General features: G+C 49.0%; 1 protein-coding gene across 4 annotated transcripts; it reads right to left on the minus strand.

The window, feature by feature from the left end:
- Positions 1 to 24,053: 24,053 nt before the first annotated feature.
- Positions 24,054 to 52,652, minus strand: LOC144166717 (uncharacterized). 4 transcript variants are annotated; one of them, XM_077696236.1, is made up of 7 exons: positions 52,563 to 52,652; positions 47,727 to 47,777; positions 46,682 to 46,809; positions 40,661 to 40,700; positions 40,417 to 40,535; positions 31,616 to 31,921; positions 24,054 to 24,294 (listed from the first exon to the last, which is right to left on the minus strand). In XM_077696236.1, exons 2-7 carry the CDS (start codon positions 47,734 to 47,736, stop codon positions 24,109 to 24,111), a joined length of 789 nt encoding a protein of 262 aa, XP_077552362.1. In that variant the 5' UTR covers positions 47,737 to 47,777; positions 52,563 to 52,652; the 3' UTR covers positions 24,054 to 24,108. The 4 variants fall into 4 exon arrangements, with proteins under 4 accessions (XP_077552362.1, XP_077552354.1, XP_077552357.1 ...); XM_077696228.1 differs by having other exon boundaries at positions 52,416 to 52,649; XM_077696231.1 differs by lacking the exon at positions 52,563 to 52,652 and adding an exon at positions 52,160 to 52,338.
- Positions 52,653 to 72,089: the final 19,437 nt, after the last annotated feature.

The following is a 72,089-nucleotide window of genomic DNA, read 5'->3' on the forward strand; positions in this document are numbered from 1 at the left end:
GGTATACAATGCAGGCGTAGTCTATTCTTGACATAACAACACTATTAAGAAGTGCTAGCAGACATTTTGTATCCGTACCCCAGGACTTATGAGATAGTACCTTTAAAATGTTCATTGTTTTCAGGCATTTTACTTTTAGTAATTTAATGTGTGGTATGAATGCGAGCTTGTGGTCGAGCAAAATACCTAGAAACCTGTGTTCCTTTTTCACTGGTATGGGCTGACCTCGTAACGTGATGCAAGGAAGAGGTTGTACACCGAGTATCCTAGAAAAGACAACAACAGCACTTTTATCAGCGTTAAACTTAAAACAATTTCTTTCAGCCCATGTAACCAACCTGTTGACAGTTAATTGGATTTGGCGTTCACATATCGACAGATTACAGGATTTAAAGCTAACTTGGATATCGTCAACGTAGGCACAGTATGAAACAGTCCGAGGCAGCACAGTTTTAAGAGAACTCATTTTAACAATGAACAGTGCACAGCTCAGCACTCCTCCCTGGGGTACGCCATTTTCTTGAACAAATGTTCTAGACAGGGCAGTCCCCACACGGACACGAAATGTGCGATCAGTCAAATAGTCTTGAATAACATTGAGTACATTGCCACTAAGGCCAAACGACTGCAAGTCCAATAGAATGCCATATCGCCACGTTCTATCGTAGGCTTTCTCCATATCAAAGAATACAGAGAAGCAGTGCTGTTTATGGACAAAAGCGTCTTTAACATACGATTCAAAGGCAACCAAATTATCTGTAGTTGATCTCCCAGACCTAAACCCTGCCTGATTTTAGTCTAGAACACCATGAAACTCCAGAAAGTAAAAAAGTCGCCGGTTTATCATTTTTTCCAGGAGCTTACACAAACAGCTGGTCAGGGCAATAGGCCTGTAACTAGCGGCAAAGGATGGTTCTTTCCCCTCTTTTAGAAGACGTACAATGATTGCCTCTTTCCATGCTTTTGGTAAGCGGCCTTTCTGCCATATTTTGTTAAAGAGAGAGAGTATTGTGTAAAGTGTGTCGATGTGTAACTGCCTGATCATCTCATAGCTGATTCTGTCAGCTCCAGGGGCTGACTTACCACATGTGGACAATGCAGTAATTAGTTCGGGCATCGTAAATGGTGCATTGTAACATTCATTTGAGCGTTGGTCCACATGAAGGGGCTGGCGCTCAGCTGCTTTCTTGTGCTGTAAAAATGTTTGTGTGTAATGAGAGGAACTGAATACGTGTTCAAAATGTTTGCCGAGAGCATCTGCTTGGTCTTTTATTGTGTTACCCACACTATTTACAAGGGGAGTAGGGTTGGTCTTGTAGCCTTTTAGTTTCTTTATCCTAGTCCATACTTTGCGAGAGTCTGTGTAAGAGTTTATAGACGATATAAACCTTGTCCAACTTTCGTTTTTTGCTAAGCGCCGTGTCCGCTTTCCTTTGGCTTTTGCCCGTTTAAACTTAAGCAGGTTGTCTGCCGTAGGATAGCGGCGTAAGAGTGCCCATGATTTATTCTGTTCGGAACGTGCACGCTTGCACTCCTCATTCCACCATGGTCTAGGTCTGGGGAGGGTTTTAGGAGTGGTCTCTGGAATGCTCTTTTGAGCACAGTCAAGAATATGGGCCGTAATAAGTGAGCTTGCTGCTTCAACATCTAAATGACTTATTAGCGAAGGGGTTAGTCTAGAAAGTTCTTTGAATGTTTTCCAGTCAGCTGCATGTTGTTTAAAAGTTAGAGGCGAATCGGTGTCTTGGGAGTTATTGCTTATAGCTAGTAGTTTCACGGGGAAATGGTCGCTGCCATAGGGGTTGTTAATTACTTTCCACTCACAGGTGGGCAGTAAAATTGCGGAGCCAATTGCTAGGTCTATTGCAGAATATGTGTTGTGGGCCGTGTTGTAGTATGTTGGATGTTTCTTATTAAAGATGCAACTGCCGGATGATGTGATAAACTTTTCAATTAGCCGCCCTCGCGCATCAGCTCGCGCAGATCCCCAGAGAGGGCTGTGGGCATTAAAATCCCCAATAATTAAGTAGGGTTCAGGTAGCTCATTGGTGAGGTTTTCGAATTCGACGCTGGATAGACGATATTCCGGTGGAATGTAAAGAGAACACACTGTAATTAGTCTATCAAAAATTATGGCTCTAACGGCAACTGCTTCAAGTGAAGTTTGTAGCTGCAGGTGTTGACAAGCAACAGATTTTTGTACTATTATTGCCACACCACCAGACGGATGGTGGTAGTTCAGTCTGTCTTTACGAAATATAGTGTATTGTGTTAAAACGTTTGTCTGAGATGGCCGTAGGTGTGTTTCTTGGAGACAGTATGTTTGGTTTGTGATTTGAGAGTATATCATATATATCGTCAAGCTTGTTCAACAGCCCCCTACAATTCCACTGGATAACACTTTCAGGAGCCATAAATACCAAGAGAAGAGAGATACAGATCATGAGATGTTCTTTTTCCATTAAAAGGGTCATTAGTGAGGGAGTTTTGTTTTTGGGGCCCTTTGAGTAGTTTACCGAGGTCGCCGAGTGAGTTCCCGGTGTAGTGACCTTGGACGACTTCGGTTTGTTTGATTTACCCCTACCAGCGGAACTGCGGCGCTCCTGTTGTGTTTCAGAAGCAGGTGTGCTTGGAGAGACATCCATGGCCTCATCCAAGGTTTCTGAAGGAGAAGTGTCAGTGGAGACACTGTTTGTGCTAGAGGCCGCAGCCATAGCACTGGACATTGCTGCAACAGCAGTGACCGCAGGAGCAGCCTTCTGCTGTTTTGCAGATGCCCGGGACGGAGCCAGATCATCACTCATCTGGACTGAGCTCGTGCTTGAGGCCTTAGGCACAGCACCAGAGCTCGTGCTGGAGGCCTTAGGCGCAGCACAGGTGGTCGCGCTGGAAGCCTTAGGCAAAGCACTAGATGAGGGTGTAGCAGCAGAAGCCACGGGAGCAACTATCTGCTGCTGAGCGGGGGGCTGTGGCGGGACCAGGTTGCACTGGGTGCCCGCATCCACCAGACGACGCTCCACCCCCCGGCGAGCAGCGTCTGCGTAACTTCTGCCTGAAAGCAGAGCATGCTTCAGGCGTGCTTGCGCAAAGGTTAGGTTTTCAGCGACTTTGAGTGGAATTATTTCTTTTTCCTTTTTGAATGCGGGACATGCACGTGAATACGCAGCGTGTGGTTCCCCACAGTTTGGACATTTCACTTGTTCTTTTTTGCAGTCATCACTGGTGTGGTCAGCACGTGCACAGTGAGCACAGGTGGGTCGGCCACGACAAGACTGAGTTCCGTGGCCATACTTCTGGCACTTGAAACACCTTCGAGGACTAAGTATGTAGGGGCGTACTGGACAGGATATGAAGGCAGCATGGACGGATTCAGGAACCGTTGGACGGTTGAAGAAGGTCAGAACAACATGCTTAGTTCGAATTTCCTCACCTGCGCGACGCATGGTGATCCGCCGCACAGCCGTGACGCCCTGGTCCCTCAGTCCTTCAAGCAAATCCTCATCTGTCTCGTGAAGCAGTTCCCTTTCAGAGATCACGCCTTGCGTTGTATTCAGGCTACGATGTGGTGTGACCGTTACTTTGAGTTCAGCCAGGGTGTTCTGTTTTAGTAGGTTCTGACTTTGGTTTTTTTCGTTGCACCTCTACCAGCAGATCACCAGAAGCTAGTTTCTTAGCTTGGTAATCCCGGCCGACAACGCTTTCAAGGAACTTTGCAATGAGGACGACAGATGTTTTAGCAAGTGGTGCATTTTCAGCTTCAGAGTGGATAACCAGGTATTTTGTGAAAGTTTCACCTTGGGAGACTGGTTTCAGTTGTGTTACCTCGGTGCGGCCCCTTTTAGAAGGTCGATCAGTTTTTTTGGGGGATAGAAAAAGCCATATGAGCATGGAATCCATTCGGCGGCAGAGCCGGTCGCCCACCACCGAGCCCAACAAGGGAACGTGACGTTAGAGTACACGCTAACCGTTACCCTGCCGCTATAACCCTATACTTGGTACCAAGGTTGATATCCTTGCACAGGGTTAACCCTTGCCGCCAGGAAAAATGTAGAAATCAGGAAGGAAGGAGATGACAGGACAGGGGTAGGAGAGGAGATAGTAAAGTGAAAGAGTGGAGAGAAAGAGAGGGAAAGGCGACTGGCTGATTCCCCCCGGGCGGGTCAGACCGGGGGTACCGTCTGCGAGAAGCGGGGGCCAAAGTGGAGTGTTGCCGCTGCTGGGGGGCCGTAAAGGTCCAAAACAACCCCAACTTTGGCTCAGCCACCAGGTTCCCCTTTTCCCCGGACACGGCAAAGCCACGCACAGCCGGGACGTGGGTGGGTCCAACCCACATGTGCTCGGGTCCGTGGTGTTGCAAAACACCAAGTGCCTACGGCAGTAGGCACCCCTGCGGAGCTCGGGACCATGGTGGCGCTACTCACCAAAACACCCTGAGTACACAAGGTGCCCCCTGCGGGGGTTAGATATGTCTACGTCGCAGTTGTCATGGACTCGTTTCGATCGTGGCTCGTCGGGGGTGCCAGGGGTCAAGTTGCTTCGAAAGCCAGAAGGGAGGTCTCTTTGTGCCAGTGGAAGGGAGGCGCCAGAAAGAAGGTCGGTTTGCGCCAGTGGAAGGGGCGCGCTAGCGGTCAGAGCCGCATTACACGCACTGTTCAGCATGGGGCACGTGCCTTCGAGCATGGGGCCACCTCAGCGCGCTGCTCACGTGCTGCAAGCAGCCGGCGAAGCTCCTAGGCCTAACCCACCGAGTGGGCTAGAACTTGCCCGGTAAAGCGCCTACTCACGTGAAACGTCTGGGATTCGGTGTCGAGGTGTGCACTAGACAACCGCGCACTCAGAAATCACACGTACACGAGCCTGAGATGAAAATAGACCATTGAAAAAAAAATTACTCCCACCTCCCCTCGCGGGAACCCCTGTGTAGATGCGACGCATAGGGGTTCCGTTTTCCGTTGTTGTTTCCGTGAGGTTGATTCTCCCATCGCGTGAAACGTGCCCTGAACCCCCTGCCGCGCCTATGACGCAACGTGGCGCGGCTATGACGCAACACAATCCAACACAATCCACTTTAATCCAATCCAATCCAAATCCAAATCCAATTCAATTCAAGCCAAGCCAAGCCAATCCAATCGAATCCAATGCCCCTCGCGAGAGAGTGTTCGCTATCGGAGAGGAGAGGGGGTGAGCGGCGGAGAGCGCAGCTCGCGCGGCGAGGATAATGGGGGAGGGGTGTGGACGGACAACGACAACGCCGTATGGAGGGACAAGGCGAGTGAATGAGATGCCGTCGCATCTAAAAGTCAAATTCACCGGAGGCCGATGTGAGCGCATCTTCACTTTCCTCGCCCCCTGGCGGGAATGAAAAATAAAGAGAAACGTTTTACCACATCGGTAACAGGGCAACGTCATTTGCCATCTTGATGGTTTTGTGAATAACTGTTGTTTGACTGTCCTCGTAAGCGACATTACGCAAGATTGCAAACACATCTGGCTGTCCTAGGCACCAGTTAGATTGTAAAAGAACGGAAATGGTCAACACCGCAGCCGTAACATAAAATTTGTGCGGACTGTAAGGTCCAAGAAGTTTAGTTTACACACTGCAACCCTGCTAGTCACTTTGCAAAAATGTAGCTAAACATGATATGGTGATTGCACCGCTATTCACCAAACTTGCCTTAGAAGTCGGTATAATTTCAGTTAACTAAAGCTCCGCCTAAAAAACCGCTTCGAACGTTTGCACTTATATATCTGCGCTTTTAAAAATTAATTAATTCTATGATGCCTTTCCAACACACAAACGAATATGGCAAGCTACGACAAATGTTAGGGCAGTGAAGTGCTGTTACCACTTCAGGGCATCCCACAAATGGAATAATGGGTCATGCTAAGCGATTGAAACTGCTGCCGTAAACTGAATTCCAGAGATCGAGGCTTCCTAATTTTTCCTTATTTCTGTTTGTATTGAATGTTCAAAGTTATACTCGGGAAAGATCGAGCTTGCTACGAGCCATGGCGTGCAGGTTAATTATCATTATTTCGGCCGTTCTGAGATTGCCGACGGGTCGCTGCTTTTGCGGCGTAGTAATGAAAGCTTATTGCCGCTTGCATGCAATACGTTGAACGTTGAATACTGAGACTTTTTGCCTTTCAAACGATGACAGTTGGCGCAACGCAGCTTCTATGGCAACACATTCACTTCGTGGAGATGAAACTAAATGCGTCACCCTGGCAGCCCACGAAATATTCAAACTGGGTATGAAAAAAGCCGCTGCGCGCCCCCCACTTTTTGTGTCAACCAATCGATCAGTATATATGTGCACAGAGCCTCCGTATTCGCGTTCAAAATGTTCCAGCACCAGTGATCGTGCTTCAGCAATAGGTGTACAACGCTTCGAGCGCGTATGAGGGATGGTCAATGCACAATCCATACTCTCGTGGGACGAAGGCGGGCCCAAACTAACCCTTTTCCCAGGCCATTTGGGACATAGCACTCCAAGAGTATTTATACGCCTCGAGATTCGCGATCGCTGCGCCGCCTGCCGCCGCTTCTCCGCGGCGTTTGCGGGATTAGCGCTGCGTGGCTGATAGGTGGTCATGCAGTGTTTTGGTTCTCTTTCGCTTCTCTTTGCCTTTCCGCGCACTAAACTACTTGTTATGGTGACGTCTGTAAGTTAAGTGCACGTTTAGGGCACTTAAAAGAAACAGCCGCGTCTTGGTAGAGCACTCGAACGCCAACAAGAGCTACCCGGGGAGGCGGTTCTGCGCGCTTCTTGGCCGCTCTTGCGGGCGTCGGCGACGGCAGCAGCATATCACCGCTGTCACCTTCGAACACGTCAGCACAAGTGAATTCTATTTATTGTCGCCTCGCTTAGACCTGATATTGGCACTGTAAGTGGTTGGTTCGTTTTGCAGCGAAGACAACAAATGCGGCTTTGCTTCGAGTACGTACGTCGTAGAAAAATATGTTTCGGGGACGTGATAACCCAATAGCTGACAAAAACTTGTGCCTTTCATGGGAATATAAGCCACTCGAAAATGTTAAGTACACTCAAAGGCTGTGCATTGTCAGATATGTGTTCACTCATGCCTTATAGTAAGAACCAAGGTATATGTTAATGAAACCACGGGAAAATGAATGGTCTGCAAGTCAGGAATAAATAGAATAGTCGTACGGGAATGAAAAAAAAAAAACCGAGTGCAGCTTCTGAAATGCTAAAGAGGTTTGTTTGAGCAAGTATAGTAATCACCAGACCAACTAGATCCGAAATGCGCTGATATTTCGCTAGGCATGGGGAAGGGGGGGTGAGGAGGAGGACGCTCAACTATCGTTATTTACAAATGCGGAGCGAAATCAACGAATGAACGTTTTAGTTATCACACACACAAGCTGCGTGTTCATTTTTCGTTTGTTTTTCGCCTTCAACGAACGGCTGATCACTCGGCGGACGCATTTTTTTTTAAGAATACAAGGTAGGCAGTTCACAAGAAATACGAGGTGTCGTTGAAAGAGTTGATTGATTGATTGCAGGGTTTAACGCGCCGACGCAACGGAGACGATGAGGAACGCCGTAGTGGATGGCTCCGGATTAATTTTGACCACCTGGAGATCCTTAACGTGCGCCGAAATCTCGTACACACGGACTCGTTGGAAGAGTGTCGTATCTGATAAGGGTCTCTGATTTCGGTTTATGCTAGATTCTGCAGTCTCCCAGTGTCATACGACGATGTTTCGAAGAAGAGTTTGGTCGCGGACGCGGATTACTCTATAAGCCCATCTTCGCGCTTCTCGTGGAGGATAAATGTAACAGATGAATTTCTTGCGAGCGCTCACCTCGGGACAAGACGACCCAGCATTAAATTTGTCGTCGTGTGCTGACTCCGGAGTGTAATTTTGCATTATCCATCGTACTTCTTTGGTACAATGTTTGCGAAATTTATGCCGCATTGGCTTGTTCAGGGTACTGATCAATATCTGATATGATATTGGCAGGCGTAACTTTCGTGCTGTCAGGTATGAGTGCTCCGCTGGATTTTGTAGTGCACAAAGTCGATTTACATCATAGTGTATGGCCGCAACATGACCATCGGAGGAAACACTGCTTACGGAGACACTGCCACTAAATTTCAGGGCAGTGGAATTGCAATCAGCTGCATGCAAATACTGGCTTCGGGACGCCGGCCTATGACACACGCCCGGCGCTCATAGATCTTTCTAAGATCGCGTCATAAACGTTTATACTCTCGTGAACACACCAGGCTTGCAAACAGAGTGCCTGCTCCACGTTATTCGGTATTTCGAACGCGGACAAGCGGTAAATTGCTGTCTTGAACGAGCCCCAAAAGCAACGGCGACAGGGGGAGCGGGCCGGGGACTCCCGCGCCTGCTTTCGAAACGGGCCGCTAGGGGGATTTCAGTGGCGCCCCTACTAGAGTTCCTGTATATAGCTCCCGCAGGGAGCTAAGAGTTGCGCGACCCTTTTCCACGCGCCGCCGTGATTGCGACACTCCGGTTATCCATGCCGCGCAGAGAAGCCCCCACTACGGCTGCGCCGCAGCCACCGACGCGGGCGGCACCGCGCCCCGCCCAGGAATCCAACGTAGCCGCCGTAAGGCGCCGCCGACCGAAGCGCCCCCACCGCGCGTCGGCCGCCGTCGGAAGCGCGGCGGCGAGGCTCCTTCACTCGCGACGGGCGGCTTTCCCGCAGCAATCCGGATAACAAAGATGGCGGTCGGTCGCGCAACTCTTAGCTCCCTGCGGGAGCTATATACAGGAACTCTAGCCCCTACAGGCCGCGCTCGAGGCGTATAGGGCTGCATTCAAAGTCAGCCCTTCACCTGTTGCAGCGGGGTATACCTGTTTAAAAGACCTGTCTGCGATCCCTAGTTCTACTAAAGTGGCTGAAGCATGAAGGCTTCACCGTGCAATTCCAGTGGATCCCGTCGCACGTCACTGTAGCGGGAAACGAACATGCTGACAGCTTAGCCAAAGACGCCTTATCATCTACAAGGACGGTGAAAACGCGGTGCGATTTCGAACGCATACAGACACAGACCATTCGCGAGCACTTTAGGCAGCTTTGGCGACCAGAACATCAACCAGTCATGACGAAAGGCCTGAAGAGAGCTGAAGCCTGCCTGTCTGCTCCACCGAGTAAGAACAGACTCAGCCCGTACACCAACTTGGCTACATAAAATCAACATTGTTTCATCCCCTTTGTGCCCCTAGTGCACTGTGACTGGTGACATTGATCACTTCATTATAAACTGCTCCAAAACCAACCCTGAGCGGGCGAAATTTTTTCGTGATCTCCAGAAGTTAGGAGTGGCCCATGCTACGTCGGAGGGCATTATTTTTCTTAGGGACCACTGGATTGCACGAAGAGAGGTGTCTCATCTCCTACTCGGATTCTTGCAGTCCACAGGGCTAAGTGAGGTGTGGTGACATTGTGTGTCTGTTATTTTAGGACTAAGTGAGGTGTGATGACTTTGAGAGTCTCTGATATTGTATTGGGGACAATTAGGCGGAGCAATCGCCGGCAGCTATGCAAGGCTAAGTCCGCCTCATTGAGCAATACTTACTACTAGTACTACTATATACGTTGAAAGTTGCGGAACAGAACTACAGAATACCATTATTGCCGGCGCCTTTCACGCACCCATACGGCGCGAAAAAAGCATGACGCGCGCCCACAGTATGCATTCTCCCGCATCCGATCAGCGGAACATCCACACTAGCGGCGCGACGCTGTCGTCACCTATAGGTCGATCTCGCGGCGAATAGGGTGCTCTTCCCGACCACCGGGCCGTAGAATGCTTAGTTCGGTATCTTTTGGCCTTCGAAGAGCATGATGACGGTCGCCGACCTGTCGATTCGCTGCGCTCCTCTCGTAAGCGGATTTCTTGGATTTTTGATGTTCCGGTCAATTTCCGCTGGGGGTTTGCCCGACGGGTATGCCTCTGATCACTCCCTTGACCGTGCCGTCCAGCATGGTCTGGTACGGTCCCACCTCGTGCGACTTGCCTCCGATGTGGATGGTCTGGATCTTGGCGTAGGACAGGGCTCGCCCCTCGTCGGGGTGCTCACCACCATGATGTTCTGTTGCGCCTTGGGGCAGAAGGCGTCCGCCGCCCAGAAGCTCTCTAAATTCTCGCCCCCGTCGTGATTGCCAAGGCGACGATCGACGATTGCGTTGTCGCGATGTTTAAGCCTCCTATCGGCCTCATGATCACCTTGATTTCCTCCTTGCGAAGTATCTCGGGCATCCTCGCTGCGCTGACCTTGCCTTTCCGGCCGCGTGTTCCCTCGTTTTAGGTTTCGACTGGCGCGCCTCGACTGAGGCGCCGTCTCTGTTAGTCGGTTCTTTTATGCGTCGGCCCACGTGTGTCCTACCGTGGCTCTCGTTGAATTCTTCCGAGGAAACCTTCTCTCCTTGTACCTCGATACACATCCGGCCACTGCTATTGTTCCTGGGGCCCGGGGTCGGTAGCATTGCCGGTGGTGACGTAGTCATCTCCATTACGGTAGCCGCGTTGTCTTGCTCCATCACCATGCCAGCGTTAGGCCTAGCCGGCCTAGGCCTAGCGGCCGTACTCCTCGGCCGCCTGGTTAGATCTCGTGGACAGGCTCGACCGGATGGAGAAGAGGCTCGACCACTTGGAAGAATACGTTCGAACGACGTTCACCAAGTCGATAGACGATCGGTTCACCGCACGCGAAGAATACGTCTGGACGACATTCAACGAGTCAATAGACGACCGGTTTGCCGCGCTCGAGATAACGTGCCAGCAGCTGGCTACGGCAGTACAGGATCTAGTGAGTCAGATGGCCAACCTCCAGTAAACATGGACGGGATACCCACAGTTGTAACGACGAGGGGCCTCCTTGTCTGGCACTGGAACTGCAACGGTTTCAACGCGAAGAAGGCGGTACTACAGCAGCACCTACAACAAGTACTGAGAAAGCCAGGGGGAATCATGCTGCAAGAGACCCGCTCCCAAGAGGCCCCACTTCCAGAATACCGGACCCACGCCAGCCCAACCAGCTCGCAAAAGGCGGCTGTGGTTTACTTCTACCCCTGACTGAATCGCTGATTTGACGCACACTACTGCGTTTGAAAAAGTGAGTGCCGGTACCATTACACCCTTCCAGGTTCTTCTCACTACATAATATTTGTTATATCCCCATAGTGCTCTGTACGTGCCTAATGATAGAGGCGTTTATTTTTCATTTCATTCTTAAATACTCCGCTCGCGTTTTTAGATAGGCCTGGCCTTCATTTATCCATATATTTGTATTTCATTACCCTCGTATTGTTGCTTGTTGAACGAATACGATTCATTGTGAGCGTCGTCATTAAACACTAGAGCTCCCGACTGTGCTGTAATAAACTCTAACCCCAGTTCAGTGGCTTCTTCCCGGCATATATCTGTGAGCTGTAGCATACATGTTTCGCTATCTGCTAGTAGTACTATGTCATCTGCATATATCAGTACCGGGATATGTTGTTCCACTTCCTGTCCATCGCGACTATGGGCCTCGTACACTGCAGTTTCAAGAAAACATGTGGCGCCACCTGGTAGTGGCGGCGGGAGTTTTTCCAAAGAACCAAATAAACATATAAGAATAACTCTGCAGAACACAGAGAATAACTGTGAATAACTCTGTTATTCAGAGAATAACTCTGTTCGTTTTATACTATCTAATTGTAACCGAGGGACCATGCGGCGCAACAAGAAGTCGCCGCTATAGCCCGGGCAGCCAGCCAGGACCAGGGCATCCCTGACTAAGGATGCCCCCCACAGGGCTGGTGCCCTGCATGCCATCTAGCACCAAATTTGCTAATTTTCATTAAATATTTATTTCTCTCTCTCTCTCATTATAACCGAGGTGAAAGTATAACTGCCATGAAATCAAACATTGGACTTCCATCCTTATCATCCCGCCGAAAGATTTATCGCTTAACTTTGTTTCATAAACTTTATCACCACATTGCCTTTCGCGATGGAGTGATCCCCCGGCCTCTGTACCTTTCTTTTCGCATCGATCGTCACAAAGTGGGTTTTCAGCCAAGCCACACGAAGGCGTTTTATCGGTATTTTTTGCCGCTAATATCTAGAGAATGAAACCACCTTCCCGAAGAAGTTGTTACGATTTCTGATAACAATTTATTTAGCTCATGCGTAGCAAACATTGTATAATTAGGAGCAACGTTATGTATCTCTCTTATTAACAAATACACTGTATTTGTATTTTGTATTTTTGACTTGTAACTACGCCCCTCTGTAATGCCTCTGGCACTCAGGGTAAAATGAGTAAATAAATAGATAAATAAATAAATAAATAAATAAATAAATAAATAAATAAATAAATATACAGCAGTTCGCTACGGGGCGCAATTTAAACAACAACCGGAAAATTAGTATACAACAATTACCGCATTTTATTACGTTCACAGTTGTTATATTCACAGAAATATTCCGCTGACGAGTTCTGCGGGAATATAAGCTGAAATATTTTAGAAACCGCCCCTTCTCCAATAACATCAGACGACAGTACACGGATCAGCTGCCTGCGACGCCGACGTGCACAGAGCACATAGCACCTGAGAAGAAATAAAAAAAAAAAGATCCATACGTGCATTTGCGTGTCTGCACGCTGCTTGGCGTAAGACCGCTGCGAAAAAATGCCGTGCATCCAATCAGACGGAACGAGTGCTTATTTTTGAGGCTCCTCAAATAGCCTCTGGTGTCAGTGTGGCTGTGCACGCATCAGAAACCACATTAAGCATGCCACAGATATCCATTCTTCCCTTGTACGTCGTCATACCAGCAAAATATAAAGAAGCACTCTTAAAAAAGGTCGGGCATTCACTAATGAAATACTAACAAGTTACTTGTCCCAGTATACACAAGGTACTCAGTAACTGGAGGTAGTAAATTTAGCACTAGTCAGGGTTACTAACTGAAGGAGGCAGTAAGCACCACTAACTCCACTAGTAAAGTCCCAGCGATAGCACTCTTCTGAGCTACACGCGTTTACTAACTGGTCATGCACAACCTAGTCATAAGCACGACCTTAATCTAGTGCGTACCACTTCCTACACTCAGTTAATTTACTAACCATGCAGTTGTTAGTGGCAGAGCCTACGTACAAAACCGCGGGGTAGTACGGTTTGTAAGGAGTTAGTAAATACGGCCGTTACTACCTTTTTACGACCTTTTTTATTTAGAGTGAAGCTTTAAAATGAAAACATTAGGAACGTAAATGTTTAAGCTACACAGCGACAGAACAATAAACAGATGTGCACACGCCAGCCACAATTCGGAGGCTGGCACCCAGTTTTATTGAAATGACTCGCAGTTTGCGTTTTTTCAGTTTGCGTTTGTGTCACTGTAGGTGAAAGGAAACGAGTTCAAGCGGAGCTTGTTGCGCAATATATTTTTTAGATGCCACGCATCTCATTCACCCGCCTTGTCTATGCATCCGGCGTAGGCGTCGTTGTTTTCGGCGTCCACCCCTCCCCCATTCTCCTCGCCGCGCCAGCTTCGCTCTCCGCCGCTCACCCCCTCCTCTCCGATAGCGAACACTCTCTTGCGAGGGGCATTGCATTGGATTCGATTGGATTGGCTTGAATTGGCTTGGCTTGGAATGGATTTGGATTGGATTAAAGTGGATTGTGTTGGATTGTGTTGCGTCATAGCCGCGGCAGACGCACTGGCGCCGGCGCGTCCCCTCACCGTTATGCGCGCTATAAAACGTGGTGCCTGCGCCGCTCCGCTCCATCGTTCCAGCGCCGTTCCTCCGCTGTCCAACGCTGCAACGCGAACCCCCTATGCGTCGCATCTACACAGGGGTTCCCGCGAGAGGAGGTGGGAGATTTTTTTTAGATGCAGAGCATCTGATTCAATCGCCTTGTCCATCCGGCGTCGTCGTCGTCGGCGTTGTCCGCCCCTCCCCCATTCTCCTCGCCGCGCCAGATGCGCTCTCCGCCGCTCACCCCCTCTCCTCTCCGATAGCGAACACTCTCTCGCGAGGGGCATTGGATTGGATTCGATTGGATTGGCTTGGATTGGATTAAAGTGGATTGTGTTGGATAGTGTTGCGTCATAGCCGCGGCAGACGCGCTGGGGCCTGCGCATGTGCAGTACTCTCTCTTCCGCGGTTTCCTCTCCTTCGGGCGCGCTGCGCATATAACCGGTGTGCAGAGAGAGAGAGAGAGAGGTATAAAGAGGGCTGTCAGTTCTAGGACTGACAGCCCTCTTTATACCCCTCTCTCTCTCTCTCTCTCTCTCTCTCTCTCTCTCTCTCTCTCTTTCTACTTTATCCTATCACTCCCCCTCTACTTCCCTTCCCCTGCACTGGGTTGTATGCAGGTGAGCTCCCTGCCGAGCTCAAAATATCCCCAGTGAATTTTCTTTCATTTTCCCGTCGCGAACCACAACCCCCCCCCCCCCCCCCCCCCGTCCTCCGGCGAAGCAACATCCACGCTTGGCTCAAACACCTAAAGTCCACGCCGCTTTACAAGTACGCCAACGGTCGTCATCGACTGGGACCGGCTTACACAGTCCCCTCAACGTTATGCGCGCTATAAAAAGCGGTCCCTTCGCCTCTCCGCCTATGCGTCGCGTCTACACAGGGGTTCCCGCGAGGGGAGGTGGGAGTTTTTGTGACAAAGATAACATGCACGCGCACAACTATTCACGCTGGTATGGCTGGAACAAATATTCACACGAACATCACGTACAACACTATCAGCTTTGAAACAATCTCCATTATTCCAAATGGTCTTTTTTTTGTCATCGGCACTCCGAATGCGAGAGGAACCATTTGTGCACAATTATAGCTCCTGTTGTCCGCTGTACCATATTTGTGGCCGTGTCTATGTCGAGCGATAAACAACAAGGTAAATAAACGTTTAGAGGCTTTCATGAAAGCTTTCTCACGCGCATCTACGTCCAAAAAAGTAATCCCATATTAAGTACCTGTTTATAAACGTATGAAAGCGCTAAAAAAAACGTCGCGATATTTTTCTGAGCCCATCCAATGAACTCATCGTAGTTTTCGCAGTTCCAGGTAGACTTTAGCCGAACACTTGCATTTTAAAATACCTGCCTCTACAAACCTGAATCTTCCGGCTCTTGAAGCCGCATATCCTCGGGGTCGCAATGTACACAGGAACCTTTCGTCGCGATTTCACACACAAAACAGACATCAAATCACTTCCTGACACGGGAGTTTACACGGGAGAAATCCGCTTCTGCAAGCCCCGTGAAAGTCGCGTCTTCTCTTCACTAAGCTGTCCGCCAAATGGAGCCAGTTACGCTAGTTATGCCCTGACAAGGACCTGAACACCTATAGAGCCCAATAAACTAAAGGCTAAAGGCTAACGCCCAACAAACTAAATCGTTGCCGGCACCGCTGGAACATTGCGCCGTAATTTAATACTCATGCGGGGACGAGGGGCTCCACAGAACAGGAGCACAGGAGTGCCTCCATTGGTGGAGCGATGGCGGCTTCTCTCTCACACACATTATCGCTTCCGGGAGGCGATGCACACACACACGCACAATCCTGTACTCTTTCTTTTCGTGAGTGGGTTGGCGGGTTTTCGCATTTTTATTTTTAGCTTTCATTTGGGCGACGCTGGTGGAGTTAAGTTGAAGCCGTTGTGAAAATGGTAGCGTGTTCATACGGCGCGGAAACAGACCCGCACTTGCATACGACCAATTTTGTTTTGTTGAATCGCTTTCCGATTGCCCTTGCAAAACCTCTTTTCTGTATTAAAGTACCGTTTGGCTGTTCGTATCGCATTGCAAAAGAATAGCGGCAGTCTTTCGTTCTTGTGCTGATATTCGTATACTGCCGAACGAGACGCTACGGGACGTCCCCTCCTCACGGAATTCAGTGGTTATGTCTTCGTTCTCCGCAAGGTGGCGCGGAACACAGCAAACCAGTAACGGCACCATACCAGCGCGCGAGGCCCATAACACAGATCTAAACCTATTTCACTGTCTTCAGGCTTTCTTTCTATTCTTCCCATGAACAGCATGAACAGCAATGGAGACAAAGGACAACCCTGCCTTAAGCCTCTACTTGTGACTACCGGTTCAGTGCACTCCAGGTGCTCCCAGGTAATTTGCACCTCGCTCTGGTTGTATATTCCCTGCAGTAGCTGTATAAAGTCCCAGCCTAATCCCTCACGCTCAAGCAGCCTCCATAGAAGTTCTCTATCTACATTGTCGTAGGCTCCCTCAATATCCAGAACTCATTGGCCGCTTTTGAGCCATTTAAACCTGTATGGATTGCGTTAGGAAAACTATGTTGTCCTCTAAGCGTCCGCTTTATCTGAATCCATTTTGTAGTTCTGCCAGAATGCCGTTCCCCTCTGTCCACGCTTGAGGTTCTGCTTGTTTTGAGGTAACTGTAATGGGTTTGTACGAGTTGGCATGAGCCTTGTCTCCTTTATCTTATAGATCAGTTCATTCCTGCTCTTTCGCCAGTAGTGCGGTACTTGCTTATTTTTATCACTTTTTGACGCGATTACTTCCCACCGGAAACTACGACGCAGCAGCGAGAAGTGCGCCCGCTTGAAGCTCGGATCAGGTGCGGCGACAGCTGAAGCGTGAAAAAGAGGAGGCATGTCGGCAGCCTTGCCGTTATGACACCATGGCAGGGACTAAAGAAAGGATACGTGAACCGACTCACAAAAAAGCCTACCGGAATCACGAGTCGGGGTAGACGTCCTGAACTGTACTGGGTGCGTTAAAAAAAACTCTTCAACAGGTTCCATTGGTTGAAGAGTTCCATGGAGGTTCCACGAACGTATTTTTGATAAGGAAGCTGAAACTAAACGTAAGAGCAGGATTTGATGACATCGGGTCGTCCGAGATAAAGTCAATTGCACCGTTTATCTCCGAAATTGTGGCATACATAATAAATCTTACCTTAAGCACTGGTGTCTTCCCAAAAAAGTTAAAAGTTGCAAAAGCCACTCTTATATTTAAAGGTGATGATCCAGAAAACCCATCAAATAACCGCCCAATCTCCGTGCTAACAACGCTACCTCAAATTTGTAGGGTGTTATTTTGGACAGACTCGTTTCTTTCTTTGATATACACCGTATAATAACAGACAGCCAATACGGATTTCGAAACAGGCGTTCGACTGAGCAGACGTTGCTCCTTCTTAGGCGATTCATATTAGCTAACAAGAAATATCGAAAATACACCCTTGGGCTGTTTTTAGACATTAAGAAAGCCTTTGACTCCATACAATATGACCCGGTGCTTAATAAGTTGTCCATTTATGGTGAACGTGGTGGTGGTGGTGGTGGTGGTGGTTGTTGTGGGATCAGGCGGCGTTAGCCTGGCTGGATATGCCGGCAATCGCTCCGCCCAAGCTCCTCCTAATTAGCCAAAGGCAGTGTCCTTCTACCACAAGTTTGCCCGCTCCGTCTCCTCGAGGAAGCTACGAGAAGGCGCGACACGTCTCTTCGCAGCATCGAATGTCCCCTTGGAAATACGATGTGGTCCGGAGTGCTGTGTGGGGCTGCCAGCATTCGAATCGCTGAGAGCATTGCAGTGCGCTCGACATCATGCTCTGGGCAACACATTACGTAGTGGTGTACATCCCGTATCACTGCAGATGACGAACACAGAGGCGATCGCACGAGGCCCACCTTGAATAGCCATGCTGTGGTCTTCGCTGAGCCCGTTCGGATGCGGTACAGCAATGTTGCCTCCGATCTTGTAAGCCCCTTTGTGACGCAAGGCTGGTGATAAGGATTAACCCGAGACTTGAATCAAATGTTCGGCCACTGTTCGCCTGAAGTCGTTCCGTGATTGGGTGAAACTTTAACTGTCGGTGCTGGTAAGTTCTTGCTGGTAAGTTCTTGCACAAGCCGTAAGGAACGCTGACAGTCCTTTTTCGTGGGGATCCCACGCTTCAAAAGTTGTAGTGCTGCTTTTGAGTCAGTCAGAATTACAACTTCCTGAGGCTTATACGACTTAAGTTTTCTCAAAGCAGCCGCGATGGCAATGCACTCGGATTCGGTGGAGGACACCACATGATCCAGGCGTGCTGCCCAGGAAACCTGGGCATCAGGAATGATATACGCCACTGCACTAACCCCTCTGCATACCTCGGCAAAGTTGGCGCGGCTCACTCAAACTCACTCACAATTTTTTTTTTCGAATCACCACTCACTCAAACTCAGACTCAATGCTGAGCAGCACATCTGCGCTGACTCAAACTCAAACTCACATTGAGCGCAAAACTCAGAACTCACTAGGACTCAAAACTCAAAATGTACTCAGAACTCAAAACGTACTCAAACTCAAAATGTAATCAAAACTCAAAATGTACTCAAGCTCAAAATGTACTCAAACTCAATATGGACTCAAAACTCAAAATGTACTCAAAACTCAAAGTGTACTCAAACTCAAAGTGTACTCAAACTCAAAATGGACTCAAAACTCAAAATGTACTCAAACTCAAAATGGACTCAAAACTCAAAATGGACTCAAAGCTCACAATGAACTCAGAACTCAAAATGGGATGAGAACTCAAAATGAATTCAGAACTCAAATGGCCGCACAACTCTCTCATGCTAGGAATTTACTCGGGGTCAGATGGACTCTGATTTCATTAGCAGTCAGTGTTTTCAAATTCACGCGTGGTAAAAATATTACGGGTGCAAATTCGTGAGCTCAAACTCTTGCATTCGCCACGACATGACACCGTAGCTCCTGTGAGGTCGGAAACAATTTTCGTTGCAGATTTAATACAGCTATACCTGCTGCCCATGAAGAGTAGCGCTGGTTGGAAGCAATTGTACGTATATATTGGATACCAAACTCTTGATGTAGGCTCCGTGTTCGTGTTCATGACAGAGGCGGTCCAGGCTCGATGGTGTGCTGCGTCCCCAGATCGAAACAAGCAAGATTGGGTGAGGGGACGTGCGCTCACTGCTCCGTTAATTTATGTCGAAGCTGTTTAGGGTTACGGTTCCGTGTATTCTTGCTCTGCATCCTGAAAAAACGCCTTGTGTCAAAGCGAACTGTCCCCGCGAATCTCTGAAGCGCGAGGCGTTCATGGATATACCTTTGCTGTTTTATTGCGTAGCATTCTTTGCCGAGTACACCCCTCCCCCTATCCCCGCCATGATCTTGTAACGCCCTGCATATACACAAAAATGCAGATATCACGGAAGTTCAACCTGTAATCATTATAAAAGCGTAAATGTAGAGAATTGAAAAAACTAAATGTTAACAATGTAAAAAACAAATAAGAAAAATATCGAAAATGGCGAACCGTGTAACACAGGAGTCATATATCATCTCAGATTGGGTGAAAATGCAGAGAGGTGTGGCGCTAAAGAATGTGGGGTATCAAATTGAGGGTCTCGAGGAGGGAAATCACGTGGGACAATCAAAAAAGTGCCTCGTTGTTTGCTGAGGCACTTGTAATATTTTTATTAGCATTTGCTAGGTGGGATGAGCTCTCTCGGAAAAACACCACGCTGTCGTTGTAAGCAATGACTGCCACCGTACCCAGCTGTTAACTTCCAGCATGCACGCGTGTGTGAGTGTGTGTTTGAGAGAGTGTGTGAGTGAGAGAGTGAGAGAGTGTGAGAGAGAGAGAGAGTGAGAGAGAGAGAGAGAGTGAGAGTAAGAGAGTGGGAGAGTGTTAGAAACTGTGTGAGTGTGTGAAAGTGAGAGAGAGTGTGAGTGAGAGAGTGAGAATGAGAGAGTTTGAGAGTGAGTGAGGGAGAGTGAGAGAGAGAGAGTGTGAGAGAGAGTGAGACTGAGAGTGAGTGAGAGAGTGAGAGTAAGAGACAGTGTGAGAGAGTGAGAGTGAGTGAGACTGAGAGTGAGTGAGGGAGTGAGAGTGAGAGTAAGAGAGAGTGTGAGAGAGAGTGTGTGAGTGTGAGAGATTGAGACAGTGACAGAGTGAGAGTGAGTGTAGAGTGAGTGAGAGTGTGAGTGACAGTGAGAGTGTGAGTGAGAGTGATAGAGAGAGTGAGAGTGTGAGAGTGAGAGTGTGAGTGAGAGGGAGAGAGTGTGAGTGAGTGTGTGAGAGTGTGAGAGTGAGTGTGAGTATGAGTGTGAGTGTGAGTTTGAGTGAGAGTGTGAGTGAGAGTGTGAGTATGAGTGATTTGATTGATTGATTGAGGGGTTTAACGCGCCGACGCAACGCAGGCGATGAGGCGCGCCGTAGTGGAGGGCTCCGGATTAATTTTGACCACCTGGGGATCTTTATCGTTCGCCGAAATCTCGTACTGTGAGTATGAGTGAGTGTGAGTGAGTGAGTGAGCGTGCAAGTGTGAGTGTGTACCTTTTGCTATATACCTTTTGCTATATCCTCATAATTATAACCAGAAAGCATTTTTATATTTGTCCCACGTGATCCCCCTCGACGAGACCTTTAATTTGATACCCCACACACCCTAGCAGGGTCATAGGGAATTTATACCAGTCAAACTAACCATGACTCTCATGACTGTAACCAGGACGCATTATTTAAGTGTCCGACGTGATTCCCCTAACTGGAACCTTCAATTTGACGCCCCACATGCTTCAGCGGCCTCACCTTGAATTTAGCCCAATTTATGACTCATAATGACTATATCATGATTCGAACTACGAAGCCTTTTTTTATTTGTACCACGTGATTCCCCTCGTCAAGACCATAAATTTGATACCCTACACGCCTTAGCGGGGTGACTTCGAATTTTACCCCAATATAATACTCACCATGACAATCTCATGGTTATAACCAGGAAGCATTTTTTGTATTTCTCCTACGTGATTCCGCTCATCAAGACCATTAATTTGATACCCATCACATCCTAGCGGAATCAATTTGAATGTTAAACCAATCAATGACTAACCATGACTATCTCATGAAAATGGCCTACCGCATTTTTGTCCAGCGAGATTTCCCTTATCGGAACCTTCAATTTGATGCCCCGGACACCCAGTGGCGTCATTGTGAATTTTAACCTAATTGATGACCCATTTTGACTATGTCATGATAATAATCAGGAAGCACGTGATTCCCTAATCGAGACCTTTAATTTGATACGCCACACGCCCTAGCGTCATGAACTTGAATTTTAACTGAATCTATGATTTACCATGACTACGTCATGATATATCCATAACGCATTTTCGTCCCGAATGATTCCCCACATCGAGACCTTGAATTTGATTCCCCACATGTCCTCGCAGCGTCATTTTCAATTTTAACCCAATCTATGACTCATTATGACTGCCTGATGACTACACTCAGCAAGCATTTTTTTATTTACCCCGCGTGATTCCGTTAATCCAGACCTTTCATTTGTTACCTTACACGCCTTAGCCTCATCAGTTTCACTTTTCACCCAATCTAATGTGGTCATTATTCTGTCTTAAGGGGCGCTGCCCAGTCAATTCAGCTAATTCATTTGAAACACCAGAAGAGACAGCCACCGCCCCCTTTTCCCCCCGGCTCTCACCTCTTCCTTTGTGGCCCCTAGTATATCAAGCCGTTAACAGTAGCAGGGGAACAACCAGCACGCCAGCGCCGCCGTGTGCTTTCCCACCACCCTTTCCCACGCTCTTAGCGGATCCGTCACGAGGAAAAGTTAAGACAACCCTTTTTTATGACCTCACCAGTCAATTATCACTCACGCGCCCAGCCGCGAAAATTAGGTATACAGCAAGTGCATATGGCCATAAAAATTCAACAAGAAACTAAAAAAAATCAGACACCCCCTCCCCCCCAACCGATCAGCAGATCGCGATTGGTGCCGTTACCGCAAGTAACCTTAATTCCGAGCCCACAGTGACGCATGAAACTTAACAGCCAACCATAGCTGCCTGCTAGGCTACTCATATGTACTCAAACTCAAAATGGACTCAAAACTCATATGTACTCAGAAATCAAAATGTACTCAAAACTCAATATGTACTCAAACTCAAAATGTACTCAACTCAAAATGTACTCAGAACTCAAAATGGACTCAAACTCAAAATGTACTCAGAACTCAAAATGGTCTCAGAACTCAAAATGTACTCAAACTCAAAATGTACTCAGAACTCAAAATGGACTCAAACTCAAAATGGACTCAGAACTCAAAATGGACTCAGAACTCAAAATGGACTCAAACTCAAAATGTACTCAGAACTCAAAACGGACTCAGAATTCACTAGGTCTCAGGCGTACTCAAACTCAATCGGACTCAAACTCAGTCGTAATCATTCGGCTCAAACTCACTAAAGCTCAAACTCACCATGCCACACTAGCCTCGCGCTCACTCAAACTCAAACTCACGCGTGAGTTTGAGTTCAAATGAGTCTGAGTGAGTGGACTCATGAGTGAGTTCGCCGACCTCTGCCCCTCTGTACGTATCGACTGAGCCATCCGTAAAAATTTGAAGGTGATTGGGATAAGTGTTCTCCAAATGTTCAAGAACCAAAAATCTGGCTGCTTCCACTGGCGTGTTTCGTTTTACTTTCACGTGAGGAACATGTAGCTGACACTGTAGGCTCTCATAAAACCATGGCGGCATTGAGATGGGAAGTTTCCCCGGCCACTGATAACACAATATTCTCAGTGTTAAGAGCAGTGTGCGCATGAGAGGCCGTCCTTGATCGAAGCCGCCGTATTATTGCTCTTCCAGCCCTGATTCCCCAAGACGCATTACCTGCGTCAGTAACCTCTGTGACGCCACCAAGCGGAGTGTTGTGAGTTACGTGTTCCTCTCGTCCCTGTTTTAGCGCCGATTAATTTTTAGCTCCTTGTATGCCTCGTTTGTCTAGGCGCTACATCGTGTCGTCAGACTTGTCATACACAGGCAGTGCTGAGCTACAGTGAACTACAATATTCTAGTTCACTGTGGCTGAGCGTTCCCTTTCAGAGGCTGTTGCTGGCATAGGCACAAGCAGGTGGGGCTTTTCATTAATCAGTTCAATCTTTCAAGGTATGTCGTCCGCTCTGCGGCTGCATTTTCCGGTCTGAGTGGCGTCACGGCAGGTTTTGCAGTTCCACATTTCGCTCATTCAATCAGCCCTCGATAGGTCAACGACATCATAGCATGTACCCCACAGTAATTACTGCAACGCACCCCGAACTCAAAAGGATCAGCATTTTCGCTCACCTCTGCACACGCTGCGCGTAATAATTCACATGTTGCAGGGAACGTACAAAAGCAACAGCGGCAGGTGGCAGGGCAATGATAATGATATTTGGGGATTTTTTACGTAACCAGCGAGCGGAAAACCACCGGAGATACTATTCGCTGCACGTCCCGGGTGTCGCGACTGCTTACGCTTGAACGATCCTAGATTCCACCGGTTTATATGCACCGTCGATGTCAGGAGGTCGCAAGTTTCAGGCTGGAGAATGGTGACAAGGCAGTTGCGGCCTCCTGGCTTGCGGCACAAACATGATGGCGGTGTCAGCCTGCAAAAAACACCAGCAGATATTACTCAGGGCGTCCCAGGTGTCGCCGCTGAGCAAGTGGAGCTAGAGTTCCTGTATATAGCTCCCCTATAGGAGCCGAGTGGCGCGTTCATCCGCCATCTCGAGTTCCAAAGTTGTGCGGGAAGGACAGCAGTGATGCATTTCGGAGCTGCCGCGCCAGTTGCAGCGGCGGGACCAAGTCGGCGCGCGCTAAGGGGCGGCTGCGCCGGCCGCTGACCTGCACACAGCTGGAAAAAGAGTTCGGGGAGCAGCACTGAAAGCGGGCTTTCCTGGCGAAGCTTATACAGGAACTCTAAGTGGAATGGTCATCGACTCCTCAGGTTTATATAGACGTCTGGCGATGGTAAGTGCCGCGTCTTTCGATGTCACGAGGTTTGAACTTATGTGGAAAACTGAAGGACGTCACGCAGTTGCGGCCTACAAGCTTGCGGCGCAAAGAAGATGGTATCAGCCAGGGGGAAACATCCGCAGAGATTACTCGGTGCGTCCACTCCTGCCAGAGTGTCTTCAGCAACGCCTCCTACCCGGTTACATGGAAGCGGCGGCTTGGCTATACTGAAGCAGATCGCACGCTTATGAAGTGTCAATTCTTTTATTTTACCGAGTCCAAGCGAACAAGTTCACGTGCAGAACAGGAGTTACGTTGAGCCATCCAGCCGGCTCACGATGCTCAACATGTCGGCTAGCGCGGGGCGGCTGTTCTCGGGCACGTCCGGTTGCCCCACGGCATGTCGTAGGCGCCTAGTCAGCACTGTCATCGCCTCTGGTGAGTGCCGCTGCAGACTGACTCCTGCGGTGGCGAGCACCGACCGCAAGCACTCTACCTGCGGCCAACATCAAACAGCGTCAGTGCGTCAAAGAAAACTGACTTACTGTCACGCGAAGTAAGGGCCTTTCGGGAAGCCGTCAAGTTAGCCCTTAAAGGGACCCAGAAAAGCCTTTTGTAAAAGTTACAAAAGGCCTTTATTGTCGCGTAGTACGAATATAGCGATGCAAAGCCGTTGGAATTATTGATCTACATTCGTATTAGCTGCGCCAGAAGCAATTAAGTGCACCTCTCACCCCTTGCCGATCGATTCCTCCTCCATCTCTGCTTCTTTCAAAGCAGCTGGAAACACTGGGAATAGCCATGTGACATCGGGACGCTCGACTTCCGTTCTCCGCTAGCTACATTCCTGCGCCTAGGCACGCGTCAATCGCTGCAGACCCACCTTTGCCTCGGGATCGCGGAGGAAGGAGGAAGAGGAGCCGGAAGCCAATGGCAGTGACGTTGCCGGCGACGGACGATCGGCCGAATCAGGGGGGCGCCTCGCCGTTGCGTCAGCCGCGGTCGGCTCGCTGCGGCGGCGCGCTCATCGGCTGAGAAAGGCGATCTTCAAAAATTGTTTACAAATTATCCGTACAACGTATGGGGCTCCCACGTGGCTCAAAAATCCCCCGTTATATGTTCTACCACCTGAATGCATTTGATTTCCACCTTCACAAAGCTTTTCTGGGTCCTTTTAAGTTGAAGGACGGACACGCTGTTTGTCAGCTGCACGAGATTGCTTTCACGATTACCTCGCTCACATTTTTTTTTACTCCGACCTCTTCTGGGCGCATCGTGAAATGAACTTCACATGAACACGAAAAAGCTGGAGGAGTTACCAAAGCTCAATATTAAATTATTTTTGGTGTGTTTAACCAGTTTCCTAAATGTCTTGTAGCTGTCACTCGAAACGGTGACCACGTCCGGGATTGGACAGGCAGTGCCCCACTCTTTGAGGACGGAGATAACAATCCCCCCCCCCCCTCCTCCCCACCGCTATCTTCCTCCGTGAACTAAAGACACGTGCTCGATTACACAATCCTCTCTCTCTCCAATTGAAAAGCTTTCATAAACAAGCCCAGTTGTGTCGCTTATCCTTTTTCTTTTTAACGCGATAGCGTTATTAGGCTCATTTCTCGGTTTTCCCGTGACTGCTAGCCGTCCGCTATCAGCCGTGCTTATCAGGCGGCGTCCACGGAAATACGTCATCGATGCTAGCAGGAAACTACAACTGATGCAGCCAGATGTGAGGGCTAGCCCGAATCGGGAGTACACAGCAATGGCGAATACATTGTGGAAAGGAGGACAATGATAATGCGGACGAGACCAAAGAAAACGCACGCGATTTAGGCAGGTGCCGCGCCTGCGCAGTGATCTTGGTTCTACGGACGATTTTTAGTCACATGTTGGTCAGGCATGGTCACCAGCCGTGCCCGCAACTTGCGTAACTACGACAGCACATCTTCCACGCATACTAATGATGCCGCTAGCTAACATTGTCAACTACGTAAAAAAGGGGGAAAAAGAATAATGCATGGCTCTCTAAAACCGCGAAAAACCTAGATTATACCCATAAAATTATAGTATACCCATAAGATTATACCCATAAACGACATAAAACGTGACCCGGCCAAGAAACAATAAGACACCGTTTATGGCTTTTAATTACAAGAATTATAAAATGATGGGGCCCTATCACTGCCGCAAGCTCTGTCCAGCAAACTATTAATGACGCCACGAGGCCAATTCATAAAACCTAAAAATACGCCGGCATGTTTTATCAGAAAACAGTAACTCACATGGCCCTACAGGGAAGCGGCGGAGCCGACGAAACAATAGCCAAAATAAAAAAAAAAGTATTTGAACATTTAAACTGTAAAACGCCGATATACGGGAAGGGCAGGGATAAAAGAGAAAACGACAAAACTTATGTAGGCACTGATCATAAGCACGATATTCGTCAGCCTTCCGTGCTAGAAACTTTTGCGCTCTGAAGAACGCCAAAAAAGCACAATTATCAGAACAGCTTATAGGGCAGCCCTAACTGTCAATTTTTAAGATTGCCGAACCACTCGTAAATTGGGTCTTAAAAAGTTGCAGAGACATCTACGTTTGTATTCCAAGATGTAGGGCGCGGTAGCGATACTTCAACCCCCACGGAGCGTGTTCGTACGCAGCTACTGCACTTCCGATCTATGCTTCACTAGCATGAAATGTTTCGAAAAGAGAAAGACTAGCAAACAGGGTTTTTAATCGCCGTGTCCCAGGAGAGACAAAGGCTCTGTGCGCTTCTGTGCTTAAAATGTGAGCGTGAAAGGTTGCAAATGCGAGGTGTTGCTAAGTTTTAGCGAAGAGGAGTCAGTGTCAGTGTATCAAGATGTTTATTCTGTGATGTTAGGGCTGGGCTGAACAATTTTGCTTTTTTCAAAGATTAGATCACATTAGATTAGATTAGATTAGATTAGATTAGACAGACAGACAGACAGACAGACAGACAGACAGACAGACAGACAGACAGACAGACAGACAGACAGACAGACAGATAGATAGATAGATAGATAGATAGATAGATAGATAGATAGATAGATAGATAGATAGATAGATAGATAGATAGATAGATAGATAGACTGATTGAGAGAGAGAGAGAGAGAGAAAAGATCTTTGCTCAAGAAGAAATAGTTGTGGTTTAGAAAAATGGGGTAAATAGATGGCAGGAAGCTCAAAGGTGGAACCTGAGCCTACGGCACCAGATGCAGTACCTTCCCTTGCCCTCTCAATCAGCTCGCGCTGATCTTGAGGTAACGAGCTGGTCAGATCTGCCTCCTATGCCTCGAAGAAGCGGAATATGTTATGTTTCAGTTGTTCTCCCCTGGCCATACCCTTGGACATAGCTAGGTTGTGCGCAAGAGTGTGGATGTTTCCCCTACTTTAGCAGAGTTCTAAGTTAATGTCCGATGTTCTAAGTTAATGTCCGATGTTCCCACCGAACACGTTAACGCACATGGATTTTCAGATAATTGTGTTGGTTTTTCGTCCACAGACTGTGATTCCTCTGCATTGAGACACCGTTGTAATGAGGGGAAAGATGTTGTTCCTGGGCATGGGATGAGGAATCGTTCTTAACGTTTTTCGAAGAGGACAGTGTGGTTGTCGTGATCACAAGGAGCACGGTATGCGAGTTCGTGTGCCTCTTGCATAGTGCATCGTTGGCTTCGAGACCATTGGCTGTAGCTATCCAGATGACGTTGTTAACCTTCTGCATTATGGATGGAAATATCTTACCGAAGCGCTTGGTATTCTGCCTCCAGAAAACTGTATAATGTCCTTTGTGAGTTTTTACTGATTTTACGCTTCCGTTTGGTACTTCCTTTTTCGGATTGCCAAGAAGATTGCTCTAACCCCCACTTCTTCGTTCCTGTATGTTGGAGGGTCATGCAGTCCCAAAGATTGCCAGAATAAATAACTACGACAATTGGGGCCTCGTGCTTTCGTGCATCCCGGAGTCGGTGTATACTGTGGGCTCATGATATTCTAACTTTCCCCGAATGAACTTGATCCTGCCATACCGCCCCTTCTGGGGTAGGATTTGTGGGAATTGTGGCTGCCCGTGATCCCGACTCGGTACGCGGCAGTGCTCGGAGGGCCGCGCGGCTTGCGCGGGATTGCGCAACAAGACGGCAAGAATAGAGGGGTTCGGTTGCGCGTTGGGAGTAGGCGCCACCGTCGCGCGTGGGAGCAAGGAGCTCGGAGTCGCTTCGGCAGGGAGGCGGCTGCGGAGAGCGAGGGCTTCGGCAGCGGCGCTCGGCGGCGGCGGGCGGCCGCTCCGAGCGAGGACGAGACGGCGTGCGGCGGCGGAGCTACCCGGCGTCTTCCACTCCAGCCTGGACCGACCATCGTCCACCGGTAACGGCGGAGTCGAACGACTCCGGCCCCTCGAGCAACGCGGGACCCGTCGATGACCGAGAAGACGGGGCCAGCTAGGGGAGGGTTTTGGGAATAAACCCCCCTTGGAGGTTGGCGTCGGTTTCCTTTGTCTCTTGCCTGCCTCTCACGCCGGCACCGTCTACACGGCAGCCGCATGAGGAGGATCATCCGAGTCAAACCCGTACCACAGATTTTATCCATATTTTTGGTAGAGGAGTTTTGATGCGGGGTCGCTGGATCGGTGCTATATGTCTATCATGTCGTGCAGTGGTTTCCTTTCAATTGTGTGTGAGGGGGGGGCACTGCCAGTCCCATCTTTTCTGATTGGGGTGCCTGTTTGGTGGTGCCTGTTGTTTTTCAAAGGGGTATGATGGCCCCTCCCGATTTGGTTTTACATCCGCTTTCTTGGTGCTAGGAGAGCGCATTGTTTCTCCTATTTCTTGGAATGCATTAGGAAGACACAAGTCGAAGACTTAGTCATCATCATCATCACCAAAAATTTAGGACGACTGCTGCGTGAAGGCCTCTCCCACTGACCTTCACCCGCTGTTGTCCTGCGCTTCCCGAGTATATTCTTTGAAACGAATATTGTTATTTTATCCCTCCATCGGGTAAATGGCCATCCCCATCTTTTAGACCCGCCTATGCATGTTTACTCTGTTACCCTGTTGGTCCACTTTTTGTTAGTTCATCTCACGATCAACATTGCGAGGTTGACAACTGCCTTATATGCTGTCCTAATGATGGTGTTTCTTTCACTTTCTTTGGTGCGGGTAAATTTGTGGTACGGCAGGCTCTGCAATATCCTGTTATGATCAGTCGTTGCATGAGTCGTATCGTTTCTTTTCTCTTTTTCTTGCTCTTCTCTTAGGTGGACGTTTTACTTGTGGGCAATAATTGGTTAGAGATTTTCTGTTTTTTGCGATTGTGAGTTGGGCACTACCCGCTTGCCTAGAACCCCGCCGAACATTCTTACGTGGCTGTTCTCTGGGAGGATATTCGTGCCTACGTTTAGCGTGATTTTCAACTTGGCCGCGTGGCGCCATCTCTCGTTTCCCAAACCGAGCTTGCAGCGGAGACATAACCGTGGGAATATTGAAAGGTATTTTAAAAACATATGTGATTAGACCCCATATAGTGGGCTTTATTTTAGCGATTTTGGGCTTATAATGTATGCCTTCCTTGATTACTGAGAGACCGGGGTTAATCACTTGTCCCGTGTTTTAGTCAGGTCACCCACAGTTGGTGCCGGCATATGTCCGGTGGAAAACACAGCGCAGTGGCTCAATGGGTAAGGCGTTGCGCTGCTGAGCCCAAGGACACTGGTTCAATTCTTGGTCGCGGCGCCCGTTTTTCTGATGGAAGCAGAAAACAAAGACGCCAGTGTGTCGAGATTTCGGCGCACGTTAAAGATACTAATGTGGTCAAAATTCTTACGGAGGCTTCCATTACGACATGCATCGTAGCCCACAAGAAGCTTCGGGGCATGAATTACCGGAAATTTGTATTTTTGATCTTCTGGTGGAAACGCGCTTTGGTGTGATTGGGTAAGTTGCGGGCACGGCTGGAGACCGTGTCTGCCGAGCGCACTGCCATCGACTGGGCACAGAACAAATTTCACCGCGCAGGCGCAGCAACTGGTGAAAACGCGTGTCCCTTCTTTCGCATCCGACGTTGTATCATTGTCCTCCTTTCCAACCTTCTGTTGCCGTAAGGACACATTACAGGTTCAGCGAAGCCCGCAAATCTTTCTGCCTCAGTCGTAGCTTCCGGGTGGCAGCGGTGACGTATTTCCGTGGACTCCTGATGAGCACGGCTGATAGCGGACGGCTAGGAACCACGGGGTAATCGAAAAAAATGAGTCTAATAGCGCTTTCGCGTTAATAACTTTAAATATATCAGAGGTCACTCTCCTACCACAAAAAGCCTCGTGGAAAAACACTGCGACCAGCGATCACATGAAATACATGCCGTACCTCCAGAGAGAAAACGGCTGCCGCCATGGTGTATATGTCAACCATCCTGCGGCTCTCCATAAAATCCCTCCTACTACAAAATACATACACCCGAACCTACACAAAAACGTGCGACAAGCTAGGATCAAATTCCTTCAAGGAAAGCTCCAAAACTATGAAAACACAGAATAAGCCGATGCCGGGACGAAAGGAAGAAGGCAACAATTGTCGCAATGAACTACCGTCGCAATCGCTTAAACACGCTCAAAAGGCCTTAGTCTCTTGGTTGCAGGCATAGTACCTAAACGCTTAGGAAGGGTTCTGTTATCCACAACGATTAAAGTTCACATCACATCAATACCCGGACAAAAGGGCCTGGAGGGAACGACGCACCGGACGAACACCCACGCGCACTGGCATACCGTGCTCAGTGTTGACCACAGCTACCACATCTACCCCCCAAAGAAAATATGTTCATAACGTCTCCTCATCCTGTGCCTAGAAACACCATAATTCCCCGTGCCACACGGGGACCTCAAGGCCGAAAACTCGCCTCGGTGCAGGATACAAACTAACACATATATCCAGATGTCTATAAGGGCGAAGATGCTAAGGATGTCGGCTAGGAAACGTGTTGCTTTAACCTTAAACTGCGTTAGGTACGGGGAAAGACCACTTTCTTCACGCAACCTGGTAATATTGAAGAATTTGCTCAGCGGCGAACAATTGAAACATTGCATATAACGTCTACATCGACACGTACGCGGCTGTCTTGGCCAGCTTGTCTCCTCAAAATAGCGTCAGCTGATGCTGGCGACCTGGAATTCGGGTTCACCCTAGGGGTCTATCACGTCTTTATCCCCCTTTCCCAAGCTTCTATTAAATCTTACTCAATAAAGGTATCTCTCTCTCTCTCTCTCTCTCTCTCTGTATGCGCGCGTGCGTGCGTGCGTGCGTGCGTGTTACACAAAAACAAAAACGTTCATTAAAGCCACGAAGCTACAGAAACACCGACACCATCACCTTCTTGCTCAAAGTGACCGGCACACTGCAGCTGGAACTTTTCACGCCCAAATCTTAAGGCGCACAGTATTAAGAGGCCTCTGCTTTTCCTGGGCTTCAGTGATGAAAAACCATTACACCTAGTCTAGCTCCCGCCACTGAAGTATAGTGCTTGGAAATTGTAAATTGTAAATGACGAACCCAAAACAAAACGCCACTCCACGCCAAAAGAACGCTATCGCGTCTTACATCTTTTAAGAGCAAACCGTAGATGACCCCTGCAACGTTTTTTTCATCTAATACGAGTGTTACGCACTTACGAGCACGAGTTTCTCTATAAGGAAAGTCGACATTAATGAAGGCTTTATATTCACCTTTTCAATTAAAAAAGCGCATCACATGGGACAAAATGAAAAAAAAAACGAAGGTACGGTAAGAAGGAAGACGTTGCCTTGCCTCTTCCGGGTGGCCGAGGGAGGGTGCCCTGAGCATTACGAGTCCGCAGTAGCACACAAGCCTCCCCAAATCCTCGGCAACCAGATTCACGGCCGGGGCGGTGCTGGCTGCTGCGGCGCTGGCTGCGGTGCTTACAGAGCCGCTCCAACGCGCTAGTCCATGGACCAGCTCTGCCACGAATAGCACGTAGCCGGTCCAACCTCGTGGATCCACCGTCGGCTCGGATGGCATTAGGTGGCCGCGGTTTCTGTACATGATAACTATGTTCTCCAGCAGCAGCTCCAGGAATTCAATGAAGTTCCGCTTCTGCGCAGTGACAACAAAGCATTCACACTTGTGGTGATGTGAACAGGAATATTATAGTTCACGGTACTTCTTGATCGAGAGCGCCGAAGGAATACATGGTTTAAGAGGAGGGCACGGTTTCTAGTCTGGCGACGTTCCAGTAAAAAAGGCCTTATACGGCCTTTCACTTCATTGTTACCATCGAGACGAAACTGAGGGCCTCCACTCTGTCGTGGCACCGACATATGTTTCAGCCAAGGCATGTAGAGTACAATAGATTCTTGCAGCGTAATGCAAAACATTATCCATTTGAAACTAAGCAACGGCTAGTGTATATTATGAGCGTTCGCTCTATTCTTGATTATGCTTGCACTGTATGGGACCCTTGGCTAAAGAACGACACCCAAAAGTTAGAAATAGTGCGAAACTAAGCGGACCATTTTGTGCTCCGAAATTACTTTAGGGATTTCAGTGTATCGCGTGCAGAAGAGATTGTTGGCTGGGAACTATTAGAGGAACGGCTCACAGGTTGAAGTTGCTCCACAACATGTTTCACTTCGGGACTGGTATTCAGCGAGAGAAGTACATATTTAGCCCTTCCTTATTATGCCTCTTTACGCATGGACATCATCATTATCATCATCATAATAATAATTGTACCCTCAAGAGACCATTGCGGGGTATTACATAAGTGGACGGCAAGTACAAATTTCCACAATGACTGATGGTCGATGATGCAGGCGCAGGCGTTGGGCAGGATATATATATATATATATATATATATATATATATATATATATATATATATATATATATATATATATATATATAAGAGAGGTCAGCAGTCTACAACGCCAAAGGAGGCATAGGGGTGTGGTTAGGCTCTTTTCTTTTTCACTACAGTTAATTAAGTAAACATTTTTTTTCAATTATACAGAAGAAAGAAAGAAAGAAAAACACGCGCCCAGAGTGGGGACCGAACCCACGCCTTTCGATTACATGTCGAATGCCTTACCAATTCGGCTATCTGGGCGACTGGTCAGATACACTTCTAGTAAATATAAATAGCCCAGAAAGTGAAGGAGAACACAGTCGCCCAGATAGCCGAATTGGTAAGGCATTCGACATGTAATCGAAAGGCGTGGGTTCGGTCCCCACTCTGGGCGCGTGTTTTTCTTTCTTTCTTTCTTCTGTATAATTGAAAAAAAATGTTTACTTAATTAACTGTAGTGAAAAAGAACAGAGCCTAACCACACCCCTATGCCTCCTTTGGCGTTGTAGACTGCTGACCTATCTTTCTGTATTTCCTCAACGAGCCCCTCATTGCCTTACTATATATATATATATATATATATATATATATATATATATATATATATATATATATATATATATATATATATATATATATATATTATATATGTGTGTGTGTGTGTGTGTGAAGGAACTCAAGCAATTAAAAACAAAACTAACACCTGAAATAATTCGTGATTTACTGTATTACCCTGAGGGTACCAATAAATAAATAAATAAAAAACTAACTCTAAGGGGTCACATTCGTGGGCTATGGTATCGGGCAGGTTATTCCAATCTTCTATGCCTGCAGGTAAAAATGATCTTTTAAAAGCGTTAGCTGACCCATGTAGGTGCTGAAAGCTTAACGAGTTAAAGAGGCTACGCGATGAATGGGCAGGAGGGGGGACTTTACTCCATTGTGCATGGAAAGTATCATATATTTTGTGTACGAGGCTGAGTCGAGAAACTATACGGCGGATTTAGAGGGAGGGGAGGTTGAGAGATAATATAGTACTGCTAATACTTGAGCGCCATGTTTTAAGGTAATAAGGTAAGACAAACGAAATGCAATGCATATGTGCTAAGAAGGTATTTCTTCCAAAGACCATGTCGAACAGGCTTCCTGGAATAGGCTTCCTTGGGATACTGCCACAGTTAAGTCAAATGATGCATTTTTTCCTCGTTATAGCATATTCTTGAAAATATCCTGCTGTGTTCCCAGGTTGTGTGTGTTTCAATGTATGATTTTGCAATTTATTGTGAAATGACATGTATTGATTGTTGTATATTCCTTCCTCCCCCCCCCCCGTACTGACAGATGGCGCAATGAGTACAGGAATAAATAAATAAATAAATAAATAAATAAATAAATAAATAAATAAATAAATAAATAAATAAAATCAGAGCAAGTTTTAATGAACATGGCAGTAGTCTGGTAAAGTCGAGAATAGGGCCAAAATAATAAATAATCAGATGCACTGACAACCACAGGCACCGAGTCTGAGGCGACTGCCTACACGTGCGAAGCTTTGTCTCAGCAGGTATAAAAAATAACCGAACCGCTAGTTACCAGCAGCGATGCCACGGTGGCCGAGGCGTCGTGCTGCTGAGGCCAAGAAAGCGGGTTCGACGCCGGCGTCTGTGATTGCTTTCCAAGGAGGCGAAAAGCCAAAACGCCCGTGTGTCTAGATTTTGGCACAAGCAAAAGCCCCCAAGGTGTTCAAAATTAATCCCCAGCCGTACACTACGTCGCGTTACGTGACCCACGTAAAGCTTCCGCGTGTTAAACTTCAAAAATTTGCAAAAAAAAATAAATAAATAACCACTCCTCCCGGTATTAATACGAATAGTATGAAGCCTCAGTCATTTCGACATCACAAAGTAAATGTAAAATGGGCTTCCCCTTGTTTGTTTGAGTACGATGGCTAACTAAAAAGAATGCTACAGCCAATTACCACCAGCCGTGGTCTGTTTTGCACACGTTTGGACTGTACCCGGTACTCTTGTTTTGATCCGTGTATTCGTTCGACTTCGCACCAGCCGTGATTCAAGCCGTCGATTGGGGGCAAATGTTAAGCGAAGCTTCGCTTAAGAACGCAGGAAACGCCTGCTACCGTCCCTCTGACCTTCAAGCAAGCGCCTCGTGCGCGTAAGGTCAACGCACGTGCGGTTCCTCGCCCCAACAGAAGCTCCACCGACCACGCTTCGGCCACCGAACGAACCAATTGGCAGCGGCGGCAGCTTCCATAGTGAAAGCGTCTACTCGCTCGTTCATTCCAAAGGGAGGGTTGGGGAGCGGGTAATGCCGGGCTGGGGAGCGTGCCACCAGAAAACGGTACCAGAAGGCGCGGGCTCCATTACACTTCACTGGGCTCCAGCTGCGTCTGTGCTTTGTCTTGCCGTGAAATTGTGTTCGCCTTCACCGCGCCCTCTAGCCCGAAAACCTAGCTTTCTCTCTGAAAACTTGATTCAAGTGTACTCAACCACTGCAAAATGTATGGCTACAATGGCATATCGTGTCCAAGACACAAAACTCTTTGTTAGGGACAACCGCCGTCCCCGCTCGAGGTAAATAAAATTTGCTGATACATTTCGTCAAAATTTTGTGTGACATATATGTGGTATGCCAAAAAGCTTCGCCGGTCATCCGCCTTCACAGAGTGGGAGGCTCCTAATTTTCTTGTTCATTCTCTTATAGCTGATATACGACCCATAACGAATAAATGTCTTGTAAAATAAATAGAGAACTTTTGCGTCTACTAGCCGTTACATTTTATTGGTTCCGAAATCCCCGCGGATGCGGCTGTGCAGATCGCATGCAAAGTTTGTTCCGTTCAACTGCGTTCGACGCCAACCACTTAAAGTGCTCACATCGACGAGTGCACTCCGCTTTGCCGCGCGAATCCGCTTAAAGTGTACCAGCATCGAGTGACAAACCGCCTAACACGCTTTACTTGCGCGCTTGACAGGCAGGGTGCCCGAACGAAACGAAAACCAGAACCAAAAAACGATAAAAAAACGATATTTTGGTATGAACGAGAACGAGAACGAAACGCTATTTATAATTTCGTTCAGAAGCGAAACCGAAAAAATTTCCTTTTGGTTTACGGTTCGAGTGGGAAGCTAAGGTGCTAAAGGATTCATTAAAAATTCAATTCAAAATCAAAATTCAAAATTTAATTTCCGTGCAGCGAAGTGGGGTATTCCCGTACATTCATCATCATCATCATAGTAATAATAATAATCACCAGCCTATCTACGCCTACTGCAGGGAAAAGGCCTCTCCCATTATTCTCCGATTACCTCGGCCCTGTGCTAACTGCGACCAATTTATCCCCGCAAACTTGTTGATCTCATCTGGCCATCTAACTTTTTGCCGCCCCCTGCAACGCTTGCCCTCTCTAGGGATCCACTCTGTTACCCTCAATGACCAACGGTTATCTTGCCTTCGCATTACATGCCCTGCCCACATGCATTTCTTCTTCTTAATTTCTACTAATATGTCCTTAACACGCGTTTGTTCCCTGACCCACTCCGCTCTCTTCTTGTCCCTTAATGTTACACATATCATCTTCCATTTCATTGCACGCTGAGTCGTCCTCAATATAAGTTGAACCCTCTTAGTGATCCTCCAAGTTTCTGCCCCGTAGGTGAGGATGCAGCGGTGGAGGTAGAGCATCCGCCTCGCGTGCAGAAGGACCGTGGTTCGAATCCCGGTGCCAGACAATTCCCACCGGATTAAACAAAATCCGCGTATTGATGGAATTGCAGAATGGGGCTTGGGGTGCGGCCTGACCCCGGCGACCATTGCCGGTAACGCACTCCCTCACCAGAGCAGGATTGGCCACCCTGGTGTAGTTACGGCCACAACCTCCCATGAATACGCCAATTGACCCACGGCCCTTAGTATCCCGTAGATCCGCTTGCATAAAATTGCCTTCGTCGCGCTGGCAGCCTTTATCCTACGGCAGGATCATCTGTCTGTCTCGATGGTCAGTGCTGGGCTCCCCGTGTGATCGCCCCTCGCCTCTGGTTGCGATGCAGACACCGCGGCCCCATTTCTTTGTGTATTTACTTATTAACATAACGTACCTACACTTGGCCTACGGCATTGTTGTAGAAGGTGTTCTTAACTATTTTGAAGCACGACGTAGCAATGCAGAAGAAAAAAAATACAATGTCTGGCGTAAACAGCAGCAACACAATTCGCATGCAGCGAAAGCTGCAAATTCCAGCTGCACACTCAATATAAATAGCTACAAGTCGTACGCAACTCCGGCCAGAGCGCAGCGGAAAACATGGCATAAGGGCGGCAAGAACAGTGTAGTTTCTTTCATAGTTTCTAGAAAATGACGCTTGGATTGCGGATGTGCGTCACCAATATTCACCATTTTTCTCGCACCCCTTCGTCTGGATGTATACGTGGGGGCTGAAGGGCCTGACGTTAATCCATCTCTACCTCCTCTCATACAATCTGCTTTAAGACTGAACACAGAGAAAGGGGAGCACGGGAGTTTTAGAGAGCCACATACGACACACAGCTTTTTAAACTGGTAACGGTATGATCACCATTATACGAATTACTAATCCAGGCGCACAGCCTGATTTTGACTTGCCGCAAATTTATTCACAAGATTATTAGTGTTCGGGTCCCACATCAAGGCGGAATACTCATGAATCGAGAGTACGCGCGCAGCACGCTGGTTTTCCTTAGGCTTGAAGGGTTCGCAACTAACAATTTTATACTTCAGCTAAATGGGCGCTCCAAACCAAATAGCTCTCGAGGGTTTTTAATTTACGACAGCATCTCAATGAAACCTGGGTACCAGATTCAGAACTGCCAGGATGTAGTTCCTGGGGATCAGAGTGGAAATTTGTAGAGTCATTTGAGGCGTTTTCTTTTTTTTTTCGAAATGAGCCAGATCAAGAAACCGAAACTCTGCCGGATAAAGCTGCAGTGACAGGAAAAACTGGGCAATTTTCCCATGAAAAAAGGATGGCTATAAATAGTTGAGATAACGCCCTAAAAACGTGTACGCAGATCGTGGTTCGTACCGAAAATGAGCCAGATCCTGCTGTTCCACGGATCGAAATGAGCCAAATGCATTTGCCCAATGGGAGTTTGCTTTTGGTTTGACTGTGCCGACTGGTTCGTGGGTGTTTTCGGAAGTTTTTTTTTTTTTTTTTAGGACAATTAAGACACCGGCGAAAGATCTGTCCCCAGGTGTCAACGACGAAGTAAACGGAAGAAGTGAACGAAATGAAATACACGTGAAACAATGACTTCATTTCGTCTCCCCCGTTCCTACAAAATAACTCTGGTTATATTTATTTTTTACTCCCATATTTACTATTCCAGTACTTTAACTATAAACAGCCGCCGCTTACAAGCCCTAGCAAATACCCCCCTCCCTTCTTCCCCCCTGCCCCCTCCGCCGCTCTGACAGTACGAACAACTTTATCAAGGTGAAGAAAAAGGTATGAGCAGGCTTCTTGTGTGAAGCGTTTTGGAAATTCATGGCGAAGCAATGAGAGCTTGCTTGTTTCGTTACTGCCTTGAGGTGTGCCCAATATAATTATCCTAGGGAAGAATTCGAAAAGAGCAGCTAATGGTGCCAAGAGGACTGACCTGCTTTCCATGTTCTACGGTACTTGATGCCCTGTTGCATATTTTTAATGCCTTTTCCACCAATATTGCTCAAATTAACGGCATAATTTTTAATGACTTGTGGCCGTAAACTTCCCCAAGCTGACATGTAAAATATATCACATAATAGTTCTGAAGGAGCTGCATTTAGGTCCGGTAATAAGATTCCGCTTGTTCTCAAATTCGCGTTAGGTGTATCTGGTTCATTTTGAAAAAAAAAAAAAACACCTCATTTGCAGCTCCGCCATCAAGAAGTATATTGCACGGATAGCTTAATTGCCCACGGATATTTTTTGTGCGCAGTAGAAATATTTAACAGACATATTTACAAAAATGGTAAGCACGATCAAACGTTTTTAACATAATTTCATAATTCTCCATGTTTTTTTTTTTATTCATAAACCTGAATTTTTTTTGCGCGTGCATCCATGAACCGCTATGAACGTTACGAACCATTTTTTTCCCTTCTGCAGCTGAACCGAAACAGAACTCGCAGTTATAAAACGGAACAAAAACCAGAACGAAAAACATTTCCTGCCAACACCCTGTTGGCAGTGCTATTAGAGCATTACGAACGTAGTACGATGTACTGAATTTAGCATGCTAACGGAATATTTCAAGTCGTCAGCCGTAACGTACAGCCCTTGTCAAAATTTTCTGGGCCACGCCAAATGTTTCTCGGCCACAAAGAATTCAAAGCTAAAGCTTAATGTCTAACTCTGACCAAATTATTTTATGACAGTAAGAAAGAAGTATGCTCCCTCTACCGTTCTGGCATAAAACGTCGCCGCCTCGCTCGAGAGGTGAGCGTATGGTTTGAATTTCTTGCGGACTAGCATTTTCGGGATGACCTATTTTGACAAAGGCTATACATATACCTCTTCAGATCAGGCTACATGAGAGCTACAGTTACGACTATCTTCTTACTATGCGAGCAACTGCCTTTCAGCTTTGGCCACGGACGATAGCAGCGTCATTTCTGCGGAGGCGGCTACCTGAAATCCCTCGTCCTCCCAGATCGAACATAGTACTTCCAAGGAAGTAGCGCGTGGCTTTAATACTTCAACCATGATGCGACCGCTTCCAGTCTTATTAAACGATGGACCGTGTCAATAGTGCACGGTTTTCCATTCAAATGTCCCACAGGCTTCTTTTTCAGTATAAGAAAACGTTTCAATGAGTGGACCACTTGCGGCGATCCTCAAGTGAACTGGCAATATTGTGGGGCTCTTATTTACAATACTAGCAACCACGGATAGGTTAGTTGATAATGACACGAGGTGTGCGAGATTAGAAGAGCTGCATTTGCACCATTTGCAGCGCTACTGGGCACTACAGAGACAGCAGCTGGCCGACACACTGCTCGTGCCTGGCGCAGAACGACGGTCGTCTTCGTTCCCCGCTCGGCCACATCTATCACATCTGCTGATGGACAGTTTCTTGGTCTCCTAGAACTTATTTGTTGATTGTAGGGTTTGACGCGCCGACGCAGGGCAGGCGATGAGGCGCGCCGTAGTGGAGGGCTCCGGATTAATTTTGACCACCTGGGGATCTTTAACGTGCGCCGAAATCTCGTACACACGGGCGTTTCTGCTCTTTGCCTCCATCAGAAAAGCGGCCGCCGCAGCCGGGAACCGAGCCCGCGACCTCGTGCTCAGCAGCGCAACTCCTTGGCCACTGAGCCACCGCGGCGAGTGGTCTACTAGAAGGCTTTAGACCCCGTAACAATATGCTTGGTAGGACAGCCTGTATGAGGTGTTATGGTATGGTATAAAAACAGTTTCGATAAACACGGGAGAACAGGAGCAGTATCAGGGACGAGCAGTCGTCATTTGCACAAGGTACCCTTTTCCTGCTGTGTTTTTCGCGATTATTTGAAACATGTTCTTATTTTCCTTTTTTTTCTGTAGCCACTACCACTGCAGGCGCAGCCGCGCATACTCGCCAACATGCGGTTGTCATGAGCTAGCGGAATTCGGCTTGGCAAAAGTGAGACCAGAGGGTTTGTCCAAAGTCAGCTGTCCGCATTTGCGAGTATATAAATGTAACGAGAAATAAATGATCGTAGGACTACCTCAATACAGCGGAGAACGATTTGCGCCGTTGCGCGTGCTTCTTCAGTGCCTTTCGTAGCACGCCTGATTACGGCCCAGGCAAGCTTCCTCAAGTTATCACACACAGCTCCGTTAGCAACTGCGAAAAGAGGGGAAGAGAAAGATTAGTCAACAGACTTTCTCTATGCCGTTAATTGGTGTAGGCGCACGCACCTATTGTCATTCAATTAGCCAGCGCCTATATAACTGCTTCTGCTACGGTACCTTGAGTGGCTGATGCTGCGAGGCCTTGGCCCTCCACTGCCTGCAAAACAGAGGAAGTACAACTGGATTTAAAGGAAAAATGCGGAAAAAAGACGAAAGGCGGCGCTTTCAAATGCCCAGGCAATGAAAAGTCTCCGAAGATAAGCCTGCCAAACAGAAGAATTGGTCTTTCAGCGTTAGCTGCGTCAGAAATGCCGCACAAGCCCATGCGCGAGGGGGCACGGTGGCGGCCGGGGCAACTGCAACTCCGAATTTTGTCCAACGCAGATACCCCGAAGGGGTTGCAAACAGTTCATTGAACGCCGTTACATCGAACGCCACTTCATAGAAGCCGTTTCATCGAACACTGTTTCACCGAACGCCGTTTGGTAGAAGGACGTTTCATCGAGGACATTCAATCGAATTTGGTCGTACACACGAGTCAGAGCCTTAATTCCGTATGAAAAGACAAACGACTTGTTTTTTCGCGAACTTTATGCAGCTCGTCTTAATGCGAACTTTATGCAGCTGGCCTCTTTCGTTGCGGAATAACCTTCTGATTTTTTTGTTCAAGTATGGTACGAAGCGCTTTGACAAAATGGCCGAAAATGGAAGTGACAGCTACTGCGCCCATGAAGCCAAAACTTTGTCTTTATGGCTACGCGTGCATCGTCGGCAAAAAGGTCGAATGCAGATTGAAGTAGAAGTGCAGCACTACTGCCAGTGCAGATGCCGCGTTGTCACCCTTCGAAAACAAGCTGACCAACAAGTACGCAGCATACAGTAATATAACCACGCTTCGAACAGCACACAGCAGAAGGTTTTGCGTGAGAATCAAGGTTTAAAACGAACTGCTACTCACACTTTGGCGCGCCCGCACAGATCGTCCAGGTAAATACCGACATTACGGAGGCGCTTTCATGAGCTAAGATTCTTGTCGCATACTTTTCTTTTTACCTGCGCAGCAATTGTCCCGCTCCCTGCGTGGGGAAGGACGCCAAGCCATCTCCTGCCATGACGCGCTGAGACAGGTTACTGGCAGGGCACGTGCGCCACTTTTTCCTCCAGAACCAACTGACCCAGCCAGTCTGGGAACGAGCCCCCTCGTTAGAAGCCTGCTCGTCACCGGAGAACTGGTCACAGACCAACTCGTCACACTGGCCTTTTGGTACACCACCATTTGGAGAGAGGAGCTGTCGGACAAGCTGCCTGTTCGTCGCATTGGTTTCGTCGCACCACGACTGCGTGAACCAGTGTGAACAAAACCCTTGAAGCGCTGACCGGCAATAGGTGACCGGTAAAAAGCGCAAAGGCTCATGGGTACATTGTCTGCTCCCGCGGAGCCCCGCCACTTCCGGTTCGAGCGCTCTCCTGGCCTCCCGTAGGCTGGCGGCTTTTACGCGCGCGTGTACTCGTTCATATGTTTCCACCTAAAAAAGAAACGCTCATGCATCGCACATTCAATAATAACAACGATGAATCCTACTAGGGACTCCTCTGAAAGGTAAGCACTCTGTGACAAATAAACAACACGCACACATGCGCGTGAAAGCCGCCGGCGTACGGGAGGCAAGGCGAGATATCGAACCGGAAGTTTCGGGAGCAGCCGACGTAGTGACCATGGGCCTTTGCGCTTTTTACCGGTCACCTATTGACATTGAAAGCGGTCCCGAGGCTGGTTTCAACAGCTATTCGGGAGGTCTGTGCGACCTGAACGCGTGTGTAACGCCTTGAAGCCCTGTAGGGGGGGGGGGGGGGGCGAAGGGGGCAATCCCCCCCCCCCCCCCCCATAAGAGGTCGTCAGCTTATTTTTGGTTGTTTTTAAGCATCCAACTTGTGTAAGGTCGCAAACCTGTTGCGACCGTCAGAATTCGGGCTCGAGTCAGCCGTTGCACCACCTAAGAGGGGCCAAAAACCGCTGTGCCGCTAAGTGATTTGTGCGCAAGCGGGTTACTCCGCATACGCGCACATGCCGGCATTGTTATCACCTCCTCCGCAGCACTGGTGCAAGGAGAGAAGCGGTTCTTTATTCACCCCCCCCCCACTCCATCCCCACCCCCAAAAAAGAAAAAAATTCGCCGCCCCCCCCCCCCCCAAAAAAAAAAAACAATCTCTGGGACCGCTACTATAGGAAGAGTCAGCGTGAGGTGGACTGCTTTAAAGGGTTGATCATACAGGGGCGTTGAGGATGAGTACTTAGCTGGCATGGACACAGCTGTAGTTGGGTAGGGTGGTGGAGAGGTCTGTGTGAACCATTTAAACACACCTGAAGCGCTGTTCAGGGGGAGGGGGGAGGACGGCGAGAAGCAGCGCGCCCCGCACTTCTGTCTTGAAGCAGGCCTGATACCAGAGCAATTTCGCCACGTAAATTTGGGCACAGAACATATGTTGGTTTTCGTCGCTTGGATTTCATTGCTCCGCGACAGTGTAAACAGACGCTAGGATTTCATTGCTCCGCGACAGTGTAAACAGAACACTGGCTTTAAAGGCCAGGAAGAACGGTCTACGGTCAATTCACGTGACCCCTAAAAAAGAAGCACCAGGGTATATAAAACCGCATGATGTGATATAAGAAATATGAATTTGAATCCAACTATAATTTAACATAGTTAATGAGGTGTGGCGCTATATTAACCTAACTTCCGCAAAAAACTCAAACACACTAACCCAGGGCCATAGCCAAAACGTTTTTCTGGGGACGGGGGGGGGAGGTGGGGCGGGGTTGTTTTTTTGAAGGGAGAAGACTAGCCGAAATAAGCACTAAGTCTGGCTCCCGTTGTGATTGGAAAAAAATTCGGTTTAGGTTCGAACCCCCAAACACCCCCTCTGGCTACGTCCCTGCACTCGCCTATACTTTTTCTTAAAGGGACACTGAAGTGAATTTGTCAAGCTCCCGTTTTTGCTTGCACTGCGTAGACTGGCTCAAATTAGCACACTTTTAATCGTTTATCCGGTTGACAAATCGGTAATTATTTTACAAAGCGCGAAATAAGAAAAACTACCATGCGCGGTTTGCGGCGGCCGCACCAACTAAGGCTGTGACGTTGGGAGGAGGGGGCAACGTGATTGGACGATGCCCAAGCAATCAAACAAGTTTCGGTTTCGGTTCTGTAAAACACAACCAATGGCGTTGTTGGATGGGCATTCTCAATATCTCAGTAATCATCGTACCGCGCTTCTGCCATGTTGTCGGCTATAAAATGCATAAGATAAGCCTCCCAGGACGGCTTGGAATCGCAGCATTCACTAGCCGAGGCCTACGCAGTGCATGAACGCCCTCCGCGTCCCCGCAGACGCTCAAATGCCATGCGCTTTTCCCCTATATTTGGAGGTTGCCTCACTCATGCCTGTATCGTAAAAAGCGTGTTCGCTCCAGGCCAAGGGTCTGTTGATTCTGCCCTGTGCCCACTGCCCGCAAGCAGTCGGTGCTTATGGCAACAGCACGCCAACGAGAACTCGCTAGCGCGCCATTGCTAGCCTGCGTGCGTTCTGTGAACTAGTTCGTGGAGCAATGAAGGTTGCGGCCCAAAAAAAGGTGAACTCAGTATAGAAAACATCGGCGGAAAACGAAAAAGTTAACTTATAAAAAAAAAAAAACCACGTACCCGCGGAGATTCGAACTTGTGACTTGCAAAACACTTCCGCTGACATACCTAGCGCTCCAAACTACTGGGCCACAGGCGAGCGCTGCCGACCTTGATAATATAAGGTATATAATGTATAACCAGTTTGCACTTTTATTCAGTTTTTGCATTCCAAGCAGCTTAGGTGACTATTTGTTGTTTTGCGCTCGTGCAGTAAGCATCCCCCCAAGTTTCCACAATACCTCACGTCTAGCAATTCCATTTCTTAGACGGAAAAGCGTTTGCAGATGCGTAGTCGTGCTGCTGGCCGCTGTGCTTGTTCGCCCAGCGCAAAAAAGTGCTTCCCGCACCCCAGTTTTACGCTGTACGGTAAAAATATCAGTTGATTTTATTTCCTTAGTACCTATATTGACTTCGCTGACTCTTCTCCCGCCTTCAAGAGGCCTTATATTTTCCTACTGGCGTACGTACCAGTCAGCGAAGCGTCGCATGTGCGCTTGTGCAGCGCTTGTGTGAAGCGACCTTGACTTGGAGCTAGATACAGTGTACAAACTAACCAAGTAAAGAAAGGCACATTCTTCCATTCACAAACGTGTCCAGGCTTCGTTTCAACTGAGCGAACGAATTGCGACGACCCGTCGGCGGCCGGCGGACGAAACGCTGGGCCGACTGACTGTATCTGAAGGCCGGGGAGCCGTGCAGTAGCGCAGCCAATTGCGAGCTCGGCTCCTCCCGACGTCACACGAAAACGCCACAGAAAATGGGCGAGCGTAAGGAGAGGAGGCTAGCATTTTCGAATTAATTTTTCGACTAAATAAAATCGCGTAAACGCGCCCAGAGTGGTCGAAACATGGCCTGGGGACTCCGGACTACAATTTGCGCTAGTAATCCCGCAATGTTTACATATCACTTGAGTGTCCCTTTAAAAGGCTAAGCATAGCATGCGGTGACCACACTTTGACGTTCCAAAACAAGCTCTTAATGCGAGTTTTCCGTGTGACGAATATTGTGGCAACACGAGAATTGCTGGTACGAAATGCCCTATGACGACTTGGCATTCCTGACCAGTTTACCTGTGACGAGTTGGCCTATAACGAGTGGGCTTGCGACGAGTGGGCCTAGACCCAGCCAGCCTATAGTTGTTAAACACTGTTTCGGGGTTTTAGTCGACAACTTCCCGCAGTTCGACGAGGTGCCTTTTGACGAAACCAGAATTTTATTGTTTGCACCGAAAATAAACACAATGAAAGGAAAGGAATTAGAAACAAAATTCAAACAGAAACATTAGATTTTAAGGGTGATGCACAGTCATGGACAACTGAAAGGAGCAGAAAAAATATGGACCAGAACATGCAAACTCGAAGAATATCTGTAGTGGGCATAAAATAATGGCTCGCTCTGGGTATATTTAGCTAGAAACACACATTTTCAGTCTTCGTTATGCCACGAGACAATTTCACTTGCACGCAAAAACATCACCGTGCTTGTGTATTTTGGTTCATATTTTCGTGTTCGCGTCTCACTTGTCCATGACTACAGGGCTACGTCTTACGTGGTGCTGTACATCCTCATAATTATGCTCGGCCAACTAGCCAAACATCAAACCCTATTAGAAACAAGGAAAATAAAAATAAAAATCAGTAATCACAACAAAAAAAGGCAGCATCACCCGCTCAATGCGCGGCATGTCACCGGTTATCCCCACGGGAAGTGGCAGTGACAGACTAGGGCTTGAATAATGCGCGGTTTTCTAATGCGACAGCAAACTATTAAACATTTCATGCTTCGTGCAACTCTTCATGACGCAAAAATTGGAACTTTTCTAGCAGCAATACCAATCGCGACCGCAGCGTCAAAACAGGATTCGATAAAACGGGCGACATCACTTCGATGAAACGGCGTTCGATGAACCGGTTTCGATGAAACGGACATGCCTTCGATAAAACGGCGTTCGACGAAACGGTGTTCGATGAACTGTCACGACCGCCCACCACGAAGCACACAACTCCTTTTTAACACGGTGAACCATGGCGTGGTTTCTTGTTGATAAAGTACACGTGCGTCGGCCCAAAAAATTACAGAGGCCCAAATTTCTCCTCACAGGAGGCTTCGTGATTTTAGTTACGTGATTTTAGTTACGCTTACGTGCTTCGTGATTTGAGTTACGCTTCTCGTTGAATGCAACTTTATTTCAGGGCCACCGCGACTGCCATATCAGCGACAAGTGCGCATGCGCCTTACAACAGGGGGGTGTAACATGTTTCGCCATTTCATTTCCTTAACTAGCAGGCGCCATGTGATGGACATTGCGAATACCGAGCTTGTGTTTCGAGAAGCAATGATTGTTGAACATAACTCCTTCGGCTCTGATCACCACATCGGGTTATTTTCTAAGGGCCGCACACTTCGCCGAAAAAGACGTTGCCCTTTATTTATCACCGAAATAGCGGGAACTCACCTGAAAGATTGCAGCACTGACATCCAAGTGTTGCGGAGAACCATGCGAGATACTTCCGCTGGTAATCATGGTGGCCAGCTGCCCGACATCTGCGCCGCTAGCACTCCGGGAACCGGTGACACTGTGCCCTGTTAAACGGGTACGCGGAATACTTAGCGTGGTACGTAAAGATGATCGCTAACACTTTGTGGTGCTACCCAGTACTTCAAATTCTTAGAAAACGTTGGTGCAAGAAAATCGAACTGTTTATAATGACACGGTACCAAGTACCATCCACTTGCAGCCCTTTTAATTCGAAGCTTTCTGTGGCTCTTCCCTCCGTTTCTCGGGAGCATGGGGGTAGGGGGAGGGGGGGGGGGGGGCGGTGCTTTCGGTGTTGCTGCTCCTTTCTGGCCGGGTGCACCGGCGTGTACTGTGCCCAAGATAACGCACACCGTCTCGTATCTTGGCAGCCGCCGCAGCCTTTCACAGTTTGTGCGGTGCAACTTTGCTGAATGCGCCGCTGGGTTCCACCTTACACCAGATAATGCTGGCCACCGCGCATCGCTCCTGCGGTGCTAGGAAAGTGACCAGCGGGGGAGGAGGGGGGCGCCTGGGAAGTTACACCTAATAAGGCTGGCCTGCCCCTAAACCGCTCCAGAGGAGCCGGCCCGAATGCGACATGGAGATTAAGACGTTGAAAGTCTTGCACTCGACACTGCTAGCCGTTTCGAAAAATCAGCAACTACACCAGGCAATATAACGCTCGAAAGAAATTGGCTGATCCCACACCTTGGGGGGAATCGCTGAAAGCGAAGCTTTCTTCGTGGCACACCCTGGTTAAAATGGACTTGCGTGTGGAATTTTGTAGACTGTTACAAAAATAAATCAGCAGCTAACTAGCGCGGTATGGACAGAGAATAGTACCACTTACAATAACTCGACCCAGTACTCGCATTTACCGAGAATTGAAGTCTACCGCCACCATTTCTCTACCATGACCCGTTCACTCCGAAGGCCATGGAACTGACATGCAATCTTTTTCCTTCAAGTTTTCACCGCTCACCTGCTGACATGTTCGTGCTTCCAGGGTGACCACTTCCCCCGTCGACTTCAGCTGGAAGGAAGGAACGGAGGGGGGGGGGGGGGGGATGATTAGTACCGTCGCCCTCTGGAGTCAATTTAAATGTTCCGGGGGAGAAAAATAGCCCGGACGTTACTTTGTGCACATGCAGCCGATGCATAAAGATTTAGCTCGATAAAGTTATCGAAAATGCAAAAAAAACAACGTGAAGCAGAAATTAAAACATGACGCATTTACTACCGACTAGGTTACGGCTAAAGTACTACGGCATGATAAAATAAAGTTTTTCTATAGCCACCCACCTATTTCTTCAAAGCGACCGTGAAAGCAGGGTACAAGTTTGGTTCATCCGAGAGATTTCCACTTCAGAGTAAAAATCGCACAAATTTTCGCGCAAAATTGAGACAATCTTGATAAAGAGGAAAATGTGTTCAGCTAAAAGAAAAGAGTCTCGCCAGCGACATCATAACGTCGATTCCTTATGACGTCTCAAGCGCTAGTGATTAAACAAATCGATGTCATAGCGAAAACAAGCCCATAGGTTGCACGCGTGTGCGAATTCAGTTTCCAGAAAAAAAAAATGACGCTTGAACTAAGTGTTCGCGTAGACGAGATTAAAGTTTTTAATCTCCACAGCTTGATATCGGCGTCTATTGACAGACTTGAGGGCTTCCCGGCGTGCGGCGTCCTTTTTCTTACCCATCGCCTACGCCAGTTTCAATGACGCGAGAGAATCATCGGCAGCTCTTTCTTGCTTCAGATGTCCACGTGGTCACCCGGCAGCCCGATGGGAAGGATGCTCGGTTGATTGATTCATTGATTGATTGATTGATTGATTGATTGATTGATTGATTGATTGATTGATTGATTGATTGATTGATTGATTGATTGATTGTAGGGTGTAATGCATCGACGCAGCGAAGGCGATGAGGGGCGCCGTAGTGGAGGGCTCCGGATTAATTTTCACCACCTGGGGATCTTTTACGTGGGCCGAAATCTCTACACACGGGCGTTTTTGCTCTTCGCCTCCATCAGAAAAGCGGACGCCGCAGCCGGGATTGAACCCACATCCTCGTGCTCAAGAAAGATGGTCAAAACCCGAGGCTTTCTCCTATGCTGAGTCAAAGCCATGGTCTAAAACCCACTTTACCGAAGTCCGAAATCCAAACTGCCAAAGTTCATAACCAATCACATAACCAAAGTACAAAGTCAACGTCCAACCATGCTTGGAGTATGTATTTCTTCATACCTAAGAACTAACGAACGCACAATGAGGATGATGATTAAATACATTATCTAAGCAGAGTTGGACTTCGGCTTTGGACGAACGAACGAACGGGCGGACGGACGGACGTTTTAAGCATCTTCCTCTTATAACAGGGGCTTTGATTCTTTTTCTAATTTGATTTTTTTATTGGATCCCGTTGTGCACAGTTGGCTTTCGTGCAGTGGGCTTTCCCTTTCAATGCCACCAATAAGGCATAGAAAGCTTCCCTTTAAATTCCCGACAAACGATAGGATAACTTTGAAAGTAGGGGCAGCGCAATGAACGGGACGAAGCGAAGACGAGAGAAACACAAGCGCTTGTGTTTGTCTCGTCTTCACTTCGACCCGTTCATCGCGCTGCTCCTACTCTCAAAGATATGTACCAAGCGACTCAATTCAACTCTTCTGAAATGGGATAGCAGCTTCGCGTCCGCTGCGAATGGTAATAAAACTCCTCGCCAAGCCCACGGCGTGGGAAGAACGCATGCGTGCGCTTCTGAGCACGAGGTCGCGGGTTCAATTCCCGGCTGCGGTGGCCGCTTTCCTGATGGAGGCGGAAAGCAAAAACGCCCGTGTGTTCGAGATTTCGGCGCACGTTGAAGATCCCCAGGTGGTCAAAATTATTCCGGAGCCCTCCACTACGGCGCGCCTCATCGCCTGCGTTGCGTCGGCGCGTTATTAAACCCTACAATCAATCAAATCAGAACACGTTCGTGGAACAGGTGAGCAGAAAAAGGAGGTCACGGGACTTCAGCATGCACCGCGCCTGCGCAGTGGGAGGATGCAGCTGTGCTCTGGCGCTGCACGGCGTGAGGCCGTGTGTGACATAGCACAGCGCGAGCGCTGAATGAACGACTGCCTAGAGGGGGAGCGCCGCTGATCTAGGGCGTGTTCCTGGGCGTTAGAATTGCTACACGTAAACAGACAAGTGTCGTTCCCGAATTTTCCGACGTGTAATAGAAACGCTCCAAAATAGATGCCCTAATTCGAAAATCGTACGTATAAGCTCGTTCTGGGACTGCCCGCTTTTACACCTACAGACACCTTTCTCACGCTTGGACACCATAACACCTTCAGCGAAATTCTCGAAGCGCAACGAGCCATGCCCATCCGCACACCATCCAACGCGCCTACCCGGATCCCATCAAACATACGTACCAACATCAAAGTCGTCCCCATTAGAAGACACACCCGGAGTACAACAAAGGGAGGCAAGAACAAAAGTACAACAAAGGCAAGAAAAATATACTTAAGCAATAACTTCCCCAACAACCCGGATCTCTATTACACAGACGTCGCAAGAAATTCCGCCCGCCAGGCCAATGTTGCAGTGGTCGTGGGTTCTGAAGGGACAGAAATCTCAGCTGCAACAGTCCGAACAACCGGCACCGACGTCGCAGAAGAGACAGCCATCGCCCTAGCGGCCACTTCCAGCAAAAAGCAAATCATTACAGGCATCACTGACTCACAACAGGCGTGCCGGCACTACCTATCAAGCCGAACATTACCGCATGCGCTCACACTTCTACACCACGCCAAAACTCTACCGACAATCACAATGTTTGTACGCCTGGTCATGCCTCCCTCCCCAGGAATGAGGCGGCCCACGCCTCTGCCCGCGACATTTTACACCGGGCATTCCTAAGTCCAACGACACACCTGCAATCGCCTCGGCCAGCCACTCAGTTCCAAAAACATACACGGACATGTGATACCATTATTGCGGGAACGCCTGACTTACCATCCTCCTCACCCATCACTCGATACACAAGACTCACGAATCTGGCACCGAATCCAAACAAAGACTTACTACAACACGACAATTTTACATCACATTCTACCAAATGTTTTTCCCTGCAACTGCACAACATGCAATACACCAAACACCACCTATCACCTCATATGGGAGTGCGTCAAACATCCCAACCGAATTCCATCACCTACATTGGAGCAGTGGGAATATAGGCCGACAAGCTTCCAGCTCGAAGATCAGGAGTACCTGATCTCCCGAGCGAGGGCTGCTGGGGGGCCTGAAGGCGGCCTGAACTGAGGCCACCATCCACTCTCCTTTCCCCCTCCCCATTCCCTTGAAAAAAAGAATGTTATTCCTCCGCCTGGAAGAGCCAGTTTCGCTTCAATAGTAAGGCGGACTTGTTGCGCGGCGGTGTTGAATGGTCAACCACAGCACTGCAGCCTCAAGCCCACCCCTGCGTCCCTCTTTACGCGAAAGGAAAACATCGCCGCTCCACAAACAGTTCTTTTCTAAAATGTGCTAAATGTATGGTAAATGTATCCTCCAAAATTTTTAATAATATAGCGGGAGCGACGACCGATCGGCATGCCTGCGCCTTATCACGGTGTTCAGCAGCGAAATAGGTGAGAGTACGCGCTCGCGCATAGGACTATCTGCTGTATGAGTGTCGTCTGCTACGCTGTTTCCTTGAGAGCGGTACACCCCCTGCCACTGCAACTGAATCACTTTGTTCACGAGAAACCGTGGTTATTTGAAGCGCATCCGCATATCAAATACACGTTCGATTTTTCTTTCGGATCACTTGGCCCGCACAGCGTGAGGAATACCACTGGAAAGATAAATAAAAGTAGAACAGGGCGGGTTTTTTGGTCGGAATGGCCTTATGCCGCTGCGCGATGTAATGCGATAAATAAGAAATCTGATAAAAATAAAAGCTTGTCCCTCACGCTGCTTAGCTGCCTTTGGCGGTAGCGAAATGTCCTTGCAAGGTAAGAAACACAGGGGGTTGCCCTGAGGAGAACAGCGGAGCAGACGACGCTCCACACAGCACATAGTTCTATGCACGTGCGCGTACTCTCGCCTATTTCGCTGGTGAACACGGGAACGCTGGTGAACACGGGATCGGTCGTCGCTGCCGCTATAATATTAAAAATTTGGGAGGCTGTACACTGCTTCCACTAATTCTCTTTCCGCAAGCAGCCGCTGTTCATCCCTCATGGCGGTAAATCAATGCATTCCCTGCTTCCATCTACCTACAGTGAACTAGAATATTTCTAGTTCACTGTAACCTACCCAAGCAAAGCCAAAGAAGGGCGGCCATTTTTTCTGTTCTACACGCCGTCCGACAGCCTGCCGTTCTATGTAACCTGCATGCAACGCTCTTTAAATCACTCACTGAAGGCAAGCAGAAATAGGTCAACGTAAAAGTTGATAAATCGTCGAAAATGAAATACGCCTTCTCTCTTCGTGCAGCTCACGTTGTTCACGCACCACCTAGATACATGGCGCACGGGCGATCGGAACCACAAGAACGGCCACGGCTCGAAACAGGTCGTGTGACAACAACGAAGACGCGTTCCACCCTAACTGCAAGAGCACACCGCGCTACGAAGAACTTCGCAACGCACAGACGCTAAATTGGCTTACGTTACCTTGAGTGAGAGCAGCGTTCGATGACATCGTGTAATCGAAACGATTAACGCACCGTTTTGTCAAGGCGTTATATATAAGGTCGGTGCGAACCCAACTTCCAGCGCACAACACGTTTTAAAGAACGCGAACTGACGACGATGACGCACCAGATTTCGTGGACTCGAGAGCGAACAGTCGGTTTCAAGCGCAGTCCGACTGGCCACGGCTAATTTTTCACCGTTCTACAAGGCGGCCGCACGAGAAATCGGCATCGCTGGCGTCGGTAGCGATTGACGGTAGAACAAGGCACAGCGTTCCTTGACGGTGGTCCGGGAATCAGCGCCCCTCTGAACAGAACGTAACCTTACAGGGGCGGATTGTGTTATACAGCAGGCTATTACTGTAGCAGAGGCTGCGTTCCCATTCGAGGGCAGCTTTGTAGGCAGCTTAGGAAGTAGTCTAATTAAGGCGCAATGGTCCCGAACGCAACACCAACTCAGACGACAACCTCGTAGTAGACATGTTGAGACACTCAAACCGCGAGTATTGTAAACAATTTTACCGTTTTATTGCAAACATTAGGTGATTTAAAAATTAAACAAAATCTTCTGTACCACTGGTAAATTATAATAAATATTCCAATAAATCAACAAGTTAGTTTGTAACAACATTATTATGGAAAGAGGTGGCGCTGGCGTCAATTCATCATTTGGACCATGACCAGCATGACCAGCGTTATACGCCTCGAGCTTTGCGATCGCTGCGCCGCCTGCCGCCGCTTTTCCGCAGCGTTGACGGGATTGGCGCTGCGCGACTGATCGGGGCTCATGCAGTGTTTTGGTTCTCTTTCTCTTCTTTTTGCACTTCTGCGCCCTAAAAAACTTGTTATAGTGACGTCTGTAAGTAAATAGTACGTTTAGGGCACTTCAAAAGCCGCTCCGTCTTGCTAGGTTGCTCAGACGCCAACATTACCTATCCGGGAACACGGTTCTGCGCCCTTCTTGGCCGTCGTTCCGGGCGTCGGCGACGGCCGCAGCATACCGGCGCTGTCACCTCCAAATACGTGAGGCAGAAGTGAATTTTATTGCAGCCTAGTTTACACCTGATACTGGCACAATGAGGTGTGTTTCGTTTTGCAGCGCGGACAACGAATGCGGCCTCGTTTAGAAAATGTACGTCGTAAAAAAATATATTTCGGGGATGTGATTATCCAATACCTGAAAATAAATTGTGCCTTTTATAAGAATATAACCCACGCAGAAATGTTAAGTATATTCCGAGGCTGTGCGTCATGAAAGATGTGCACTCCTGCATACCTTATAGCAAGAACCAAGAAAAGTTAATTAAACAACGGAAAAATTAATGGTTTGCGAGTCCGGAAGAGACAGAATAGCTCGTATGGAAATGCAAAAAAAATAAAACTCAGTGTAGCTTCTGAAATGCTAAAAACGGTCGTTTAAACTTACGCCAGGTGGGACTCACGAGACCAACTAGTGTGCGAAATGCACTGCCATTTCGCGAGACGTCGGGAGTGGGGTGGGGAGGAGGGGGACGCTTAACTATCGTTGTGTACCAATGCGGAGCGATCAAGGAATGAACGTTTTAGTAATCACAACACACAAGATACGCATCCACCTTACTCAAGTTTTTAGACTTCAACGAACAGCTGTTCACTCGGCGGACGCATTTTTTGAGGCATACAAGTTCACAACTGATAAAAGGTGCCGTAAGAAGAGTGGGATATCTTATAAGGCCTTCTGATTTCCGTCTGTGCTAGATTCTGCAGGCTCCCTGCGTCATATGACTATGCTTCGAAGAAATTTTTAGTCGCGGACGCGCATTACTAAGGAAGCCCTTCTCCGCGCTGCTCGCGGAGGATATATGTAGCATATATGAATGTTTGCGGGCGCTCAGCTCCCGACAAGACGCCCAAGCATTAATTTTTTTTTGTGCGCTGATCCCGGGTATAATTTTAGATTATCCATTGTACTTATTTCGTAGAATGTTCGTGAAATTTATGTGCATGGTAGTGATCAATATCTGAGATATGTTATTGGCGTGCTGTCAGGTATGAGTGTTCTGTTAGGTTATATAAGCGCACAAAATTGATTTAAATCGTAGTGTATAGCCATAGGATGACCATTTGAGGAAACTGCGCTTATGGAGACACTGTTAGTAAATTTTAAGGCAGTGGAATCACAATCATCTCCATATGCATATCCCGGTTTCGCGACGCCGACCTGTGATGCGCACCTGGCGCTTGTACAGACCGAATGTACCAGACTAAGATCGCCTCAGACACATTCACAATTTCGTAAATGTGCCACATTTGCGAACAGAGTGACTGCTCGACATAAATGTGTATTTCCAGCGCCTTCAAACGGTAAATCTCAGTCGTGAACGGGCCCCGAAAGCAGCGGTGACAATAGGGAGCGGGCCGCAGACTCCCGCGGCTTCTTTCGAAACGGGCCACTAGGGGGATTTCAGTGGCGCCCTGCCGATGCGCGCCGATCGACCTGCCCATGCGCGCCGATTCCGCGTGCCGAATTTGTTGCTGCTTGTTCAGTTGTTTTTTGTTCTTTCCGACGCCACTGCGCCAGCTGGCGCTGAATGTAATCCACACTTCGCTGCATACGCGCTTGCTCGGCCTGCCATCGTTGTTCTTTCGTCTTTTTCTCGGTCCGTTGTGCTCAGTTTTTGCCGATTCCCACTGGAGCAGCGCACAAATTCCGTGGGCTCGACAGTTTGCTTAAATAAATTGTTTTAACGCGAAACTGTCACTTGACTAGGCTGGCAAAAGCACGCACACGGCAGGCGTCCACGCACACGGTAAAGGCCATTTCTTTTCACCAGGTTCCGATCGCTTCGGCACGTGGGCAGTGACTCAAATAGATATCCTGAAGATAACTGCTGTTTTCACCACAAGCAATAACTGCGGACGGCTGCAATACCCCACAGAGTTGCTCACTATACAGGGTGTTGCGGCGATAATTGGAACACTTTAAAATTTTTTCCTGAACGAACCGCCACTTTGTTCGCGCTCAAACTTCCCACGAAGATCGCATTTTGTGGTCTATTTTGTTTGACACCGGGAACAACGACGGCACTTACCAGGTCTTTCTGAAAATAAATAAAAACGATTTTCGCCTATGGGAAAATGGCGGCTGACTTGGACGTGCGAGGCAGCGCAAGTTGATCGTGGAACGACGGCGCCACCTGGGGTATGCAGAGCGAAACCCATGTTTCGGATTCATGGTAGAAAGGCGCCAAATGGTGTAGCAGACGATCAGAAAATCTTTTTGGTCCCCAGTTTACGATGATCACAAATACTTGCATAACAGCTGCTGCCAATCAATAAAATATCCCCACCGTTCTTCGTTGCCAATAAACGTTGGATTTGTTTCCTCACCTACTCTTACATTTTCTGATCGTCTGCTATAGCATTACCAGATTATCCGGCCCTGCGAAATCAGCCTTACGATTCTTGCGCTGTCCTTGTTTTTTCGTTCTCGTTTTATTTGTGAAGTTTTGTGGGTGTGCTTGTGTGTGCCTGTCTGTCTGTCATCGCGAAGCGGTGAGATGCGAGCTTTTTCTGCCGAAGAAAATGCAGCTGCAGTATGTTTCTTGGCAACGACGAAGGCGTACCATCGAGTACACACCCTCTTCAAGAAAAAAATCAGCAAGCGACCCCCGAGCTACCCTTCTGTGCTTCCGTGGACGGCCGCACTTGAAGCGAACGGATACTTGCAACGTAAAATGCGGAAAGAAAAAGGGTGCCGGCGTTCGGTCCTTGCCGAGGAGGCCATTGTAGGAGCGTTCGAAGCCAACCCGCGCTTATCGTGCAGGCCTGCGGGGCTAATGTTCGGGACGTCAGCGTCAAGAGTCGGTCGTGCCTTGAAGACAAAAGGCTTCAGGCCTTACAAGCTACAGGTCCACCAGAGACTGACGGACGAAGACAAGGGGCGTCGGTTGAGCTTTTCCCGCTTCGAGCTCAGGCGAATCGCGACAGACCCTGGCCACCTGTTGTTTCTCGTATTTAGCGACGAGGCAGCTTTTCATTTGGACGGGCGTGTGAACCGCCAATGTACGCGGTTTTGGGCGAAAACAAATCCCAATTTTGTGACCACAGGAGCAGTGAATTCCCCCGGCGTCATCGTCTGGTGCGGAATCTGGCGGGAGGGCGTGATAGGTCCTTTTTCTTTTCGATGGCACCGTAACAGCCGATTCGTACCTGAACCTCCTCAAAGAAGACTTTTTGCCCGAACTGGTGCAATACCACATGCAGAAAGAAGTCTGCGTCCTGCAGCAAGATGGCGCGCCCGCCCACTTCGCCGCAAAGGTGCGTCGTTGGCTTGATGCCAACTTTCCCGACCGCTGGATGGGGCGAGATTCGGCGACGATGCCCTGGCCTGCATGCGCGCTCTCCCGACCTCACACCCTGCGACTTTTTTGTGGGGGGTTACGTTAAATCCCTAATGTACCGCAGCGGCCCAGTGGCAAATCTCGCGACCCTCGCAAGACGCATCCAGGCCGCCTTCACCGCCATGGACGACAAGATGAGGGAAGCAGTATTTGACGCCTACGTTCACAGGCTACAGAGGTGCATCGACGCTGACAGCGGTCACTTCGAGAAATGAGGACTCGAGCTCTTCGTTTGTTTTTCTTCTTGTTTACTTTGACGACTACGTGAACCGTTGAAATGAGAACGACGGCATGAATTGCAAGAAAAAAAGGTCCTTGTTAGGGCCAACAAATGCTGCGTAGCGAAAGCATCTGAACTTGTTCGCCCCCAATGTACTCTCTCGAATTCTTAACGTAGCAAACTTTAAAGAAAGACCAGCGTAACTGAAAAATTATTACTGACACACTGATCTACACATTTTTCATGCGATGTAAGAGTAGGTGAGGAAACAAATCCAACGTTTATTGGCAACGAAGAGCCGTGGGGATATTTTATTGATTGGCAGCAGCTGTTATGCAAGTATTTGTGATCATCGTAAACTGGGGACCAAAAAGATTTTCTGATCGTCTGCTACACCATTTGGCGCCTTTCTACCGTGAATCCGAAACATGGGTTTCGCTCTGCATACCCCAGGTGGCGCCGTCGTTCCAAGATCAACTTGCGCTGCCTCGCATGTCCAAATCAGCCGCCATTTTCCCATAGGCGAAAATCGTTTTTATTTATTTTCAGAAAGCATACCTTCCGGGCCTTCCCCTCGTTGGCAGACCGATCTATGACCTCCAGCGATGACATTCCAAGAAGTTACACGGATGTCTTCGCCCATTACCGACTGCAGCGCCGCATTTACGCACCACCACACCCCAACATGACCAGAGAGGACGCCATTACCCGCAGACAGCTGCAAACACCTACCCCCACGGAACACTACTCCATGCCATCTACCCAACAACATACACTCTGACTTGTCAACACTGCCCCACACCCAGCACTCTCTACCATATGGTCTGGGAGTGCCGACAATCACCATCATTAACCCCCCAACGAAACCCAACACTGGAACAGTGGGAGGACCAGCTGACCAGCTCACGCCCTTAAGACCAGCAACGACTGGTGGACAGGGCCCGCCTGGCAGCCAAGGACCAAGACTTCCTGGACTAAGGAGGCCTCCCACAAAGGAACTAATACAGTTGAATAAATGTTTATTCCTGCTCCTCCTCAGAAAGACCAGGTAACTACCGTCGTTGTTCCCGGTGTCAAACAAATAGACCACAAAATGCGATCTTCGTGTGAAGTTTGAGCGCGAACAAAGCGGTGGTTCGTTCAGGAAAAAATTTTAAAGTGTTCCAATTATCACCGCAACACCCTGTATATACTTAGAGAGGAATATGGCGCTAGCGCCTACGTGGCTCATGTAAAGGCCGTCTACATGGTGGAAACCTTTTCGTTCCTCCATGGCCGTCTGTGCCGTCATGCATAGAGTTTCATACTAATATACACTAGAGGGAAATCTGGCGGCACCGTCTAGGGGAGCCGCGCTTCGGCGAGCGTTCAGTCATGTACCGGGCAGGCACGTCCCACTTGTCCTTGACATGGCTCATGAACCGGCTGAAAAGTTGGCTCTGGCTGCAAAAAGCAGCAATATTACTGTAGAAGGCTTATCATATTTGTTTTATTAGTGTAAAATTGAACCTCCAGAAAGATTGATTCGTCAATGATTATGTACAACCACGATGAGCAAGGAAGACATGGTACCCTGTTTTTGGTTTTGGCTTCGAGACAAAAAAGAAGCCATATGAATAGCTAAGCCAAGTAGGCGAGGAACGCCGCTAGCAGCGATGGCGCCGCCGACGGCTGCCCGCGACTGCAGCGACAGATTTCTCTCTAGTATTTATTAGTATGAAACTCTATGCTTTTTTTTAATTTACGCAAGTACGCCCTTTGGCATAAACTAGATGTAGTCCAGCAGTCCCGTCTCCACAATTAAGTCGAGGAGGGGCCGGTATTGGGGACCGTGCGTCCAGCGGCGAAGGTCAGGTGGTCGTCCTGGGTGGTACCCAAGGGCTCTCATGTGACGAACTCGTGCTGCCTGGAGGCCCGAGCATGAACCCAGGAGGTGGTCCAGGGTTGCTTCAGTGGCAGGAGTTTTACAGAAGGGGCATGTTTCTGGGGGAAATTGCGTCCTCCATGAGGCCTTTATCGCCGGGGTCAAAGCTGCGCCCACGCGGATTCTCCGAAGCGCCACCTCCTCGCGGCGGGTTAAACCGCCAGGAAGGTCCGACCCACGCGGGGGAAGAAGGGCACGCGTGGAGCGCCGGAGAGACTCCTTGTGAATGATGAGGGTGTCACTCTGCGACAACTGGAGCAGGGGTAGCGGCCCAGTTACCCTCTGGGGATGGCAGGCCGCGTCAGCGTCAGTGTGGGCCGGTGTTGAACGTCTATTCCACAGAACTCGCACGGGACACGGAAAAGAGTTCACAATGCGATGCACATCGCAGGTCAAGTCGAGCGACTTGGCGACGCGTCGGAGTTCCCGGACTGCCTGTGTGGAGTCTGTGTACAGGTGAAGGCACGACGGCGGGTTTATGCGTAATCGATGCTCTAATGAGGTTAACCCATCCCGGATGGCCAGAAGTTCTGCCATGATTGAAAGAAGAGGTGCCTCGGTGAGGTATGAGCAGGTCTGCTGCACTTCTGGATGAGTGGGGCACACAATGCTGGCGTGTAGGAGATTTTGGGCCATGCCTGCGTCGACGTACACTTGCCTTGCATCGGCTGTGCCATCCGTCTCCGAGGGAAAAGGGTTGGGCTGCAGTGACTGATTATGAAAACGGCGTATCCGGGTCAGTGGCCGGTTGTCTGTGGATTGGCTTCGGCTCCAAGGAGGAAGGTCAGGCGATTTTCGTAATATAACAGGTGACTTAGAATCGAAGTAGTGGGCCAATGCCGCAGCAACGGGAATTGTTTGAATTTTCAGGCGACGTGCCCTCCTCCACTGTTCAACAAGCTCGTCGAGGGTGTTCAGCTGGGCCTCCGCTTGTAGCGTCGGAATTGGGGTCATACGAGGCAGGCCTGTGATAACTCGCATAGCCTCTCTGTTTACACTTTCCAGTAGGTCCCAGTCCCTTCGTGTGAGATGCTGAAACTGAGCTTGGTATATCAGCCGGGGTTGCAAGACAGATCGAACTAGGATACGTGCCATGCGACTACAGGCACCGCCGGTCTTTTGTGAGATCCGTCGGAAGAGATGAAGCGTCTTGGAGGCTTTGCCGCGCACGCAGCGGATCCATGGAGCCGCGGACCCAGATGCGTCTATTTCTACTCCAAGCACTCGCATTGACGATGCGGGATTGAGGGCACGGCCGTTTAAGGCCAAGGAGAGGGGCGTCTGGGAAAGACGACGTCGGCCCCACCTATTTGTGATCGACATGAAGGTCGTCTTTGCAGCCGAAAGTGTCAATCCAATCTTGGCACACCAATGCTCTGTTTTGTCTAGGGCCGCCTGGGGGCCTGCCTGCTGTCTGTTCAAATCTGCATGTACTGACCAGACTGTAATGTCATCGGCGTAGATTAGAAAGAAAATGTCCGGAATGGTAGCTAACTGCCACGCGAGGGGAAGGAGTGCCACATTAAACAACACTGGTGCCAACACAGAGCCCTGGGGTACTCCCCGCTCTGAGGTGAAATGCCCTACACTTTCTTTGCCGATTCGTATAGAAAAGGTACGACTGTCGAGGAAAGACCGCACCAAGTTGCAGACCATGACTGGAACTTTCAGCTGACGTAAGATGGTAAGGATCGCTGAGTGACTGACATGGTCATAAGCCTTTAGGACGTCCATGGTTAGGAGCGTTCGTATGCTGCGAGCTCTGCCACCCAAAAGTACCATGTTCGAAAGATGTTCCAGGCCATCTTCTGTACCGAGGTGTTGGCGGAAGCCTATCTGAGTTGGATGATACCACAGGTAGCGCTCAGGCCACCAGGACAGGCGAGTAGCGAGCATACGCTCCAGCAGCTTGCAGATAGTGCACGTCAATGCAATCGGCCTAAGGTTACTCATGCGGTCCATTGGCTTGCCTGGTTTTGGTATCGGCACCACCTCCGCATGTTTCCAGGAAGTTGGGAGCTCCCCTGAGGCCCAGATGGCGTTGAGTGAGTCAAGCATCCACTGAAGAGCTGGGCCATCAGCGTTCTTGAACACTTCATAGGTGATACCATCTGGTCCCGGAGCTGTGCGCAACTTTGCCTGGTCGATGGCGGCCACAAATTCCGCCATTGTAAAGGGCCCTTGTATGCTATCAATGTCCACCTGAGCTGGGCACGCACCTGCTTCATGAGGGAGGTAAAGTTGGCCGATGAATTGTGGTGGAGCCTGGTCGAACGCCGGGAAGAATGCTTTGGCTAACTCTGGGGCAAATTGTTTTGGTGTTTTCCCAGAGGCAAGGCACGCACTAGTGGCAGGGTCCGGTGGTCGTGCACCAGCTTCCATGCTGCCGAATGTCCGCCAGATGGAAGATGTCGTTGAGGACGGTCCAATGGACGCACAACAATCTAACCACCTTTGTCTAGAAAGGCGCTTCTCGTGGCGGCGAGCAGCGGCTGTGGCACGATTTAAAGAAGCTCGCAATTCTGGAGATCCTGGATACCGGTTCACACCCCGTTCAGCACGACGACGAGCTGCCCATAATCGAAGGAGATGCAGGTCAGGGACTGGCCTTGACTCGTCCACCCAAGCTGTCCGCGTTGCGTCCTTAAGGGCAGCGCATAAAATAGGCACTGCATCGCATAGGGTTCCAGGTAGGGAGCTGTCTAACACCCTCCTAAACAAGTCCCAGTCAGTCAGACGACAGCGGCGCCGTAGGCATCGTTGGGACCCTGGAGCTAAACCAAGACGTAGGGGATACTGGTCACTGCCCCAACAGTCCGGGTCACGGTCCCATGAGACCGGAGTTACGCCTGTCCACCAGGAAAGGTCCGGGGCATAGGGGGGCGCGCGAGGATGATCCCAGCGACGTGTCGATATGTGCGGAGCATTGAGTAGCACAAACCGCTGGCTTGTAAATGTGTCTAAGACTGCCACACCACGCGCACTGGACGAAGGGTAACCCCATGCCTCATGAGGCGCATTAAAGTCCCCAGCGACTAGCTCAGGTCGTCCGGGGTACGTGCGGCGAAGGTGAGCAAGCAAGCCCATTCGCAGTCGGGGTGCACTGCCACTGTACGGACGCACGTAGCACGACACCAGGATCACGTCTGTGCGGGGTAGGCGAACCAATACAGCAACCACTTCCTGCCACGCACTACACCAAGACACCAACGACACTTGAGTCTGGGGGTAACAGGTGGCTACGTACACCGCCACTTTACCAGGTGGACCAGATGCATTGCTGCAACGGCGGTCCGGAATGGTAGGTGAAGAGTACGCAGTGAATCCCTGAATGCGTGGCATTGAGTTGGTCTCCTGCAAGAGCAGAGCCCACGCTTGAAGTGTGCCCATGCGGAGACGAGACTGCGGCTCCCCCACCTTGGTCGCGAGACCTCTGCAGTTCCACTGGAGTACACACTTGTGTCGTAGCGGGCTTGGGGAAGCATTCGCACCTTGTGGGGCCACTGAAGCCATCATGGACGTAGGTGCGCCACGAGAACCGTCGCCAGATGTTGCAGTTGCTCCGCTACGAAAGTGAGAAGTTCTGTGGCCGTAAGGTTAGAAGAATCAGGATGTAATTCCCAAAGCGGCGCTGAAGTGGCAGGTGGAAGAGCAGGTGCATCGTGGTGCTGTCCCCGTTGCGCAAAGGTCGCGCGACGTTGCACTGATGTGGCCGTTGTTGAAACAGGCGTTTCCTGGTGCTTCGCCCGTTGCGCTAAGGTTGCACGACGTTGCCGGATACGCTTTATTTCTGCTTCCAGCTCCGCCAAACGGTGGTCCAAATCAGCCACGCTATCCGCGCAATCCGTAGTTCAAGGCAATGGTTCCTTGCGGGTATTGCCTGGTGGTTGACGTCGCCGCTTCACCGCAGTAGCGTAGGTGTGGTCGCCGAGTGGTTGGCTCCCATTTGGCTCCGTAGATTCGTCACATTCCTGTTCTGCTAATACTTCATACCTGTTCGACAGTGCTAACATATTGCCAGTGTCTGCCGTAGCTTTGTTTTGGCGCGTTTGTCGACGGTTTTCCCGCAGTTTCTCTGTTGCGCGGCACTTTGTTGGGCACTTCGCAGACGTTATGTCGTGGTCGTTGCTGCGACACAATGAGCAGCGATATTCTGGCGTTGTCGGGGCTTCCATGTCTGCGTCCTTTGGAGGAGTCGGACAAGAGGCCTTCATATGTCCAGGTCGTAAACACTGGTAGCAGAATATCGCGGACGCCCGGTACGGGCGAACCAGAAGGATACACCCAAAGTAGTAAAGGCAGGAAGGTGGTTCCGAAGGCCCACTTAAGGTGACGCGGCATGTACGGCTGCGCCCTAGGTATCGCGCCGACACCACCTTATGAGTTGGACAGGTGAGGTCCGCACTTAGAGTCGCTTGATCCTGCCCGACATCTACTCCACTCACAACGTACCTTTTGAGGTCGGTTCCGGAAGTGAGGTAGGCATGGACTGGGAGGGTAAATGTTTCTGTGACTGCTATCGATTGGAGGGTCTGCAGTTTGGCGGTGGCTTCCAGGGTAGGCACCCACACAGAGATCGTGTTGGTGGGGCGGTGGTAAGTGTAGCCACTAAACCCTGTGGTGCCGAGACAACCATCAAGAGTGCGTTGCATGACTTGATTGGGCAGTTTGGACATATCGTAGGCGCAGCGTGGCTTGACAACCACCTTGTGCGACCCTGCAGAAGTCGATGTCAGGAGACCAGTTGATGGGAGAGTCGGAAACTGGCGCTTGGCGCTGCAATCTTGGGAGGTCAGGTCGGATGCTGGTGCCGAAGGGCGTTGCATCGCCCTCTTAGGAGGCGGCGTAGTTGCAGGAACCGTAGGCGTACCTCGTAGCTGGCTGGAATTCAATGAGACACAATCCATTGCTGTCGAGGACTCCGGGGCCACGCCCGGCGTCGATGAGTCATGGTCCATAGGCGAGCCGTGTTCCGCCGGTGGAGGAGTCAACAAGGGCGGCGCAAGCCCACGTGCGCCCGCCCGCGTGCCAGAGCAGCCAGCTCGAGAACTGGTAGCACGTGCAGCAGCGGCAGACATCGGGCGTCGTTCGCGGATCTTGAAGCGGCGAGTTAGGTCTAGCCGCCGAGCGACCGGCAAGGCATTCGTTGCAGAAGGCGGTGGACGCCGAAGCGCCCTCCGAGGTACCGGTTTCGAAGCCAGGAGCACTCACAACGTTGATGGTGTCCGTTCTCTTGCACAAGGAGTTGTATGGGCGCAGGAAAGTCGATGCAAAAGGGAGCAGCACAGAGACACGTCCACACGCTCACAGCGCTCCCGAAACTCTATGCCGTCATGCAGTATTAACTCTATGCCGTCATGGGCCGCCATGATATCGTGCCCTTGCCTTAGTTTTGTCATTGGCTTGGATTGAAACGTTTTAGTGGCCGTATATTCGAACACCGTGCCACAAAAACGCAAAGAATGGCGTGGTATTATATAAGTGGAAAGAAAAACCGGCTTTTTTAGGTGAGACAAAAGTAAGTAAACCGTATTTTTGCCAGAACGGCTCTTACTACTATTCTGCAGGCCAAGCTGGTAGTTGACAACGATGTTCATATTTGGGAGAAACTCCTTAGAGACTTTAATTTTATTATTATTTCAAATAATAAGTTGTTTGAAGAGCTTGGAAATGTTTTTAAGCGTGCCTATGAAAACGTCGCCTTTGTGGCGAACAGGTGCACGGGCCGTCACCCATTAGACCACAGATATCCATCCGTAGGACATCCGTTTTACAGCCGAACGTCCTAGTCCCGCGCTCGACGTCTGGTGGACTTACTTTGGATGTATCTTTCTGGGAAATGTGAACGTCCGTTAAATTTGGTCCGACGGACATCCGAGCTACGTTTGTGCATGGACGTTTACTATGGTCCCATCAATAAAGTCTGCTGGACGTCCGTCGTACGATGATCGTACGTCTGTATGGTTGAAGCAATATTCCTCGATGATGTTTGGAACTTATGGTAATCAGCCTCGAGTTAATTATGTTATCTATATTCTTGCTGCCTGCAGCGGGAGGCAAACAATTTGTCAGCTCAGAAAACAATGCCTGTAACTGTCGCGCCTTTCTGGCTCGAGCACAAAACACTCGTTGCGGGCTGAACGAGTCAACTTTATGTAGTCATGCTCGAATTCAAAAAAAGAAAGACAGCAGATCTCGTAAAGTTTCATAAAAACAGTTGGGTCGATATACATTGTTGTATTGTTCGATTTACTGCTAATTAGGCTAAAACGTATTTTTTTAACTAAAGTTGTTCATTGTTTTTCTTCTGTGTGATGCAAAGCCAACACTGGTCAAGCCGCGTCAAGCCGTATAGCCATAGGCCCATTCGCTTTTGTGTGCGAGAGTTCACTCTAGCGAGACTGCGAGTGGCGAAGCGCCAACGAAATTCGGCAGGCGCCTCATAGGTGTTGTGAAATGCACCCCCCCCCTCTCCCGAGACGGCCGCCGCGAGAGCAGTTTCTTGATTTTAACTAACCGGCCAAACCGCTTCCGCTCACTGACTAGCCAGAGTCACTGTTAATTATTGATAGTGACGCTGGCTAGTCAGTGAGCGGAAGCGGTTTGGCCGGTTAGGTAAAATCAAGACAGACTGCTGTCGCGGGAGCCATTATGCGACACTAATTGCGCTGTCGGGGCACGTCGGGCGAGACAGTACGGCAATTTCACGACGCCTGACGTTGTTACCGAGCTTCACGAATACGGCACGCATAGCAATGCATATCGCAGCCGGTCTCGCGAGCGCAATTGGCAACTTTCAGAAACAGTGGCGCCGCCGCGCGGTAGCCGCCGGACCCAGTCGAAAGAACATACGCCGCTGCGTCGGCTGCAAACGTACGCTGCACCCAAACATCGGTTCTTCTCTCTATGCGTTTACGTTTAGTTGAGTGTGGCATCGGGCTAGTTGTTGTCGGTGGTCCACGGTCTTCTTTAGCGAAAAAAGCATAAAAACGGGCGAGAGACGCAGGAACACAAGAAGCACATACGTTGCGCGTGCGGTCAGTCCATGTTAGTAAAAGTGCTGCGTACCGCAGTGCCGCGGCAAGGCAAGCCCCCGCTCGTTTGATTGATGTCCGCCTCAAGAAGGAATGGCTTCTTATAAGATTCGAATTGGGAAGCCTATCACGCCCACATAAAAAAAGGCAACACTACGTGGCACGCGTTGAGAAAGCTTGCCGTAGTCGTCGCGCGCTGCATCGCATCGACCCCGCCACGAAGGGAGGCACTGTGAAAGTGTCGTATTCGTGTGATGAAAGTGTATCCTAATGTTACAATTATAATTGTCGCACCCTGGAAGCGAATCGCTAGTTGTCGTCTCGTCGCAAACTGCGGTCGTCTCGTCGATCTCACCACGAAGGTAGGCACCATGAAATGTTGCTGCAGTCTTCACGCACTGCCATTGTCGCGTGGGCCACGTCCAAAATACAGCCAATTTCGGACGTCAGACTGGACGTACGGAAGAGTTGACACCGGACGTCCCACGGGCGTACATGGTACGTCCATCGGTCCTGAAACGGACGTCATACGGACGTCCGCTAGAGCCGGAATGGACGTACGGTGTACAGCCGACGGACATCCGGTGGTTGCTTGTACGTTGAGGTGCAAACCGAGTGAATAACGCAAGCTTCTAACAGGCACCAGAGGATCCCGTAAGAACACACATCAAAGGTGCAGTCCTCATTGCCAGTGCTATTCGGCTACTTGGAAGTGCTTTGTAGGACCGAATGAAGTGATTGTCACTTTTGTACGATACAGGAACAAAGAAATCAAAAATCCGCCGTGATCGCCGCGTCCTATCATGGTGGATGTTTTCTCGACTCGGATTTCTTTGTTCCCGTATGGTAAAAAAATGACAATCACCTCATTCGGCGCTATAAAGCACCTTCAAGTTGTAGCCGAATAGAACTGACAATAAAGACTGCAACATTGATATATATATACAAATAGTCGCGCCGATTCTGCCACGAAGGCAGGCACCGAGAAAATCACCACAATTTCGGGACGCCTGCCTTCGTGGCGGGGTCGACGGGAGGAAAAGACACGATGCGACAAGCTGTCAGCGCGCGGGCAAGACAGGCAGTCTGGGCGGCACACTCCACGGAATTTCTTGGCGCCAAACCACTGCACCAACAAATAGGTTAACGTAGCCGCAACCAGAAAAAGGGGCCTCCAAATAATAAATAACAACGCGAAGAAGCAGCGACATTTTGCGGAGTGTGCGAAAAAAGCAGGCAGCAGCACTCACGAGTACGGATTTCTGGGCTAGTTGGTGATGCTTTGACGAAAAATTCATAGCGCATAAAAACAAGGACAGAGAAGAGGAGAGACAACACGGAGCGCACTTTCAACTCAGAGTTGAAAGTGCGCTCCGTGTTGTCTCTCCTCTTCTCTGTCCTTGTTTTTATGCGCTATGAATTTTTCGTCAAAGCAGCACTCAGTTGCGGGAAAGGGGATAAATCACGACGCAAGCCAGGCCACTGCCGACTTTCAGTCAGCAACATATGTAGCACCCCGCGTCACAAACTCTTCGCCTTCTGCAGGGTAGGGTTTCCTTTCATACGCCATATTGGCGTTAGTCGTGCGTCGCTACGGTGAACCGGTGGCCCACCACTCTGTGCACACCTAGCGTACAGCGCATACACTTCATTAAGCCTTATAATATTTGGAACGGCCATATTGGATTTCTCGTGGCGCCACCTATAGCCGCTGAAAGTTGCGAATAGATGCGAAGCGCGCTGCATGGAATTACCAGTCTCCGGTAGGGGGGGAGATTTCACAACGCCTATGAGGCGCCAGCCCGAACTTCGATTATCTTAGAGAAAGAAACCCTGCTGCTTTCTTCTGGACATCTCCGGATTACTTTTGACCACCTGTGGATCTTTACGTTCGCCGAAATCTCGTGCACAGGGACGTTTTTGCTTTTCGCCTCCATCAGAAAAGCGGCCGCCGCGGCCGGGAATCGAACCCGCAACCTCGTGCTCAGCAGCGCAACCCCTTAGCCACTCAGCCACCGCGGCGGGTGTGTATGCAGAGAGGACCGTTAATTACGTCTTAACGTGTGTTTTACACGCGAGGCCGTGCATTTGCAGTGTGCGCGCTTACTTAAAGGGGTCCTGAAATACCTTCCGCCGATGCATGGATGTACGTGTAACCAAATAAAGCAATGTATTAGCTATCTCCTTCCACAAGAATTTTGTTAAAGCGATGAGTATTAGCTGAGAAATCGTAAATCAAAAACCGCGCATTATCGTCGCACCGCGTTTCCTCCTCCTTTTAACTTACTCCGCTGTTGACGGCGCGTCAGCCTTCCCTCCCGTGATGCTGCGCTCCGCGGCGGTGACGTACTTCCGCTATTGCGCTGCTCACACTGCCGTCTGCTACGGGCAAGCTTTGTTGACACCTTGAATCACGCACTTCGCTCAAGGCTGGAAAAGCGAACGAAAAACCTGGCCGCATGTGTGCGGCGGCCTGGCCTTGCCCTTTCGCGGTGTACGTTGCTGTCTTATTTTGCGGTGGTGGTAATTCCTGCCGGCGGCATGTGAAAGAGACATTTTAAACCGATACAGAACCCGTGCACAAAACGCTTCAATCATGTGATCAGTTCAGCTTGGGGCGACGCGTGGTGGAGAGCGGCAAAATTGGCAAAACATGCTCCGGCGCGGCTCTGAGCTTTCTAGCGCTGGAGCGAGCGCCATTTCTTTGACAATCTCAAACATGATCGGTTGCCTTGGCAACAAGGCACAAACCACTGTAGAACTCAGTTACAGTTGCGTGTTCCCGGTTCAGCTCGGGGCCCCACCTCGCGACATGTGGGCACTGCAGGCGTACCACGCACTCCCATTGGGAAGTGCGAGATGCGTTTGACATTACAGGAGGCGATGGTGTGTGTGTTGTGGACGCCTTTGTTTCGCGATGAAATGCGACGTTGTGCTTCTGCGGGTGGATAGTGCTTCCCATGTTCTGGATTATCTTTCTCGAGCGACGTACGACTCAACCTCGCATGGGGTATGTGCAGTGTGCGTGTCTAAAAGCCATCTCGGCTTGCGCGCCAGAGTAAAGTGACTTGCTGTTCGTCCCCGCAAACCGGGCGCGAGGTGAGTGCTGAATTTACGACGGGCAGGAGGAGGCAACCCATCGTCTGTCAATCGCGGTTCAGACTTGCAACGCATGTTGTGACGTTGTGTTCGTTCGAAACGCGTCTCTGGTTTGTTTTGAAGTTGAATAAAATGTATCCGTCAAACCCGGGCATTCGGCTCAGGGCGTTCTCTGCGATTGCACGAAAGAAGTGCCACGGGGCTTCAACGCTTTCTTTATGGAACGTACTCAGGTAACAGAATATCCATGCCATGTTATGGCCGTGTTGCATTCAATACGAACGGTTAAGCGTTTCTTTACACTTGTTTCGTTTGTCGTAAAATGTCCGAGCACTCCGGCACTCCGCTGGCAGATCAGCCGGCGAGCCGACGCTGAGCAGACGACTCATCTCTTTGCCGGAATGCGTGAAAAAGCCGCCCAATAGCAGGATGTCTAGCTCATGACGAACATATGGGAATCGATGATGTAGACATGTGAAGATGGCGGCGTCTAAAAACACGAAGGGAAGGGTGAGAAAAAAACGACAAACTTTGCAACAAAAGTGTGAGCTTTCCGCTGCGCGTAAAAGAGTAATACTTGGCACAGATGACGTTGACGACCCAATCTAACGATTGCGCTACTTCATTTAATGTGCTCAAAACGCCTTTCAGGGCCCCTTTAAGTTTCATTGTCACTGGCCCGGGGGTAAAAAAGAAGGTCCCCTTCACCCCGAGTAGTCCGAGTAGCGCTGGCTACCACCCTTAAGCGCAGACAACAAATCACTTAACATAAATACCCGAGAAAGTGGAGGGAAAATCAGCCCCGCCGGTAGCGTAGGGGTCATCGCACCAGACGCGTATTCTGGAGGTCATGGGTTCGGATCCAACCCGGCGGACATTTTTTCTTCACTTTCTGTCTTTCTTCAGAAAATTCTTTATCTGTTTCAACGACCTACCGCATCCTCCCCTTTGCTTTCCTTGGCATTCTTGACTGCCAATACTTAATTAATTCTGTATTATATATATATATATATATATATATATATATATATATATATATATATATATATCAATGTTGCAGTCTTTATTGCCAGTTCTATTCGGCTACAACTTGAAGGGGCTTTATAGCGCCGAATGAGGTGATTGTCATTTTTTTACCATACGGGAACAAACAAATCCGAGTCGAAAAAACATCCACCATGATCGGACGTGGCGATCATGGCGGATTTTTGATTTCTTTGTTCCTGTATCGTACAAAAGTGACAATCACCTCATTCGGTCCTAGAAAGCACTTTCAAGTAGCCGAATAGCACTGGCAATGAGGACTGCGCCTTTGATGTGTGTTCTTAAGGGATCCTCTGGTGCCTGTTAGAAGCTTGCGTTATTCACTCGGTTTGCACCTCAACGTACAAGCAACCACCGGATGTCCGTCGGCTGTACACCGTACGTCCATTCCGGCTCTAGCGGACGTCCGTATGACGTCCGTTTCAGGACCGATGGACGTACCATGTACGCCCGTGGGACGTCCGGTGTCAACTCTTCCGTACGTCCAGTCGGACGTCCGAAATTGGCTGTATTTTGGATGTTCAGTAAAAATTTAGAGAATCACATAACGAGTAGCTTATGTTCCTACAACGAATAGCACACCACGCAAGGCTAATTCACTACCGGGCAGACGGCATACATAAACACAGTGAACTTGCTTCACATGTATCGTTAGCGGTTCCCAATTCTTATACAGTAAAGCCCGCTTATATCGAACACGGATATATCGAATTATTGCCTATATCGAACCCTTGTATAATTCTGATAAAAATTACATGCATTGTAAACTTTATATATCGAACGTGATTTTGCCAACAATGGATATATCGAACTCCCCCGCGCCGGATTTTTCGCTCTCCTTAGGCATGCGGTAAGCTTTCCCGCAATACAGCGGCGCGCAGCGGTGACGCGGGTGTCGCTTGCGACTCCCGCGCGAGCTCGGGCGCGTTCAGACCGGCCGTGGCAGAGTGGACCAGCTCCACGCATGCATGCCGTTGGAGCCGAAAGCGCCACATTGGGCGTTTCGGGCTGCGGTGTCACCGATCTTCACGTCCGCTCCACTCGATGCCCGCACTTGCTTCGCCTTTTTCCGTTTGTATCCATGCTTGTCTGAGTTGGTCTCCGCTCTGTCGTGATGGCTGCCGTGGCCAGAGGGGCAGTGGTCTTGTGCTTTTCTACTGTTTAGATACCGTGGAGGAAGCAGTCACGAGCAACGAGTTGCGCTCCAAGAAGCAGGCTACACTCACGCAGTTCTTTCGCCCCAAAAAATGATTGTTTTCTTTCAGAGAAAGTGTCGTATTGATGGTGAACTGCAGGGTGGTAAGAGCTGAGAGTTAGCTCGTGACTCCGACGGCAGGATTGCTCTGAGGTAAGTTTTTTTTGCTTCACTTTCTATATCGTATTTTTGCTATGTCGAAATATTTTACAATACTCGCGCTGTTCGATATAAGTGGGCTTTACTGTATATCCTTCCCCAAAGAGATCGTCGTTGGAGCTGGTGAAGTGCTTCAAAAAATTTTAAAAATTAGGCTTAATATTAGAAATATGCAGATGCAACCTACAAGCCAGGGTGTTGATGAACAAAATCTTTTAAATTGAAAAGCACAGTAGCTTTTTCGTTTTTGATTTTATATTCAATTTACACCATTATTTAAAGCTTCGTAGTAACTTTTACGAACGTTGGAGGACATGTCATTCGGACTTGCGCATCTGTTTCTGGAGGTCCACTGTACGTCCGAAAATATACGTCCAAACATGGACGTATACAGTGGCTGTCCAAACTGAGCCTTGGATGTTCGGCTGTATTTCGGACGACGGACGTCCGCGGTAGCTTGGGGCGTACGGCCACACGTGCAATTTAATGTATCCGGCGGCGCATTCGGCGCAAGGAAATTTTCCCGTTGCTGTACGTGCACACGCACACAAAAGTGGTGTGCGTGTATTTTTTTTTAATCAATTCACAACAACCTTT

Source organism: Haemaphysalis longicornis, unplaced genomic scaffold (genome assembly GCF_048455015.1).
Source record: "Haemaphysalis longicornis isolate Haplotype H1 unplaced genomic scaffold, Haemaphysalis longicornis Haplotype H1 scaffold_1, whole genome shotgun sequence".
NCBI lineage: Eukaryota > Metazoa > Arthropoda > Arachnida > Ixodida > Ixodidae > Haemaphysalis > Haemaphysalis longicornis.

Bases quoted from the DNA above. Each gene is read 5' to 3' on its own strand.
- LOC144166717 (XM_077696228.1), bottom strand. From the start codon at position 52,443: ATGTCATCGAACGCTGCTCTCACTCAAG. The intron at 46,810-47,726 runs GTGAGCGGTGAA...CCCGTTTAACAG, and splicing joins AAGCACGAACATGTCAGCAG to GGCACAGTGTCACCGGTTCC. The intron at 40,701-46,681 runs GTGAGTTCCCGC...TCTGTTTTGCAG, and splicing joins TCAGTGCTGCAATCTTTCAG to GCAGTGGAGGGCCAAGGCCT.